General features: G+C 45.1%; 1 protein-coding gene across 1 annotated transcript; it reads left to right on the top strand.

The window, feature by feature from the left end:
• The first annotated feature begins 3,207 nt into the window (after positions 1–3,207).
• COLGALT2 (collagen beta(1-O)galactosyltransferase 2) lies at positions 3,208–61,091 on the top strand. The gene is made up of 12 exons (XM_030032674.2): positions 3,208–3,997; positions 40,784–40,894; positions 42,396–42,513; positions 43,264–43,398; positions 47,884–48,088; positions 53,043–53,162; positions 53,642–53,718; positions 55,660–55,766; positions 56,593–56,725; positions 58,058–58,185; positions 58,704–58,910; positions 59,367–61,091. Exons 1-12 carry the CDS (start codon positions 3,861–3,863, stop codon positions 59,641–59,643), a joined length of 1,755 nt encoding a protein of 584 aa, XP_029888534.1. The 5' UTR covers positions 3,208–3,860; the 3' UTR covers positions 59,644–61,091.
• The last annotated feature ends 339 nt before the right edge of the window (positions 61,092–61,430 follow it).

The following is a 61,430-nucleotide window of genomic DNA, read 5'->3' as shown; positions in this document are numbered from 1 at the left end:
GATTTCCATGTCGAGGGAAAGAGGGGAAAATAATCCTGGGGAGAGTAGACTGTAGGTGAACATAACATAAACCTAATCTGAGTGAAAGTCCCCTTGGAAAGAGAGAAATGCCTGGAGAAAAAGTATGAAGGGAGAAGAAGAAACAAAAGCAAATAATGTGCTATTAATGTATGGTGTCCAAAGATTTTATAGGCTGGTTAAGAAATTCAGGTTCAAGGTATTGTTATCAAAAGCATCTTGGACTGCTTGACTTAGAAATATCTCTGACTTGCAGCGCAATACGGTTTGCCTAATGCAAAGTGTCCCAGGTCTGGCTTACCAGCTCCATATGTCTTGGCACCTCTTTTGATAAATTTCAAACACTGGCTTAAATGAAGTCAGGCCTGTCTCTTACGGCATTTTGAATAGCTTCAAGCTGGTTTCCATGCACAAAAAAAGCTGCATGCTGTTTTTAACAGATATACAGAGCATATTGTAACATCAGATGAGAGACTGCAAAGCCCTCGCTTGTGTACTGTGCTTGTTCTTCATCAGGCTACACCAAGAAAAATCTGGCTGATGTTGGAAACTGCCAAACAGCTACACTGATTAGAGGAAATACGATGTATGATCTTGAGATGATCAGACTGATGCAGGGCCTAGTGAAAAATGAACAGTGTTGTCTTTAACCCATCTTGTTTATGGGCTTAATGATTATTATATAATAAAGCATCAATGAAAATTAATCTATATGTATTGAGTACATAAATTGGTGTGTGGTTTGTAGCCACAGGATGTCATATTGGGGCCAATCTTATTCAAGCAATTTTGAGGAGGTTGGCCTGTTTAAAAAGCATTGTTTTAGCCAGCACTTCAATTCCTTGGGCACAAAATAAATTAAAAAAAAAAAAGGAAAAAAAGAATCCAGACTCTGAGACTTTCATGGAAGAGTTGGCAACAGTGGTTCACTTGGCTGCTGGGAAAAGAATTGGATGGATTTGAGTCCTCAGAAGTGAAGAAGCAAATGAAATGAAATAGACTCGTCTATAGATTTTTGTAGGTCTGAATATATGATATGCTTTACCAGAAGGATGGACTCTCTGTTTTCTACTGTGTGGGAAATGAATCTAAATTAGAAGAAAGCTGCCTTTCAGAGAATTTGTTACCAGCCAATCCAAGGGAGTATGCCACTGCCAGAGACAGTTCTTAGAGCTGGACTGTTCTTGTTTGGTGTGGATGTTTAGAGGAGGCTGAAACAAATGTCTATATTTTATTTCTGTGGGACTTATGTCTGCAAAAAGCTGTTTCTTCCCCAAAGCTAGAATATTTACATCAGGGTGGTTAATTGTCCTGGACAGCAGGATTGGGTCTTAGCTTAAAAAAAATACAGGATATAATTTTGGCTACTAATAAAGAAGTCAAAAATGTATACAGATTTATTTGTATATGCACATAAAGATATATGCATTTATAGATGTAAGAAAGACATGAATTGTAAGGGTACCTGTTGACCTGAACTTTCCAAACTTTCACCTGTGCTGTGTGGCTGGGAGTAAGAAATGAAGCTGAGTTGACTCCTTTCTCTTACGCATGAAGAAACATCTCATCATGTTTCAGGCATCTACCCCACTCCGGGGTAAGGACAGACTTCTTCTTTTGTGTACCAACATGAGGCAGCCAGCAAAGTGAGTTGTGTGAGTGAGGGGAAAGTAATTTTGAAGAGAAAATTACTGTTTGTGGGGTGCTGCTGGAGGCAGCATCACATTTGCCCCCAGCAAATCATTACGGTTCTGATGCTGTTCACAAAACAAAAAAAAGGGAGTAATCTCAAAAGAGCTGAAGCCACTTTAGATTTCACTGAAGACACCAAGAGCTGCACGGGCTAAAAAGCACACTCAGCCTTCTGCAAACGTGCTGACTGCGGTACCGTGTAACTGGATCACACCTTTACGCTTTGCTTTGCACGTAGGACAAAGCGGTGGCTTTGCAGTCTCTGCCTCCCAGGTCTTCCTTTGTTTCTGGGGGGAAACTGTTGTTGCACCTGCACCCGCAGAGGAGGCATGGCAAAGAGGAGTTACACGAGGTGCATATTTCTCCTGAAGCTGCCACATAGCCTCCTAAAAATGGGATTGTGACCCAGCTTGAGTATCCAGTGGATGGAAAAAGCCAGCTGCCAGCCCTCCACATCAAGCATAGTTCAGTATTGTTAGTCCCCATTCTCCAAACGTGAGTGGTCCCATGGGTGACAGCGGCATTATGTGCATGTGCGTTCAGCTGGCTCCTGCAAAACCCTAATCACTTCATACAGACTACAAAGCTGCTCCTTCTATTTGGTTAATGAATCCAAGCATAAAAGCAACATGTGCCAAACTAACCATGAAGAAAAGCCTCATTAATGTATCATTCTAGAAGGACAATTATAAAGGTGTCCTGAAGGGCAAACCAGAGGAATATATTTTCATTAATTGTTCAGGAAGATGCTTACAAATTGCAGCAGGTTCTCAAATTTTAGTGCAGATGACTCGACCTCTGGAGAGTCTTTATGGAAGTTTACTGTTTTCCTAGGATGTTCCTTTTTGTGTTAGTTTTTTGGGGAGTCATCTGATCAGGAAACTGAGACAATATAATTTGGCGTGGGTGATAAATTACATTCTATAAACAAAGAACACTGCAGACATGAACTCTCTATATATGCACTACCTGGGCTGGAAACAATTTACAATGAGATTATGGATAATTAATAAACAAATGTTCGGTTGCAAAATGTTTCCTCCTATCAGAGTCTTGCAAGAGCACGGAGAACAGTGCTGCCTGCTTAAAGTGGATCCGTTCATGTTGGAGGAACTACTTACCCACAGTACAAACCAGATATGCCGTGATGGGGCCCTTAGAGTTAATTAGAGATTTCATCTTGAAAAGGGTTTAACATGCCCAAATCCTATTAACTTCTAAGAGAGCTGTGATTACTATGCCCCTTTTAAGATCACGACCCAATAATTTTAATTGCTGTAACACGTTTTATTTATTTGGTTGTTAAATTGCTGTCGGTCCATTCATGGGAACGTTTCCGTGGTGGGCGAGTCAATGAAATACAGGGTATATCTTCATCTTCCACCTGGGGCAACTACACCCTGCGCGTCCCTCCTGCAGGGCGGGGTGGGTGCTGTGTGCGAGGCTGCTTCGGACCGACATCCCGGGGATGTTTGCAAAACACTTTTTGACATACAAGCGCGAAGTAACCTTAATTCCCTAACGGGAGGGGGAAGGACGAGGGCGAGATCTTCACGTAAGCAGCAAACTAAGAGATCTCTTTGCGTTAGCACCGGCACTCGGAGGGTTCGCTGTAACGGGAACTGCCGAACGGCTCTTTCAAACCTAAAACTCGGTTGATAAATGTAGGTTCCGTAACTTTTACCGGGACCAGACTTGGGCAGGTGCCTACAGGCTGTGCTAACTGCACCGTTGCAGGGGATGAGAGGATCCCACCGGGGTCACCCCACCCAGCGCCCCGGGGGCGGCGGCGGGCAGCACTGCGGGGTCGCTGAGGGGGAGGGCCGGGCCGGGCCGTGGCGGAGGGGGGGCGGCGAGCCGTACTGCCCACAAAGGCCGGGTTTGGGGGCGCTGGGCCAGCCGGGCAGGCGGCGGCGCTGCTCCTCCTCCTCCCGCCTCCCCGCGGCGCCGGGCGCGCTGCAGCGGCCGCCCCGCACTGCCGGCGCGGCTCCCCGCGGCCGCCCCGCGCCCATCATGGCTGCGTGCGCCGGGCCCCGCGCCCCTCGTGTCCCCCCTTCCTCCTCCTCCTGCTTCTTCTTCTTTGCTTCTTCTAGGCCATCCTGCCCCGAGCCCGGTCCCGCCTCCGCACCCCCTGGCCGATCCCTATCCCCATGCCCCGCCCTAGTCCTCTGCTGCAGAAGCCCACCGTGCTCCTGGCCATCATCGCCCGCAACGCCGCGCACACGCTGCCCCACTTCCTCGGCTGCATCGAGAGGCTGCACTACCCCAAGAGCAGGATCGCCCTCTGGTAAGGGGAGGGAGGCGGGTGGGGGGGGACCCCAGCGCAGGGGCCGTGGCCTGGCCGGCGGGGTCGTGCGGCCCCTCCGCCCGCAGGGTGCGAGCAGAGCCCCGGCTGCCCCAGCTCTCGGTTTCCAGCCTGCTTGTGCCTGGCGGGGGCGGGAGGGGGGGCACTCCCGCTCCCGGCGGGGAGAGGGGGTTTTGGGGGGAGCTGACAGCGTGGCCGTGCCCGGGAAGGGGGATGTCTCCGCTCCTCCGGCCGCCCCTTCCCGCTCTCTGGCGGGAGCGGGGGGCCGCCCTGCCTCCCCGTGCAGCACAGGTAGCCGGGGCTCGGGCACCTCTGCCCGGCCGCGCCGGCGGAGAGGCGCGGAGGGAAAGCGGCTCCCACCGTTGGAGCCGAAGAGCCGGCGTTTGGTTTTGGCACGCTGGGGAAGAGCTCGCCCACCCGGCCGCGGGGCGAGGGACGCGGGGTCCCCACGACCCGCGTGTTCGGGGAACGCGGTCCCACGGTCCCCGGAGGAGCGAGAGGTCTTTGCGGTAGCGGTAGGCGGTGGGGTGGGGAGACGAGGTTTTCGAGCGAAGCTGGCCTGAAGCCTGGGCAATGTTCACCGCCTTAGCATTTGTCCAAATCCACAGACACGAAGAACTCGTGGCTCGGTATGGAGAGCCGGGGTGGGAGTCTGGTGTTTCGCTCTCTGGCTGGTAAATACCGGGCTTTGGGGAGGGGGCGGGGGGCGGGAGAGATGGTCAGGGTTTGGCAGGGCTGGAGAGCCGGCGTGCTGAGTAGGTGCCGATGGGCATTGAAAAGGAGCATTGTTGCATGGCTGTAGTCTGAAAGATGGATTCAAAGATGTATTCAGAAATCGCAGCATGGGGGCAGCTGTGGCAATCAAATGTGTGTCGGGGTGGAGGAATTAGACCAATTTGGGAACTGGTCGATTTGCCTTTATTTTAAGGGGGGAAAAAAAATATCTTTCTCTCTCAGCCTGACATAAATGTTGGGAGGAACAGGAATTGCGTGGAAGGATCCAAAAGAGATTTTAAGTGTGGTAATCGTGTAAAATAAGAAATGGTGCCATAGGGCCTGATCCAAAGTTCGTTGAAGTCAGCGGGGACACTCCTGTTGACTTAAAAGTCAATACAGTAAGGCTTTACTTTGTATAAAGGGATGTGGGGAGGACCCCTCCCCCCCGGTCACATCGCTGGCACTAAAGTGTCATTAAGCAGACAGCATTAGATGTTTCTGTGTGTGCTTCGGGAACATGGCTGTTACTTGTCTTCGAGTACTCTACAGGTCTTTGCAGAAATTCAGTGGCTAGTATAATCAGTGCATGGCTCTTTTTGGCCTTTTTTTTTTTCCCTTTTGAATTTAGGGTGCACAAAGCAGATCGTGATATCAGCCTGAATGTGGCATGCCATACAAGTGTGTCTGTGGAATTACAAGCTGGTGTATGGTAGTGGGTGAATGCTAGACTCATCTGTGTGTAGGTGCATGACTCTGCTTTCATTTGTATCAGTAGGAATTTTGCTGGTTTGGATTTCATCTTAGCAGATGTGTGTATGAGTAGATATTATCAGACCCTACATATGGACTGTGATTCAGCTAATCTTGGTGTTTAGAAAACATAGTTGTAAGTGCAGACCTGATCACCAAAGCAGGGTGGATCCTGAAATGCCTCTCGCTGTAGAAGTGTAGAGTAAGTTTGGGGTTTTTGTGAAGTCCTGCAGAGCATTCGTTGGCTTTACAACTTTTTTAGTATATTGCTTGCATTATCCTTACTTTAATTAAGGTCTCTGCAGTATCGTGTGAAAGTATTTGTGGGGATTGTTCATGAAATTAAAAGTGTAAGATAACTTTAAATATGCTAAGAATCTTGTAAGAATATCACTCCATTTTTAAGAGGGTTGTGCATAGATGCAAGGCATGGTTAAACTGGAAAATCTGCTGTTGAAAATGGCAAGCATCGTAAAATGAGAATGACTAAAATGTGGCAACTGAAAACGAAGTTCTGTAGATGCTCTGAGTTGCCACGGAGAGAGAGCAGCACCTGTAGGGTAGCAGTGATTCCTTGAAGAGGTTTAGTCCTGTTCACTTAAGCTCCCCAATAAGACGAGCTTTTTCAGAGCCAGAGATGTTCAGGACACAAAGTACACACCAAGAGGAGGCTCACAGACAGTATCTATCAAGTCTCTTGAGAACAAATGAAACAATCAATTTCTGGTAGCGCCTCACATTTCAGACTTTGTGCCTGACAGAGTCCTTTCACCAGATAGATTCCAGGATTTACCCATGTCCCTGTGCCGTTGCATTACTGGGGTAGCTTGGTGTGAAGGGCAGTGAAGTGGTGCTTGTCAAAGAGTTGCATTCCTTCATTGCCAATTATATTCTACTTCAAAATTTTCTTGAGTAAGTCAGCATTTTAAAATGCCCAAATGAAGGTCTTGAGAATGAAGATTAAAAACATAATATCATCCCTTAAACTTCCATATGCTCTCTGTATTGCTTGAGGGCTTGAATTCAACAGTGGATTCCTCAGACAGATTTCTAGGGTGGAAGTTGTATGAGCGACAGTAGAGATGGGTTAAGAGACAATAAACGAATTTGAAGCAGACACTGAATTTTCTTTCCGTAGCCTACATCAATCAATCTCAGTCCTTGTTAGCCTGATACTGAGCAAAAGATGTACACTGGACAGTCTTGTACTCCCTTCTTCCCTTTGGTCTTAATTCTGACTTCTTCAGTTGCTGTGGTTGTGAGCAATCTTGGAAGGACATGCTGGCTACTAATGACTCAAGCAGGCCATTTGGCAGGAGGCCAGCTGACACATTGTGACCCGTGTCCTTCAGTTAAACGCTTCCTTCCTTTCTTCCTTCCCCTCTCCAAGAATCAGGAAGCTGCATCCAAACTGCTTCTGGGGATGGTCCCTGGCCTGCATTAACCCCAGCTGTCCTTGTCTCAGAGGGTATCAGTGGGCACAGACCAGGTCATCCCAGGATTGTACTAATGACTTAATGGTGGGAATTTCTGTGGAACAGTGCTCAGGTCTTTGTCCTGGCCCTGCTTAGTTTGCTGCGGTAGACTTGGCCGTAGGCAGCCTGTCTGTGAGACTTTGGTGCTGGCCACCAAGGTGGGAACAGCAAAGACCCCCCACTTGAGCAGTAGAACCCAGCTGCCCTCTCTGCTCTTCAAGCTGGTGCTCGTGTAGCTGTGGAAGAGTGATGCTGGAGATGACAGTTGTCCCTTCTTGCGAAGAAGGAGGGGGTCACAGCCCTCCCCTCAGGTGCTTGTGGAAAGCCTAGGTGGCGTTCGGCTCAAAAATCCGTAACGCTGTGAGAAACGGGCTAGTGCTCAGTGACAGTAGAGAGCCTTAAGAAAACGTGGCTGTTGGACCTAAGTCAATCTATTTTTTAGCTAGGGAGTGTTAGTCTAATACGCTTCTTGTGTGGCTGCGCTTGGCGTGTTCACTGGGGTGGGCTGAGCTTTTCTCAGGGCCGTGTCAGTGACGCTATGCTGCGAACCCAGCCTAGCCGAGTTAGGAAATTTGGGCACGTTAGGAAATCTTACTGCATTGTTTGTGTTGGTGTTGGAGAACTGCAAAGGGAAGGAAAAATGTTCTTCTTTATCTTGGACAAAAATGACCCAGAAGTTACATAGTCAGCAGGCCCCAACCCTCTTTTGGGTGGTTTGGGGTTGGTGTGTTTGGGGTTTTTTTTGTTTTTGAACTTCAGCAGCACTGACTGTTTATTTGAGATCCATTCAGTTATAGGTAAGGAGTGTTTGTTTGTCAGACAGGTTCATCCTGGCTGTAGTGGGGGAAGTAAAAGTGTGTGTATTCAGCAGTTTATCACACTGGCTTACACTTCCCTTAGCCTCGGATTTAGCGATGGTATAGCAAAGAAAGTTGTCTGTAATTTCATCTTTAAATACCTGCTAGTTCATAGTTGTGGGCCATCTGCTCTCTCATCCTTTACTAACCTGGGGATTAAGTGCCTGCATAAATGAGTTGGTGCTTGGAAGCAATAATCAGGTTCTTTTGTGCTTGAAAATCTGTGCCTGCTTTGCAGATCAGAGTATGCTTATATTTCAGAAACGATAACATGAGTGATAGGTGAAATTGGTGGAAAGCTGGAATAAATACCAGACGAGAGATCAGTGGATATACTGGAACACTGGCTCCAGTGACTGAATGGTTTCAACTTAAAAGAACTAGTTGTCGCTGAAAATAGAAGCTGATGAGATCAGTGTAATAAATTAACTTTCATAATTATATATTATTAGTTTAGAACTAGCTGATGATGCTTTATCTGAGCATTTTCTTATTCTTCAACAGTTTACTTTTCAAATGCGAAAAATTCTACATGAGGACAATTTCCAGTAAGGTGCAGGGATAATTTGAAACTTTAATGGGTGTTATTACTCACTGGGAAGTGTTGGCTTTCAAATGCGCTGTTTTCTGTCCTTGTTTCCGTTTGTGCAACAAGGTCACTTTAATCTTCATGGTCAGTATTAATCACTTAGGAATGCTGAAGTTCCAGTCTGCTGTCTCTGTTGCTTCTGTCCGCGGGTGTTTTGCATCTATTTAAAATTTGCTCACCTGTGCTGTAACTTCCATGTGACAATATTAAAGCTTAGGTTTTAGAAATTAAATTGACTTTTCACTTGGCTTGTCATTTAAACTTGTAGGATTTAGTTTCCCATTCATGTTTGTAGATTTTTAAAATTTATTTATTATATAGCTTGAATAACAGAGTCATAGACCAAGTGGGGCTAAGAGCAAGATGGGTCTTACACAGCCTTGGAGTTATGATTAAGGTGATGATCCTGTTGTGCAAGATGTTGCATAGTCTTTCTTCCAGAGAACTTGTGTTTGAACTTTCATCAAAACAAAGAATGGGAGTAAAATAGGTCCATTTTCTGGCTGGGGAAATTGGGAAAGAAACATTAAGTAACCTACACAAGATTCTTAAATTTATTAAGACCAGAGATAGTATTCATAACTGACATTTCTTGATTCCTTTTTCTTACTGAGGTTGCTTTTACACTGAAGTGTGGTAAATTTACGTAAGAAATGGAAAACCAGGGAAGGCTAAAGAAATGACAGCATCCCAATATCCACAATAACTTTTTTTTTTTGTCCTTTGGGTCTGTCTCCCTCATCTAAGTCTTGGCAAACTTAGGCAAATGACATAATGAAATTGTTCAGTAGAAACATTTGAAGGGAAGCTGAAAATTACTGCTGTGCCTTGCTGAGGTCTGCATGGCAAGACTTAAACTGCTCTTCAGCTAAAAAATGCAGTTCTGCAGAGAAACATTAAGCATCAGCTGTGTGATGGCAAACACTTACTGGGTAGCAGTAGTTTCTTTATTTTTCCTACTGTGCTCACAAATTGCCAGATTCTGGTGCCTTTTTGATGTCATTAAAGAGCGTCTTGCCCCAGACTTTATATTAGGGTCTACTAGACATGAATGTGAATACTGGGATCTTTCATAAAATGAACAAAAAGCCCTCCAGAGGTGAGGGGATTATACTGTGAAAATGACATCTTGAAATGTGTAGGAATTCTGTAAGACTAGTGAACATAATGCATTGTGTGTGTTTGATTTTTTTTGGTCTGAATCCTGCATGCTATGTATCTTTGAAAATGCAGCCATTTATTTTGACTGCTCTCTTTTGGCAACCACGTTTTGAGGCAGGTCTACTCTGTTATCCATTTGTCTGTCACTTGTGTAATTGTCTACCTGGTGCCTTGTAATGTAAGTGTTGTGTTTAGAGGGTAGATGCCAATAAAATAATAAGTTGGCACAAAGAAACGGTGGGACAGAGCTCCATATCAGAGGTTTACGTTTATTATAAGCCTTTGGGTGCTTTCAAAGGTCAGGGAGAACTAGTTTTCAAGATTTTTTAATATGTACAAAGTAGGAGTGAAAAGCCCTCAAGAGGTTCATTCCTGCCCAGGGCAGGATCCCGCTTCATCCCTGACTTGTCTGTCACCCAGGGTTGGGATTCCTCATCCAGTCAAGTCTGCAGACTGTCAAGGTTGTGTATTGTCATGTCTTCTGAAGCCTGTTGAAGTGTGGGGGAAGTGGGAGACAGCTGTGGGAATGTGTCAAAGGACCAGCTGCCACCAATGTTGGCTGTAAAGTGCTGGAGTTAATTTGCCCCTTAAAGACATGGCACCTTCACTTGTACATTCCTGGCATACAAACTATTTCAGCTCCCTAACTTCTGGTGAGTCTGGAAGCAGGGATCAGTTAAGTCTGATCCAGGGGAAGCCTGCCCAATTCCTGCTGTCATCCTCTTATTACAGGGACAAAAGCCTCTTCCCTTCCGTAGTGCTTTTCCAACCGCACTGTCCCAGGACTAATGTATGGATATCCTAGAATGTTTAAGGTCGGAAGGCACCTCTGAAGATTTTTCTAGTTCCAACCCCTGCTCAAAGCAGGCTCAGGTGAAGGCTGCTCAGTACCATTTCAGTTCAAGTTTTTAATATCTCCGGGGATGGAGACTCCACAATCTCTGGGCAACCTGTTCCAGTGAGATACTCACTGGCAAGGAGTGTCTTGGAAATTCATATCAGCAGAAGGTGAGTGTAGCAGGGTGGCAGACCTTTGGGATAAAGACAAAACTTACATGAAGACTTGTTCCAATAGCTTTTTTCCTTTCTCTTTTGCATGTTCTTTCTGCTAAATTGAGCATGGTTTCTTTTCAGAAAGCTGCCTGATCACTGCTAGTCAGACTCCTGAAGAGACCCCAGGTGTCTGAGACAGCTGGAGAATGGTTGGTTCCTGGGAGGTATGGCCTGCCTTAGGAGAGGAAAACAAGGCGGTTTTGCTTAAGGGACCAGAGAGGGGATAGCAGGGGGGCTAGCCCTGTTGTCTGTCAGGATGTACGCTGAACCATAGACTGAAGGACATTTTTGATCTTTTATGTAAAGTATCACAACACCTGCAGTTATTTAGCTGAGTCCCTTGTCAGTGAAAGTCTTCACGTACTGGGTCAGGATTCTCTAAAAATAGATCCGTGATACACATGGTGTGCAGAACTTTGGGAGCTGCCCATTGCCAGCTCTTGCTGTCATTCTTTGGTCCTGGGGGACTCCCTGAAAGACCATATGAGCTGCAGGGTAGAGAGAGGACCAAGATGGTGCAGCATGCTGTCTTTCCGAACCTGGAATTTCCTTCCTGTGGGATGATGTCTCAGACTTAATATTATTTCAATATATTCATGTGCATCTCATTTCCTTTATTTTAGTGAAGCATAGTGTATGTTGATGATGCTCATCGCCAAGGGTGGATTACAGCTAAATGGGGCCCACATGCATCAAAATTTCAGGCTAAAGAAAGATAGGAATAAAAAATTTGTTAGTGTTCTCTACAAGGTGGATTTTTGGCCACCTTCTGCCAAAATGCCCGGCTCCTTCAGACAGGCATGTGGCATTGCTAATAGGCTCATCAGTAAAGAGAAAAGGACTTTTTTTTTTTTTTTAATGGAACTGCACAATTTGCTTCATTCAGTGCCTGAATCCAGTTTTTAAACATAGAAATGATTGGTTTCGGTTATGTGTGTGTGCACGCGCACATGCGTATCTGTCTGTCTGTATCTGGTGTCCCTGGACCAGAGTACATTTGTTACTGTAGAATGACTCCAGTTTTCTTCCTGAAAAGTTAACAGGGGACCTAATAAATATGTGGTGATTTTAAACTTTTGCCAGCTGACTCTGGAACAGGTATATGCTTTCAAATAGTGTTTAGTCACCCAAGTTTTTTGAGAACCGCTTTGGTTGTGTTAATGTTTTGTAATGTAACATGCTGATCCTCTTTTTTGACAGATGAGGCACTGCTAAATAAATGGCTTAATTTTGTACCACAGTGAATAAAGAGTTTCACTGCAGAAGACTGGAATTATGTTTATGCAGTATTTCTTATGTTTCTTTGGGAGAGGTGATTGCCTGTTCAAGATAGCTGTAAGACTTGTTGGGAAATAAGACCTCTTTATTCAGGAGCGAAGGCTGGTATATCTTCTGCTTTCATTCTGGGCAATTTTTACATAGTCAATATGCCTTCCCCACTTACTGAGATATAACTATACCATCAGGTAAAACAGCATGAAAGCTTATAATGTTTTGGGATGGGAATATGTTTTTGCCAAAGTCTGGCCTTGCTCCTTTGCCATGGACTCTTAAAACACTGGCACTGCTGGAAATGTCGGCTTCAGTGTTATCCCTGATGCCCATGAGGTTTGTAATACATGGAAATGAACAGGTTTCTAGCTGTTTCCCTTTTAATTCTGTCTGTATGCACTGATAGGAATAACGCATCTCTTCTAAACATAAGCAGATCTTGATCTGGACCGGTAAATGCATTAAGTTTGAGGCTGTCCCCCCTGAGCTCTGGGGCTCACGAGGATCTAAATTCATGCTGAAGGAGAAAATAGTGGGAGTCTATGTGAACTGCAGTGATGTGGTAGGCCTCATATAACCTCTTTCACATTTTGGAAGGCTTCAGCTCCAATAGGGATTGATTTTTTTTTTTTTTTAAATTATTATTATTTTTAAAATTTCTTTCCTGTAAGGAGGAAAAAATATGACTTTCATTTACACTTCCCCCTGCCCTGCTCCTGACAGGGTGCAGGCTTCCCTTGATTCTGAAAGGATTGTTTGCTTATTTTTGCTCTTTGATCCCATTGCAGAGGAAAGGTTATGCATGGCTGCAGTCTGGTTTGAATTTTGCCCAGTGGCAAAAACTAGGTTGCGTTAACTGTGAAGTGTTAGTTTATATCCTGAAGCTGATAGCAGGTGGTTATCTCTTCAGTTAGCAGCTCAGAATCTTGTTTTTGCTACTTGCTCGACAGCTGCTCTTAAAATGGATACTGCATTGTACCTTTGGGGGTAGAATAGGAATTGAAGGCTGTAGTTTATTTCCTCAGTATTTTCAGTCATTCTTGTCCTTACATGGTGCTTAGGAGAATTGGAGAAAAAGGCTGTTTTCCAGCATTCATACTTTGAACTGCTAATTGTGATGTGGAAGTTTAACATTTAACTTTGACAAATGCAAATGCTTTGATTTTTTTTCCTTTTGTTTATTGGTTTGAATCCATGAATTATTCCCCACCAGTCTTCAGCTGAGTGAACTTAAGCTAAATTCCCATAGTCGGACTACTGTGCACACTGTCATTAGATAGTCAAAAGCCACCTTGTGGCAAGTCCTAGAAAGTGGTTAAATAGGAAGCATGAGCATTAGACAACCAGGAAAAGCTATTAGAAACCTTTTCTGTTCCTATAGTTTGTGTAGGAGGCAAAGAACATGGCCTGTAAAGCTTTGCAGCAAGACTCTTCTTTCTCCTTCAATCATCAGCACTTACCAGTTTATGTGAGGATGCGAGGATGTTATGTTATCTTTGCATCAAAAAAAAAAAATCAATGTGTTTAAGTGAGATTAAAAACTCATTGGAGAGGAGCCAGTGTGGTTTAATGTTTGCTGCAGAGAGAACAGGTGCAGAGTATTGACCTTGGCTGCAGTGCCTCAGCCTGTTGCAGCTAGTTAGCCCTTTTCCCTGATGCGTGCTGGAGTGTGGTCCTTTCTGCTTCATCTTGCTGCCTGCCAGTAGGGAAGTGACTTTTTGGGGTAGTTATGTCTCCCAGCTGCAGCTCTGTGTGAGAAGATAAATAAATGCTGCAACAGTGACACAGCCTGTGGAGAGGAGTGATGGAGGGTGGGCTGGTGTACTGATCTTGTAATGTCCCAGGGTGCCTATTTTCAGTGCTGTTTTAGGTGTGAAATCCCAGGATCCTGAGATTTAGCTGCAGATTTGCTACTCAGTGGACTTTTAATGCTGGGGTGCATATTAATGCTATTAACTCCCATTGAGGTTTATTAAGGGGTGTGGTTTTGCTCTTGAAAATTCTTCTTAAATGAATAGCATCCATTCCTGTAGTCTAACCAGAATTTGTAATTGACACCATAACTCATAAAGGCAGTGACAAAAAGATTTAAAGCTAAGTGAAAAGTACAGCAGCTACATGTACAAGTTACTACCCTAGAATAGCAGGAATCCTAACAATAAAAGACATATTGACAGATGAGAAGTCATAGTGGGAACTCTATAACTAGAGCAAAGGCTTTTTAAAAATTTATTTTGGAAAGCAACGGAAGTCATGCTATTTCTCATTTCTACAAACTGAGGGGTTAAAAAGAGTTCTGGTGTCTTCACGAACTGATGGCCTGCATTTTATTTTTCCTTAATTCTTGTCTAGAACTACTGGTAAGGATTGGGAAAAGGGGGATTGAAGTGCCTGGTTTATTACTGGTTTCACCAACACTTTGTTTAGAATTGCTGTATCAATAATATAGTATTAGTTGGTGTTGGCCTTGCCAAGAGCTGTGCTCTTCTTCAGGTGCTGGGTAGCTGAGTGAAAGAGTGGTGGGAGGAGGTGAGCCAGCTGTGTGCCATTGGGGAGGATGAATGGGAGAAAAACAGGGTCTTCACAGAGACCTTCCAGAACAAAGATCCTGAATCCCATGTTACAAGGAAGAAGGAATGGCTAGAGACTCCCTCAAAGGAGTTGTGGTTGAAGACTCACAAGAAGGGAGAGGCTGGAAACATGGCACTCTGGCAGCACTACAAAGGCTCCTTGTTTGTGGTTCTGAAATTGCAGAATGGGTACAGGACTTGGAGAACTGGTGAGGAGGAAGATGTCCCATCAGAGACTGCTGAAGCTTAATCAAGTGTCTGCATGAAGTAAAAGAGGGCAATAGTTATCAGAAGCTGTCTCCTGTGGAGGATGGGGACCTATCTGCCAACCTGACTTGATGTCCTGGGATGTTGCAGGGAGATTGCTGAAGCTTGTCCAGCTTTCTGGCTATGCTGCTCATCCCTGTGGTCACCAGTTGTTGTGGTTCAAGCCCAGCTGGCAGCAAAGCACCATGTAGCTGCTCACTCATTCCCCCCTTCCCCAGTGAGACAAGGAGCAGAAAATATAAAGAAAAACTCATGGGCTTAGACAAGGACAGGGAGGGATCACTCACCAATTATGGTCATGGGCAAAAAACCAGACTCAGCTTGGGGAAAAAACCCTAAAATCAATATAATTTGCTGCCAATAAAATAAAAATGAGGATAATGAGAAATAAGTCCAAATCTTAAAACACCTTCCCCCCACCGCTCCTTTCTTCCTGGGCACAGCTTCACTCCCCATTTTCTCTACCTCCTCCCCACCAGCGGTGCAGGCGTACGGGGAATGGGGGTTGGGGTCAGTTCATCACATGTTGTCTCTACTGGTCCCTCCTCATCAGGGAGAGGACTCCTCACTTGTCCCCTGCTCCAGCGTGGGGTCCCTCCCACAGCAGACAGCCCTTCACGAACTTCTCCAACATGAGTCCTTCCCACGGGCTGCAGTCCTTCACGAACTGCTCCAGTGTGGGTCCTTTCCATGGGCCACAGTCCTTCAGGCACAGACTGCTCCAGCACGGGCTTTCCCATGGAGCCATGGCCATCTTCATGGGCATCCCCCAGCTCTGGTGTGGGCTCCTCCCCGGGCTGCAGGTGGGCATCTGCTCCCCCACTCCCCTCCATGGGCTGGGGGGGACAGCCTGCCGACTCACCACGGGCTGCAGGGGCATCAACCTCCTCTGGCGCACCTCCTCCCCCTCCTTCCTCACTGACCTTGCTGTCTGCGTAGGGGTTTCTCTCACATTCCACTTCCCAAACTCTGCTGCAGGTTCCCCTCCTTAAATCTGTTCTCCCAGAGGCACTACCACCGTTGCTGATGGGCTCAGCCTTGGCCAGAGGCGGGTCCGACTTGGAGCCGGGGAAGCTTCTAGCAGCTTCTCACAGGAGCCACCCCTGTAGCCCCCTCCCCCGCTACCAAAACCCCACGACATAAACCCAAAACACCAGTGCACTGCCAAGATGACCCTGAGTCCCCTGAGTCCTGAATATGACAGAAATACTGCAGTTGGGTGGCAAAGTGATGTTTTCCTCAGTCCTTTCTATGAGGAGAGGTGTTTATATATATATATATATATATATATATTCCCCCCTCACACACACATAACCTCGTTTCAACTTGCGTGATTCTGTGACATTGACTAGAATCAAGGTTACAGTTACTGGTAAAGGCTAAATTTTGGGGTTTTAAGTAACTCACTTGGTTTTCAGATTCTGTAGGGCCTGCAGGATTAGGAAAGTGTTGCATGTTCTGGTTTAGTGTTGCGTTTGTCCCCTTGTTAAGACTACAGTCTGGGGAAAGATGACTTGAAGGGCTATGCTTGTCACTAGTCTAGATCAACCACAGTGATCAGAAGGGATCAGGGTTGAGACTGCAGTATGTGTTTGGGAGAAGAAACTTGTGGAGGCAATTTTTGGTGGCTTCTGCATAGATGAGAGAGGCTGTTGCTCAAAACACAAGACAAATACATTGGTTTTTAATGTAGTTTTGGTTCCCTGGGCATGGTTATGGTTAGAGTTATGATCTGAGTTAGGGCCTGAGGAGAGAAAAAAAAAGTGTAAAGCGTTGGCATTATTGTTGTGTTCTGTCCTAGCTGTGAGAATTAAGAAATGCGTTGGTGTCCACTGGGGCTGGTGCCTTATCTTCAGTTTTCTGTACGGACTTATCCCCTGGCTATGACTAAGTTTAGTCCCTAAAGCTGGGGTGAGTTTAAGGCTTAGGAAAAAAGGTTTGGAAGTCTGTTTGCCTTGCTGAGGGCCTAATAGTTTAGGAATTAATCCCTGGCATCAATCATTGTAAGGTTAATGTTTGGGGAAACTGTTGCTTTGGATCAATGTATTCTGTTTGCTTTTATTGTGCAAATTCTTCCTGCAGGAGTAACTGAAATTAGGGTTGGCGATAGGATTTAGAAAAAGAAAACTTGAAAAGGCACTAAAAACAGAGGAGAAGTTCAGATTTTCTCTAGAAATCTCTGTTGACCTGGGCGGGGGAGTGAGGAGGTTGTGCGCTCTCTTACAGTGAGAGGTGCTCCTGTGGCTGGTGCTTGAGGAGGTACTAGAGTTTGGAAATCCAACACTTCACAAGCAGTGTTTATTGCTGAATTGTGCAGGGCCCACAGGTTTAGGGAGGAAGGAGGCTGTTGCCATTTGGGGACGATGCCTTATGCTGTGTTTTAGTTCAGAGGTTGCTCTGCTGTGTACAAGTAGGATTATGAGTAGGTTAGGGGATTAGAGGTATGATTGGACAATGTATAGTTTCAAGGTTGTTGAAGTCAATGAGGTCTGCAGGCTTGTAAAGGAGTCTGTGCTCAGCAGGAGGGCAACAACTTGTATTTTGCTTTATGGTACAGCTTATCCATTATTTCCAATTATGGCTAGGAAATTTAACAGTTCAGGTCACTGCTGGTTCTGCTGCTCCTGCAGAGTTAAGAGGTTTGTTGTCCAGGGGAGGCAAGGCCTTATGCACTTCTTTCACTGTTTGGAGAGGGTTTCTGTGTCTGGAATACTTTTACTATGAACTCTAAACAAATCCTAGTTTAAGAGTCCAATCTGCGTGCTGGATTCTGTGAGCAATAGCCTTTCTACTTATTTTAGTTCTGCATTTGTCAAAGCAGTGTGTTCTTTTTTGAATGGGTCTACAACTTAAAATTGAGGCTAAGCATTTGAGACAATTACGGGTGCTGCAAAAATCAGCAATAAGAGATGGGAAGAGGGTCGGTGTCAGTGGGTAGCAGTGTATTTGTTCTGATGTATACAAGGGACCTCTGTGTACCACAGCTGGAATAGCTTGGAGGTTAGCTTTCAGGTCTTGAAAGCTAAATAGTCAAGGACCTCTTTTACTGATGGGTTGTACAGGCTTAAAAAGTCAGGAGAGGGAGTAGTGTCAGTAGGAGCCAATGTCCTGATAATCTCTTTTGTTATGGAAATGATTCCTTACTAGGTGAGGGTTAGAACTGAAGTTATGTCTTGGGAGTGGAAGACATTGAGAATCCCATTACTTCTGGCCTGTGCAGATCCTGCAGATGTAGAAGAGGGTCTTATATTGGTGGAGCGTGTGTATTATGATCTTCTGTTATAGATTGATCCCCCTGGATTGAACTGGGGTTTTGGGGGGCATTGTGGTTAGGGGTAAGATTTGGAAATCTGAATTTGCTGCTGGATTCTGTGTAGCTGGCAGAGTTGGGAAGAAGGTTGGTGGTGACTTGGGTGCATTGCATTTTATTCTCTGTTAGTGTATGTATGGGGTTTCTGGTAATAATTTTACTAGAGTTAATGCCTGGAACTCTATAGCTTCTATAGTTTGGCTTGGTTCTGTCATATTCAGTGCCTTCAGATGGAGGTGGGGTGTTGGTAGAAGTGAATTCCTTCTGTTCTTTTTTGCTGTATGGAATGGCTTGTGTCAGGGTTAGGTTTTGGGAGTTTCAAGCTGCTGCAAACTGAGATACGAGCAAATTGATTGGGTCCCAGAGGTTTGGAAAGAGGCCTGTTGCTGATGGGAGCCAAGTGCTGCATGCTGTTTTGTCCTGTTGGTGCGTATGTACCCTGTTTTGTATTCAGTTTAGGGACAAGGATGGAGTGTGCAAAGGTTCCAGGCCCCAAAGTGTTCTGTAGAGCTGACAAAAATGAGGAGGAGGCCAGGGGTTGGTATGGGCTTAGGCCTGATGTTCTCGTGACAAAGTAAAAGACTTGAAATTTCCTTAGGCCTGAAATGAAACAGGCAGTCCTGGTAACTGTTGGGAAGAGGCACCAACTTAACCAGTTCTTGTAACCAAGCAAGGAACAACAGAGTAGTAGGCCAGCACTATGCTCATTTTTCCCAGTCATATGCCATTAGATTTACTTGACTCACTCACGTAAATCAGTTTCTGGATGCTGCTGGTGTTTGCTCCAAATGATACATGCTTCTTTGGTACGAAGTTCTGGTTGGAGTTTCCATTTAGCTGTCTCTGAGATGACTGGCTCTGGGGTTCTGGAGGAGCCTACCCAGACTCTTCTAAATAGGTTAGCAGAGAATAATAATTGCTTTTGGGTCTTTTGCCTCTTCAAATATTTTCTTCCTCCAGCTCTGGCTGTCAGAGACTTTGGTTACACTCATTTTTCAAACACTAATCTGAAATAAATTCAGTGTGTGTGACTGGAATATGAAAATGTCACTGCTGCTAAATACCTTCTCTTAATTTATGATATTTTTTTTTTTTACTTAAAGCGGGATTTAAATGCAAATTGTCATTGTTAAGTCATGGAGTGGGTTTGTGATACACATTTTATCACTTCTAGCACACACTCACTCCCTACCCCCCCGCTTTTATTTCTCACACAAACAAGTTAGTTGTTGCTTCCACAGAAAGTCTTGTCAATGAGTTGTTATTTCAGACTAGTGAGCTCATAGCTGTCTGCTGGCAGAGGTCTGCTCTGACTTCATACAAACTAAGGCTGGTGCCAGGATTTTTTGCCTGGTACCTGAGCCTTGGAAGGACACTCTGTTTTACAGAACAAGAATCAAACTGCTATCAGTGGTGTTTCCAGCAGCTTTGACTACAAACATCCCATCTGTCTTTTTGGACCAGCCTGCCTTTATATATGTGATGCAAATTTTGGGGGGGGGGGGGGGGGGAAGGAATACGTGTCCAGAGCTAGACCGGGGCTGAGGAGAGCAGTAATTTCTTTTCTACGCTCAACAAGTTGCAAAGCCAGTGCAATGGTGTTGGTTGATCCTACTATCTGTGTCGAACTTCAGACACCTTCAGGTTTGCTATATTTTCTGCTGCAAGCTGCATCATTTGTTGCTGCACTCCTGTTACAAACTGCATCCTTATTTGAATGCAGACTGCCCAACCACTGCAGAGCAGGTGGATCTAAATCACAAATGATAGCAAGCATAAATTCAGTGTACCACAGAGGAGACTTGCTGAGGAGAAACATGGTTCAAATCTCTCTCATTTATTTTCCCCTCTCCGATAGAGTGAGATCTCTAAGGAAAAGCAATTGCGTATTACAGCTAGTAGCAGTAATCACCAGCTCCTGTTGCTGCTGCAGGATGTGTGGCCAAGTTGGTTACTACACATACGCTTTTGGGACAGCCCACAGATAAAGAAAAACATCTGGTTATAACAGTTTGGGCACATAGCTGGACCAAAACTCCAGCCCTTTCTGCTCTGGAGGATGTATTTCTTCCAGATCTACTGAACTGACAAAGGCATATTTCTTCCAAGTCTCTTGAACCGTACAATGCAGATGGAGCTGTAAAGCTGTGCTAACTCTGGCATAGAAGTTAAGAATATACTGGGAAGAAACAAGGAGCCAAAGAAACTGAGATTTCAGCTTGTTAGATCTTGTATCGGGTTGCATAATCTGAATACATTAATGAAATACTTTAAAACAAACGTCCTACCCAACTGTTACAGCCTGTGAGGCTGGACCTGGGGAGAGATCACCAGGTCAGCAAAGGAAGCAGTCTGTTTGAAATAGTTTGTAAGGTGTCTGCTGCCTGTCCCAGGTGGTTAGGTTTGGAGCCTGAGAAACGGGCTGCTAACTGAAAACATTCTCAGCAGCCGTGCTAGCGCAGAAACCCTCTGTTATCTGCTCTGTCTGTTCTCCCAGGCAGCGACTGAGAAACTGGTAGATGTTTAAGAGAGAGCAGAGTGATTTCTCAAATGAGACAGAACTAGTCTCAGTTTTTCCGTGAGGAAATTAACTGATTGCCTTTTTTTCATTTATTTAAGAAATCCCTCTAGTGGCCAGTTACTTATATGACACATTGGCTGTTGGGTTGCAGCTGATGTTGCACATCAGTTGCTGCTGTTGTATGGATTTCAAATGAAACTCCTGATAGATTATTTGAAAGGCTTCAGAAAAAGGGCCTGAGACAGTTTCAGATGAAAGCCAGGGAAAAAAAATAAAGTTTGTTTTTTGGTGGGGTTTTTTTTTGAGTGGCAAGCAGGTGATGCTAAAATCTTTGAAATACTTATGGGGACATTAAGTGATGCTTTGTCTGTGGTATGTAGTAGGTCAGATTAAATGATCTGTTGGACTTCTAAGAAACATAATAGCTTCAGCAAATAAATTAAAATAAGCAATTAGGTTTCAGTTTGTGTCCTTATACATCACACCTCTATGTAAAACCCAAAGTCTTCAAAGACAGTCTATGTTATTTTATATGAAGTGTATACATATTTTGTAATATATAAAACAGTTGTTGCATGTTATCTACTATTCCCTGTTGTAGTACTGGGATCGTGGTTAGCATGGTGTTTGTCGCTGACAGAGGGAGAGCCTGGGATCAGTTTCCTGCATGCTCAGCTGAGGGCCTGTGCATTCATTGAAGCTGGACTGTCACTTTCTTCTCTGCTCTTTCATCCCTACCACAGCAATGCCTTGTGATGGGTTTATCAGGTTTTCCAAAAGTCCAGTTTTCCAGCCTTTGAAATTGCCTCAAAGTCCCGGGGAGCTCAAATGTCCAGGCATGGGAATGCTGCTGGACAAGTGTTGGGATGTGTACAAGGTCTGTTTGGGTCAGAGCATGTCCCTGCTGGCACAGTCAAGTCTAATGCCTGCAGGTGTGTGTGGGAGTCTCTCCACTGAGGTTAGAAAGCACTTTATCTTGTGCGCTTAATCCACTGGCAATGGATATATCTAAGCTGTGAATCTTTCCCATTGGAAATGGCATAGTTAGGAACGACGCTCTGCAAAATAAAGGCATGCATATATTTTATGTGGCTTCCAATTACCCAGTCCATTTACTAGCAAGTGCCCATTCCCTCTCTTTATTTACATCCAGGCAATGAAGGGGAAAATATTAGCTATCCTCAAACTGTGTGTTTGTGGTCAGGATTAAACCTTAAGTAGTTAAAATAAATTGTGCATTTGCATTCTTCTCCACGTGCATTTACCACACTTGCTGATGCAGCCTTCAGTGCTCGGCTCTCCCTGAAATTTGCATCTCTCCAGTGATGCTTCCTGAAACTTGCACAAAGAGGACAGACCAGCAGAAGTGAGAATTGTGATGTTGTGTACTGTAATGGAAGCAATCCCATACTCTGTTTAAATGTCACTTTGTTTCCATGATCCCTTTTCCTCAGTTGGGGATGAGAAATACATAGCATTACTTATAGAAGGCTGCAGAGCTATTGGCTTACAAGATTAGAGAAATGTTGAGAACTCACTGTTTTTGTTTTTCTTTTCTTTAGAGTTAAGTCAGCCATCAGCATAGCACCAGTTTTCCATCAGTTTGAGTCCAGAGTTGGTCTTTTCCAAGAGAAAATGTGTTCTGACTCTGGCATCCATAGTATGTCACTTGTATTCACCAAACAGTAGCCATGCATCCCACACGTGTGTGCCCATGCCTTCCTCCATAGGAGAAGCTGTATGGATTCCTGTATCTGTGAGTGAAACAAATGAAAGAGATTCAGACTCAGAAATTTTAGCTAGCCCAAAGTACTTGGAATTTAAAAGTAGAAATGCTTTGCTTGCACATAGCTCTGTTAAATGATGAGGTTGTTGATGGTGTAGTGTTAGTTCAGAGAACCATGTTATTCTGTGCTGTTGTCTATATGAGATGACAGAAAAACAGGTTTTTTTGCCACCTATGTGCTGAGTTAGACAGGAAAAACAGAGGTTTAGCTGCCTGGTTTGACAGCTTGCTTAGAAGCACGCCCTTCAAAGTACAAAAAGATGAAAGGCAATTAATAAACCAACTCAGAATCACAGCTCTCTGTTATCTGCACCCCCTTCTGCCTGTGAGGCTGGACCTGGGGAGAGATCACCAGGTCAGCAAAGGAAGCAGTCTGTTGAGCAAGGAACTCAACAGATTTGGGCCTAATTTTCAGACACCACAACAGTATAAAGTCATGTTTACCACTGTGCAGGCTGGAGTCGCCCAGACTCAGCTCCTGAGTAGAATTCATCCACTTGTTTCTTACAAGTGAGTGCAAAGTATTTCTAATCCTGGAGATGTTTTGGATTTGGGGGTTGGTTTGTTTGTTTTCCCTGAGTGCTTCACTGATTTAAAAAATAAATCTAGAACCCCATCTCCAAACACTCAGGGCTTTTTTTCAGTGATGAAGGCAAAATACCTGCATAGGAAGAGAGACTTTGCCTTAGAGCTTGTGAGAGTTTCTTAAAAGCAACACAGAGGAAAAGTTGTTCTTGAGATTGCTACGGCCAGAAATTTACCACTCGTCTGACAAATACTCTGTGAAGGTGTTAAGTAAACTGCTCTACAAAAGCTGAATATCTGTAGTTTATTTCAGTGTATATTTTGGAAGGCTTGTAGGCTTGCTTTATCATTCCCAGCCCTGACACCCACTCCTTTTTTGTGGCTTGTGAAAATCCATTAATCTCTTTGCTTTTGTTTCCCTCTCTGTAAAATGAAGCTATAATGCTGCCTCAGTGCAGTGCTCAGGGAGGTTGAGACCTTTGCCGTGGATTTCAGGGGCCTCTGGGCATGCCCTCTAACCTGTCTGATTCGTATTGCCTAATTCCCAGAGGTATGTTGAAGATCAGTACACTTAGCCATTCAAAGCAGGAATGCTGTAAAATCTGTCTCTGGTAGAAATTCAGAAAATTTTAATTGATAAGTTGACTATTTCATGCTAGCAAAGTGTTGTTTGTTGTTTGGGTTTTTTTCCCCCATATTCAGAACCCTCTCAGCATATGAGGTGTTGTCATCTTTTCAGCTGTTTCTTCATCTGAAATACGATGGACAAAATTACAGCTGACATCTAGGAAAACTCTCTACTTCATATGTTAAGGTTGAATGTTTTTTTTCCTGCTTGGCTGCAGTGGTTGTTTTTCTAATCTCTTAATTATGTATAAAACATTTTCAGCCATTTGCCAGCAAATATGACATAATCCATTTATTTTGAAGCACCGTACCATTCCATGCAATTCAGAGAACCTCCATTTTCCAGTGTGACTGGCTACTTGAGAAAGGCTGGGCCAAAATTATGAAGTCTCAAGTTCCATGCTGGCTTCAGCAAAGTCTAACTCTAAAATAACTTCCTGATGACTGTAAGCTTTAGCGTAATGTTGGTGAAAGCAGAATTTGGCATAAACTCCTTTATGCCAAGTGAAAACTGTGGCAGTGAGAGGATAATGAAACCCACTATGTTTGTTTGCTGTGAATTTGCAGTAGATCAAGAGAAATGTACAGTCTGATGTTATTAGATGCTGTGCATGATTAACTTCAACTTGTAGGTTCACAGGGGTTATGCATTAGTTGGGCTAGTAAACTGTTTGGGGAGGTTGCTTATTCTGGGTGGGAAAGGCTGGCTGTATCTCCAGCATTAACACTTTGGTTTTGCTTTTTTATTGCTCATTCCTGATCCCAGAATACAGGAATTTAAATGACTTGGATGTTTCTGGCCATGTTCCTTTTCAAGGGCACTCTGTGAAGCTCTGATAATCCCTGAAAAGGCAAAAATCTTTTATTCCTGACATTGTGACTAACTAGGGTGCTTTAGCCTTTGGCTATGCCACGTCGTGGAGTGTCAGTGGAAGAAACCGCATCCCGGTCATAGCCCTGGCTGGCCCCTGGTATAACTTATGCATGGTTGGGTGCTGGTGGAAACTGAATAGTGAGTACAATATAATGTACGACGTAGGCTTATCCACATGTGGGTACTGAACAATAGCTAAAGAGACAACCTGACTCCCAAACATTCCCTTCCTGTGGTCACTCTGCTGATTGGGAAAACCTCTTCTCTGCTGCAGAGATGAAAGCTCTGTAGCCATTTGCCATTTTATCATTTGGAGACAGTAGCTAACCAGTTAGAGCCATGCTGAATGTTTGATTTATTTACTTCTAATTTTCCTGCACTACCTTTTCTGTATGGTTCTTTATAATGTTAATGCAAACTGTAAAGCTAGTGCACGTGCCATACCTTGAAGACAGATTGTCCTGGCCTGCACCTATCAGGTCCTTTCATTTCCTTACTGTATGGCAAGCAGCAACATCTTGGGATATACGTTTTGTGATCATTTTTTAGCTGTGTGTTCAGCTTCCTTCATGTGGCTCCCATCAGCAGCAGCTGTTGTAAACACCTTGGATATCTTTGGAAGAACCTGGAGGTAGTGCTGGGTGGATTTCATGCCTCAGTCTTTCCAGGAGTATCTGGTACACAGCTTATTTTTGCTATTGTGTTTTGAAGTTTCTTTGCTTCTTTTTGAAACTGTGGGTCAGATTCAGAAGTGTTTTAAAAAGCAGAAACTCTTTTGCTTTGGTGGAGAGAGGTGTTAGCTCTGTGACTTCTTGGAGGGCTGTGACATTTCCCACCAGCCACGCACCTGAGTGGCTAAGAACGCGCCTCAGCACATGGCAGTGTTGGGATAAATAATGCAAATCCTGTATCAGCTGCGATGCGGCTTGCCTGTAAGATGGCATCCGAAGCTCCTGTCCTAGTTGCGGAGCTGTGCTGTCTCCAGTATTCATCTGGAGCTATGAGCTCTTAGGCCAGATTTTCTCCTGGTTTCTACCAGTGTCTTCTTGTTTGTGCTCTTGGTGTACAGGCTGCCCTGGGGGTGCCCAGCAGTGCTGGGATGTGTTGTGAGGAGGCAGGCTGGCCATCTCCTAGGCACAGCCTGATGATGAAGAGATCAGTCCTTTTGCTTGCCTCACCTCATGCTGTGCTCTAGACAAAGCCTTTAACTGACATGTCTCTGGCTGTAGAAGTGAGGATAACATTTCCCTGGCCTGCAGACTTGAGACTGATCCTTTTTAAAGGTTGTGCTTCCAGAAACATTGGAGTTGGTTGCCCCCTAGGACAGCTCTAAGGCTTGGTGCTTTGTGATCTGTGGAAGAAGAGGTGCTTTGGCAGCAGGAGGAAGGCCAGTTTGCCTTCAGATTTGCTTGTGATCTAGGTCAGTGCCTGGATCCCTTGTGAAGTACAAGACAAAAAACATGGCAACTCTTCTCCTTGTGAGAAATTTATTACAGCTCCCTGGTTGACTTTTACTTGCTGTACTTCCTGGCGTATTTTAAAAGCAGATTCTGTGTTAACACTTTCCATCCCAAAGGATGCTGACTTGCTAGTACAGAGGCTGTAGAAGAAGCAGCCAAGAAATTTACTTGTGTTTCTACTCCTTTGTGTCTGTACTAAATGTTATAAGCACCTGGGGTTTTATCATCCTTACACTTGCCCAGTTTTCTTGTAGGCACCCAGTAATTCACAGCCCTCCCAGGAAAGCAGGAGTGTTTATGTGCCTATGCCAGCCTTGATCCTGTTATCTTGCACTGTAAGAATAAACTCAAGTTACTGTTAGTGTCAGAAGTTATATGAGTTTCTAGGTGCACAGATGGCTTATTGTGCTGCCTGCTGAGATTGTGCTGGGGATCACACAGTAAAGTTTTAGATGGGGGCATTGTTTCTGATGAGGGCATTGGTACTGATCCTTCTAGCACAAGTGAAAGGGGAATGGTATTCTGTCGGCTGATCATAAACCCAACACGTTTTTCCTGTGGGAATGCAGATGCCTGCATAGCAAACTTTGGCTTATGTATGATAGGGGTTTTTTAAAGTTACCTTTCACAAACAAACTGGAAATAATCCACAGATGTCTGCTGATCACAGTTTGAAAACAGCTGTTCTTGAGCTGTTCTGAAATTGAATTCCTTTGAAAAAGTCTTGCTAACTTTGTCTGCTTCTGTAAGTCTGATACCTGGTACAACACACTCACGTACCTGAGATTGATATGCTCTAGGAGTAGGGAAGGAATTACCCTTCCTGACTGGGTTTAGATTTGTCTTCGTATTCTGTATCATCCACTCCTGGTGGTTGTATTGCAGATCGTCAGGGTGGAAAGAGATTCACATGCATAAGCAATGAGGAAAAACTTAATTAAATTGTTGTAACTGCTTTTGCCTGTGCAAGGCAAGCCTGGAGCTCTGTCTTGGGGTCTAAACCTTTAAACTTGGCAAAACTCTCTGTGCAAGAGCATGGCAAAGAGAGAGTTGTGCGTTTGACAACAATACTTTGCACTTTGACAGCAGTGCTGGGATTTCTCCATGCGTCTCTAATGATCTATTCATATGGTACATGCTCCTACCACAGCCCTCTCTGTGCCCAGACAGTGAGTCCTTTCATGAAGGCAAAGTGCAGAGTCATATTTCTGAGTGCAAATTGGCCAGGAGACTTATTTGTAGTGTAGGCTTGGCCAAGCTCATTTCTCTCAACAGCTACACTGCGAGTAAGCCACACAGAGCTGGAACAGGGAAGGTGAAAGTGAATACCAGTGTGTACATTGCCAGCAGACAGAGGAGCTGAGGGCTGGCCCTCTTCTGTTGGAGGACATGTTATGCAGAGGGCCAAGAGTACTTCAGCCAAATGCTGAGTGTCCTCCACTCTGTGTCTGTGTCTTTCATGATTAGATACTTCCATAGGATGGTGCAACAGAAATATAATACTTTGCACCAGGCCAGCATACTCCAGGAGTGCTAAGAAAAAAAATCCCAGCTCTCTGGAAGTTGACGGGTTATTTCTCATAGTTGCTGCTATTGCCACTGGGATACTCTTTGGTGAGGCTGCTGCACTTGGGCAGTCCTGAACTTGGGATGGTGGCTGAGTCCAGACTTTTTTCCTGCCTGTAACTCCCCTTTTCTAAGCCTTTGTGGGCAAAGACAGATTGTTGCTTATGGTGGAATGGAGGTGTACCCATGGGGCACACATATGACTCAGGTTTTTCTAACTCTCTGCAGGTGTTGATTGAGGGAGCCTTCTTAGGAGGTGGGCATTAGGATTGCAGAAAAGCACAAGGTTCTCCAGTAAGCTGTGCAGGTTTAGTACAGAGCACTGTAATACAACCACTGTCCAAAAGCCTACAGAGGTGGAATTTTGCAAGCTGTTGCTCAGCGAGTGTGTACCTAAATCCTCAAAGTCTTCCAGACCTGCTGAACTGGAAGACACGTCCTAGCATTTGTGCCACATTTTTTCAGAAATTGCTGCACATACATGAAATATTTTACTGTTGAGGTTTTCTTTGTGATGCCTCTGTGCACCTGAGTATGTAGGCAGGTAGCAACTTGTCGGAGCCTAGGTCTAAAAGGCTTGGTGCTGTTGTCCTGTTGACAGTCCTGTTCAGCCTGCAGCAACAGCAAAGGAATTCCTGGTCCACTGGAGAGGTGCAGGGTCTGGATGGAAATCAGCCAGCCGTGAATGCAGAGTTGACTTCAAATAGATACATTGGGGCAGCAGTCCTATTGCCTGGTCTGCACAGGGGTTTTGTTGACAGACTGCTAACAAAAGGTAGTGACTTTGCTGTAGAGCAGTCCTGGTTTGTTTAAACCAGGCTAGAGGGTGACCAAGTGATGGGAGGTATGTCCTTGTAGTTCAGGGGCATCGGGGACTCTCATCATCATGTTTGCCTGATGGCTCTTTCATTCATTCTTGCTGGGGTATGTTCCTTGCCCCCTAGCTGATTATCAGTTCAAAGCCTGTATGTCACTCGCAGAAAGTCTGCAGGATGCTGAGAGCACTTAGCACAGCACAGCTTGTCTTTGTCCAGTCTGACAGTCCTGTTTCATGTGCTAGTGGGAGTCCCAGCGGTTTGGTTACATTGAGTTTATACCTGTGCTTTCAATAGGAGAAAGTCTGATTTGAAAATGAATGCAGCCTAGGGACTTACTGATATGTGACAGTGACGTGTCTTTATTACTTATGCTCCACATTCATAGCTGCTTGAAGGGAAAGCTTACACTTTTGGAAAGATAAATGAAAATTGTAAACTACTGATTAGAGTGAATGGCTTTCCTCAAACATGAGAAGGCCGGTGAGCTGTAATCTGAAGGTCATTGCAGGTGAAAGAAATCGCTGTATTTCAGTGACATTTGCATCAGGCTGGAAGGTCCAGGGAGTCTGATGTGAAAATATGAAATACTGTTGATTTTCAGTGACTACTTAACTTTGAGCATCTCCTGCCCTTCTAAACATATCTATTTTTCTCTTTCCAGAGGCAAAAGCTTTCTGGATAGCCAAGCATCCTTTGCCACTTTGCTTGTAGGAAGAACAGTTTATGGCCTGTTCTTGTATTTCTCTTGTGGTTCTTCCCTACTTTGAGGCAGACCTCTTCTCCAAATGCTAAATTTGGGTTTCATCTCAGAGAGCACTATTACTAGCACTCATTGAGTTCTTCCTCTGTCTTGTTCTGGTTTGAGATGCAAATCATTGTGTTCCTATTTTATATTTCCTATGGCCTCAGAGAAAAGCTGGCTGAAAACCTTTGGGAAGAATGTCTTTATTCTTGCAAATCAGCAAAGTTTTCACATGGAAGGGTCAGTTATTGTGTAAAACTCACTCTAGTGTCACACAAAACATCCTGCTGGTTTCCAGATCACAGAGCAGATTCGCCACTGGTAAAAACCTGAATTTTCCTTTGCTCCAGAATTAGCTTGGTGTGTTTCTTATTGCTGCTTGAACTCCTCCTAATTAACAACATGATTTAAAATATTCTATTTCCATTTCCTATTTTCTTACATTGTTTCTGTCAGCCTGCACCGGGCAAGTGATGAAAACTCACTTTTATTTGTAGCCATTTAATTGTACAGTATTTGGATTACAATAAAAAGTGTTTCTATGTGTGCTAAAATGACTTTGATTAAGTCTTGTAGGACATGATTAAAATGAAAATCCATTCATAATGGAAAGGAAGTCATATTTCGTATTTTAGGTCAAGAGTACCTAAAAATGTCTTGTCTGGAAAGGTACATTCTTAAACACTTTGGAAGAATGGAGTGTACCTGTCTCAACCACATAACTTGGTTATGTTCAGCTAATCCTGTTCTCTCCAGGTTGGTGTAATCCTGAAATAAGTATTCCATTATTCTTTGCCTGTTTCAAAGGAAAAGAAGTCTGTCGATCCATACCAGTACTACAGTATGTCAGCAAAAGGGAGATCTTGGTTTGCAGTAATAATGGCAAGCTTATGACCTTTGATGTAAGCTTGGAAAGGAGGTGAGGTTCAGGGAAAGGTAAAGGAAGATGTAGAGAGGTATTAGCTTTTCTCTCCTGGCATGTCACAAAACCTTCTTTTACATTCTGAAAATCTCAATATTATATATGTAGAGCTGTAAATAGTGTGAGATATACCTCCGGGTGAAAGCTCTCATTGGGTGCCATGGGGGCTGGGGGCCAGACACTGTGTGCTTACTGATACTTGTAGGGCATGGTTATAACTTTTGGGGAAAAGAAAAGAAAAAAAACCCACCAAACCAGACCTAAAGTAAAAAAGTAAGCCACTGAGTGGAATGACTTGGGTCTGCCTTTCTCTCCAATACTGGGCGTCTAGTGGTCCCTGATCCGAGTCTTCTTAATGGAGGCAAGGCAGACTGTGGGAGCCTTGCACTCATTCTTCTGCAGGCTTGGTACAGAGACTGAGAGCTTTTCAGATGTTTCTAATTTGGGGGACCCTTGGTAATGTGGTATGGGCCCATATTCAGTTTGCCCATTGAAAAATCAGTGGTACTGAGCACCTAAACGTGAGCAGGTTCTGCCCTTTAAAACCTATCCATTTTTTGTTACCAGAGCCAAGAATATTTCTAAATACCAGTGTTCCTTCCCAGTGGCTTACACACTTTCATTAATCTTGAACAGCTGCATTAGCTGGTGTCTCAATTAGTATTTGTGGGAACAAGCTATCCCTTCAGAAATTACAGAACTGTTGCAATTAATTCCTCATTTGAGCAAACTGATTTCAGAGGCTAGTCACAGCCCTGATCCTGTGCGTGTGATATTTCCTGGGCTTTCCTTAGGGGAGTTGTTCCCTAGAAGCCAAGTCTGCTTGGAAATATTCACAAGGCCAGATGCAGATGGTTTTTTGTTTCTTTTAAGGCTTTGTCTGCAGTGGGGCGACCACGGGGAGAACTAAAGCAAGACGAAGACAGGACTTGGGATTGAAATGGGAGGAACCTCCTTTGCGCTGCAAGAGAATTCCCTTTGCACAGATGCCAGAGAAGCTGTTAAACATGGATTTTTGACTATTGGCATGAGGCAGCCATAAGAAGCCCTAGCCTGATGGCTTTTCTGGGGAGATGTTGATTTCCCCATTGTGTCTGTGCCCACTGGGCTTAAGCACATACCTGTCATGGCACTGTACTATCAGAGACAACCTGAGGATCTTGGGGAGTGCGAGACAAGAAAGTGAGAGATTTTTTGACGTGGTGTGAAACGAGTGAAGATCCTGGTGCATATGAATGTATGTACACACTTACATACATCTGTGAATCATTCCCTCACTTGGGCTTGGAAGATCATTGAAGGTTTTAAAATCACTGCTGCTGCCAGCAATATACGTTATCCACAAGCTGCTGAAGGGCACCGGGAAAGAGTTAGCGAAGAGACACATTTGTTGCATTCTTGTACTGTGAGGTCCTGTTCTTGTACAGCTGCCCAGCCTGGAGAGTGTCACTGCTCTTGTTACTGGCTCCACGCTCCCACACAACTCCTTGCCACCGATCTGGGCTCAGACTGCCTCTCTGCTGGGAGCTGACATCTTGAAGACCAAGTTAAAATAATTAAAAAAAAACAAAAGAAGGTACTTCCAAAAGTCTGTCCTTAATTAAGGAAAACCCTACAACAAATGCCAAGCCCCTATGAAGCCAAAAAGTCTTACGCATACATTAAGATTTTAGCAACTTGTTTAAATGCTTGAACAGTTCTTTGAACTTGGGCCTGAATGTTCAGGCCTTATTAATGAAGTGTGTGAGCATAATTGTGCTAAAATAAGTGGTGGCAAGGAAGGTTTAAATCTGTTCACAGCCTCTGAACTGCGTTGTTGTGAGCTAGCTTGGTGGTGTCTCATGATGTGTTATCCTCTGATCCCATTGATTTCTGTGAGATTTGAGGTGTCAAATCTCACATTAATAGATGCAAGGTAGGGCTGGCAGTCCAGGGAGCAGCACAAATATCTACAATGCAACAGAGTGTTTCTAATTAAAAGAAAATTGTTTATTAAATGAGTCTCCTCAGTGCTGGGTGAGCAAGAGCCATACCTGCCTGTTGGTGGTGGAGTGCTTGAAAAGATATAGTGAGCCCTGCTTGGTTTGCTGCATTTTTGGGAAGATCCTGAGCAGGACAACATAAAAGTCATCAATAGTAACAACTCCACTTGCTCCTCTGTGGTAAAGAAGGACATTTTCGCAGCTGAAATAAAACACTAGAGTTTGGGAAGTCGGGGTATACTGTCCAACTGTGTGCTGAACAGCTCTTTACTTGTGCATCAAGCCATGCTAGAGGAAGTAAAAGCCAGCTGCTTTGGGGTGGGTAGTGTGCTGTGGTCCTCAGGGGGAAGGGGATAGAACCATAGCTACAAAGCATTGTCTCAGGCCATTGTAATGGTGCAGCTGCTTTCTGGTAGTTCTTCACTGCCTTGGCAGACTCCCTCTCACTGGGTTTCAGAAGTGTTTTGCATCCGTCTTGTTTTGAATTTTTTTTCCTCCCCTTAAGGATCCATACCTTCTCTTCCAGTCTCTCCCAGCTGCACTTTTTCCTAGTCAAGGTAATTCACCACTGGTTCACAGTGGAAACTGCCAGTTTGTTGGTGTTTATGTTTTGAATTGGTTTTCTAAGTCTGGCAGCATTCAAACAAAAAGACAGGGAGAAATGACTCGTCTGTTACTTTATTTACCACTTGTTTTGGGAAATCTAAATCCAAATTTGTATTTGACTCATATTAGGACTCCATTGCTGGATTTTATTTTTTGTTACTTTTGGCAGGGCTGAATTCACACCCAGAATAAGCACAGTCATCAGTCAGGATAGCCTGTGTGACACTGAGCTCAGTTCTCCACTCAGATCAGGGAGTTCTTTGAGCTGCCCAAAGTGACTGAAAGCTGAAGCTTTTTGCTGCAGGATCCAAACAATTTGGAGGCCTGCAGTGAGCCTTACAAAGCTAGAAGAACCTTGCTGCCTTCCCTAGTTTGCTTTCTCTTTAGTTCAACTTAAGCTGTTAAAATTCACGTACTGTGCTCCGTTCATCACATGTCATTAGTGCTGTGGTAAAAAACGTTGGACTGTTGTAGCAACTTGTTAGTAATGGCTAGCACTGGATGAAGTAGCATGGCTTTTCTAATGCTCTAGGGTTTGAAATCCCTGTTGTTTCCCCAGAGCATCGGAGGAACTCCCTGTGTGGTGCCCTGTTGCTGCTAGCTTGGGGCAGAAGGTTGTTACGAGCATGCCGAGTCCTGCTTTGAGGGCTGAGCTTTTCCCTCTCAAAGCATCTGGTGGGGCCAGCTTTGGCTGTAACCCTCATAGCAAGAGTGGGGGACACAGCTCTGGTGACTCAAAGACCGAGTCATTTGGTGACAGCACTTTTCTGTCTCCAAGGCTTCTCCAGAGAGCCGAGACTAGCCAGATTCCTGATGAGGGTTTATGCTTGTGGGAGGTAACTTTCTTAGGAGTAACTGTAAGCATTTCTTGATAAGCTGGAAGGTGGCAGGTTAAGTAGCCTTGCCAAACTTTTAATAAACAGGAAGAGCTGGACCTGAACTGCTGTATTCCCCATGAGTCTGTGTTATCGCTAATAAAACAGGAAAGATAGGGCTCCGCGGTTGAACTCCTCCCCGTTCTGTCTCACTACCTCAAATGTGTGAGGGCATGGAGGGGTTCAGGGTCCAACATGAGTATTTGGGCACCTCTGTTAGTGCAGTTATGGAACACAGCATACAGAAATATGCTTCCTCCATCACTGTTTTGAGATGTAACCTCTCTCTGAACGCTTTATTGCTGCTTTGTTCTGTGGAAGATGGCCAAGGTGAGCTACTGGTGCTTTTGTCACCAGTTTGTATGCTACAGTTGTTAGGAGTGATCTACTAACAGGCTTTCCATTGACTTTGGGCTTCACTTTGGATGAGACCCTGTGGGTTTAGGGCATGTGGCCAACCTATGGCTCTTGTTTCAGTGGAACTCAGTATTGGACTACATCCCGTAGAAAGCCTCGTGGGTAAATTGAACCCCTGGCTGCAGGCAGAGAGGAACCAAGGGAGACAGCTAACATGGATATCTCTGGGATTTCCTGGGACTTGGTTACACACCCAACAGAGTCCTGCAGCGTACAGAAGCAGCAGAAGCCCTGGAAAGCCATGGACGTCCTCTTCGTGTGAGCCATTCTCAATGCAACCCCAACCATCAGCGGCATCCTGACCATTGTCATCCATGGTAGGCGCTTGGCAAAGCGATGAGAAGGGCCTACTTGAGCCTGGGTGTCTGAGTTTGACTCTCATAGCAGTAAAGGGAGAACCCAACACCCTCCTCAACCCCTACAGTGTTTAAAACACTGACAGAAAGGGAAAGGATCCTCCTTATAGCTTTTGTTTTTGAAATCTAGCTGCCTCCAGTTCTGACTCTGCTTTGCAGTATACGCTTCTTGAATGTGAAGTACTCACCCCTGTTTGAAGCCCTCCCTCCCTACCTGTTTGCCAAAGGGAAGATTTGGTAAATGTTAAATTCAGTAGGAAAATTACTGCAGGGCCCTGGCTATAGAGTTTCCCACAACTTCTGTTACAATGTGACCCATATTCTGGCAAGCCAGAGGCACACAGTGTTGGTTTTGTCCTGTAGTACTTTTCCTATACAGATGGTGAAGGGGAAAATTTTCTAATTTTCTCCTCTGACCCAGTGCCTGAGGTAAATAAACTGTAAATAGCTTGGGAGAGCAGACTGGGATGTGAAGAAGTAAAAAAGGGTGATTTTTTTTTTTTTTCCTTTTTTGGGGAGAAAAAGAGGAGGATAACCATTACAGCCTAAATTAACTCCCTCTTGCAAACATAGTTTGAGGAGACATTATCAGGCTAAAAATACGAGCAGTTTGTGAAAGGAGCAGTTTTCCTTGTATGCTGCTACCACATGTTACTTAATTAAAACAGTAGGCTCTTAATGTTGCGCTTACTTTTTCAGTATTCATGGTACTTGAGGTTTTTTGGGAAGGGGGTACTTTGCTGAGGATGGACAATGAGGGCTTGTGTCCATGGTAAGACTACTGGTTAAAGCCAAAGTAAATATTGAAGTTGTTATAGTTATGCCGGCATAAGCCCCTATATGAACGTTCTCACTCAAACTTTTCTAAAATTTACCTTCTATTTATTGGACATGGGTTTAAATCTGAGTGGAAAAAGCTGCCATGTTACTGGAATAGGAGTGTCCATCTGGAGGTCTGTTCCAGTTTAATTTATTAAACTTTCTTTTCTGAAAAGAGTGGTAGGAATTTAATTTTTTTTCCTTGTCACTTGTCAGTCTTTCCTGATTGTGTTGCACAGGCTTTAGGTTGTAAATCTTGCAGAAGACCTTTTTTCTGTAATTAAATTCTAGACATTGTTAGTCAGCTCTTGAACCTGAAGTTGCCTCCTTTTTAGTGCAAATGTCATTGTTGTAACCTGTCTCTTTTGAGAGGAACCCACTGTTTAAGTCTTCTCCCCCAATTACTAGTTGCAGGCAGAGTGTGTTGGCTTTGAGCTCAGAGTTGCCTGCAGGGAATCACTTGAACTTCATCAGGTCCTGCACCTGGGAAGGAAGAACCCTTTGCAGTGATGCAGGCTGGGGAGCAGCTCTCCTGAAAAGGCCTCAGGGGACCTATGGGCCCATGGTGGACAGCAACCTGAATGTGAGGCAGTGGTGTGCCCTGGTAGCAAAGGTCAGCTGCGTCCTGGGTAGCATGAACAGAAGTAAGCCAGGACATCAAGGGGAGGGCTTATTCCCCTTTTGCTAGGCACTTGTTTGATCACATCTGCAATACTGCCTGTGGTTTTGAGCGCCCTTGGTGAAGAAAGATGTTAACAAGCGTGAGTAAGTCCAGCAGAGAGCCATGAAGATGATGAGACCATGAGGGTGATGAGATGTTGGAGAACGACACATAAGAATTGTACTCCTTGGCAGCCAGCTCACCTCTCCTCTTCCTGTGGCCTTGCACTTGGCACATCTTCTTGTAGCTTCTGCCTGGTCTTGATGGCACAAATGTTTCAAACTAATCCACTCAAAAAATGTGATTTAAACCTGATGCCAGGCCAAGAATAATGCTGATAGACTCAAACTCAAATAATAGTACTGTGCTCACTGACCTGCCTTCAAAAAATACACAAAAAAAATCTAGGCACTGCCTTAGTCTAAGGGCCTCATGGACTGCTAAGCTGTGTTCTTGTGAGCTAAGTGGAGCTGGGTTAAGGTGATCCAGTCTCCTTACCCTATCAAGCGCATGACGTGGACCAGTAAGGATCAGAGGATGTAGTAAAAACACTTTTCCAGGACAGGAAAGTTGAGGAGAGGTGATAACACCTCTTCTGTGGTGGGCCCTCACCATCAAACTTACTTGCGCGACATGCAGAGAAGATGTGTTCACCTGTGCTGCCCCTCTTCACTAGCACTATTGTTGGAGTTTGGGCAGACTGAAATTGGTTTTCTGCAGGTATTGGAGGTACTGCTTTACCTCACCTACTGTAGGTCTTTTCCAAGAGGAGCCAGCACAGGATGCTGCCAGCAAAGTGTCCTCCTTGTGATGCCACCTTACCCTCAGTTTATCACATGAACAGTCTATTTCCATGGCCTTCTCTCACTGTACCAGACATGGCACAAATGTTGGCTGCTCTGTCTGTGTGTCTCATCGTTTCCTGACTGTCATCACCCAGGGAAAGGACAGTCAGTTTTCCAGAACTGGGGAGATGTGCACCATGGGCAAGCAGACTACCGGTGGTGGTGGTGAGATCTGCAGCAGAGATGGCCTTAGCATCTTGAAAAAGGAGCAAGAATGAACAGAGTCCAACTGGTCCATCCATCTGAGTTAGAGCACTGAAATTTTAACTGTGTGCTCAGCTTCTTGAAGTCCTACAAACTGTGTATTAAAGAAGAAGTGCTTATAATGGGGAATATCCTCTTGTCCCTTTTATGGTTTGAGGAGCTTTTGCTGCCAGTGGGAAGTCCTGCTCACATTTTTATTTCCTGTTTTTCTTGTGCAGCGGTTGTCATTTAAAAAAAAAGGGGGGGGGGGGGGGGTATGTGCCTGTTTTTCCATACAGTGGTATTGCAAACACCATAGCTGCTATTTTTGGGGGGAGGATAGGTGGACTGGTTCAGATATTACAGTAGGAGTAAGTGCTGATTTTGTTTGATCTTAAATGTGAATTGTTCTGAAACTAATAGTGATAATTGCTTTTGGGAATGGCTTGGGTTGTTTGGGGTTTTTTTTTGGTTGGGTTTTTTTTTTTTGAGGCTCAAAGCTGGAAAAACAAAGGTTTGCCAAATTGCTAGTCATAGGGCATGTTTCATCCAGGGCGTGACAAACTTTATTGCCTTTGAGAACTTCTGGGCTTAGAAATGCTGCTGGGTGGGTAGTCCTGTAGACAGCAGTCCTTTCTTTGTGCCAGAGCTTTGTCTCATCAATGTCTTTGTAAAGGTCTACTGGGATGTGAATTTACCTTCTACGTAACGCCATTACAGCCTGAGCAGTAAAATACCATCTTTCTTCTAGAAGTTTCCTTGTGGGTAGATGTAGAGATTCCTCTAGGCTCCCATTCCTGTGTCTCACTTCTGTCTGGAGGATGTTAGCTGTTGGGGTCTTCCAGGGTGGATTTTGTTGAGGGCATACTGCCCTACCAGGAGGAGGATGGAGAAACCCAGGCACGGATGGTCTGATTGACTCTTGGGAAACTCCTTCCCTAGGCAGCCCTTTGCGGAGGGCAAGATCAGGTAGTAGTAGTCTTTGGTGTGCCATGCCCTTCTCTCAGGGTGGTGGTGTGTCCATGCAGTAAAACTTGTGTGGTCTGACCTTACAGGAACTGGAGACAAAGACATGGCAGGAGGAGCATCCTTCGGCCCCTTTGGCTTGCCTGGGGAAGCAAAGAAGGGCTAGCTATTGAAGGCAGCTAGCTTTTGAGGGCAGAGCTGCAGTAACTCTGTCAACCACTGTCTTTCTCAACTTTAAGGTTTCTTCTGCTAGTCAAAGTTTTGGGCTTAATGAAGCAACTCTGAGCAATTGAGGAAACAGCCATCTGTCATGTTAATAATTTTCTCTGAGGTTGAATGACTCTACATTTTAACTTCTTTTTTGTCAAGGAAATTGTGTTTCATTTGTGAACTTTGGGTTTCCATTGCACATCCCTGCAAACAGCTCCCTCACTAATACATTTTGGGTTTGCGTGTGCGCAGACCCGAATGGAGAAAAATCTCCCGGCTGAGACAAGGGATCAGCCAGCATAACACTGAGACTAATTTGACATGTACAGAGCTGAAGCTTCCCCTTTCCCTCTCCAGACCGTAGCAAACCCCTCCACACGTCCCCATTGATTTATGTGAGGTTAGAAGGACTGCAGTGAGGCTTGCTGAGGGAAACGGGCACATGGAACCGACCCTGTGGGTGTTATGTGCTTATTTTAAGGGTTTGCAGGATCCTTAAGACTAGCCTGGACCTGGCAAAGAGTATGGTGTAATATGGACTCTGACGTTCTTCAGCATGGCCACCATCATCTTTGCTTGTTTTGTGTGATGCTTAACTGCAGTGTGGTCCCACTGTATAGCAGGACCACTGCAACTCCAGTGATGACCATGAACATAAAGCCATTTTCACAGTTCTCTGGTATTTTAGGAATTTTGGAGCTGTTGTTCACTGTCTGTGCAGCTGGAGTGTGGGAGGAAAGCAGAACAAGGCTAGCGAATTGTGCCGTGGCTGTGGAGGCCCAAGCATGTGTGCTGAAATAGGGGCTCGAGTGGATGAGCTGCAGTCCATAAAATACATGGAGCAAGTTTGACTTAGTCTGTTCTACCAAGTCAGCACTATGACTGTTTTAGTCCAGTTAAACATTTTTGCAAACTAGATCTACAGTGCAGTTTGACCCTGGGTCTTGGTCTGAAGCAAACCCTGAAGTTATGACTAAACCCAGCCTTGTGCTGTGATAGGAGAGCAGTTAATAGCAAAGAAACCAGCCTCTATTCACTTGCTGAACTTTTATTATTTATTGTTTTAATAGACAGGAATAAATATTCAACAAATAAGCTTCCTGTCCTTAAATGATTGTGTTCTTCTGATTATAAATAAACTTAAAACCTGAATTCTTGATTTTTTTTTTAATTTAAAGCAGGCTAATCCCCATGAGAATGAAATCTTCCGGTTGCATGAACTAGAAAGGGTTCATACCCTGATTCTCATCTGGAGGATCATATGATGACTTGGGGCGGAGGTATTTTCCTGAAATAGCTTGAAGTGGCTCTAGGGTTTGGGACGTGCCCCCTTTCTCTGTTCTGTGTGCTCTCCCCTAACTAGAGTTATCTCTGGCTTTAACTAGGGTGGAGGATGCTGTGGGAAGTGCCTTTGGGTCTCTGGAGCTGGAGGACAAAATAGGCAATTTATAGCAGTTGATGGGGGCTTAGCATGGCCTTCCAGTGCCCTGCCCTTAGGGATGTGTTTCACGCTGTCGTTGCTTATCTCTCCATGGGACCTTTTGGGAGTATTTATACTCCCAGAAGAATGTAAAGGGATTGTAAATTCTCAGTGGAGCTTGCTAAGCTGTGGCTGCACAAGCTGTGCCCTACCATGGGGCTGTGCTTTCCTGCCTTCTGGCCAGGAAAAATGAGCAGCCCTTTCACTTAAGGGAATTTGCTGTGGGATCTGCCGTGACCATGTGAGTGACCAGGTGTTGGATGTGCAAAGTCCTGGTCCCAGGGAAATGTGTGCTGGAAAGGAGCAGCTGGGATGCAACTTGGCTTGCTTGCCCTGTAACCCGAAGGCTTGAGGATCCCAGGAGGAGACAGGCTTGTGGCTCCTTTGGGAGCCTTTCCACATGATTACCGTCAGAGACATGGATTTGTGCTTCCTGTTCCACTTTGTGCAGCTATACTACTCAGCCCTGAGGCAAAAACATTCTTCAGATGCTGCTTTCAAGGAGGATGGCAGAGGCCATAGGGGAAGCAGACAGGTTTCTCCCACTCCATTGTTTGGGACTGAGTGCTACTGCAGTGCTTTAAGAAAACATAGCATCTGCACAAAGCTCCTCTGTGTGTTTTCACAAACTTGTAACCTCTGTGTCAAGAAACAGTAAGAAAGCAAGCTGCCTCTCTCAGAGCCTCAGCCTTGCTGCTTGCTGGCTATAGCAGGGTGGGGGGAAGGAGGTCTGATGCTGGTCCTGGTGTATGTCGAGCATCCCTGCCTTCCCCTGCCACCTCCATGCTCAGCTTGGCCATGCACAGGGAAGTTGTGATGGGCTGTGCTAATTGCAGGTTGCAAATCGGAGGCAAGTGGCTTTCTAGGCCTTGGTTATCGTTATCCATGTTGTAGAGCAGCGAGTGACGTGTTCCTTTGCTCTGCTAGCGGTGTGTTAGCAGGGGCTCCTCTCAGTGTCTTAGCAGAGCCCCCGATCCTGGCACAAGTGATTCCTGGGCCATAGGGTGAGGCAGCGGTGTTTGCGTGCCTGCAGCAGGGCTGTGCATCTTAAAAGGTGGGCTTGCAGGGTGATAAAGCAAGCAGAGCAAAAAATCCTGGTACTTCTAGAGAGACAGGACCTTTGCGGTTCCTTACATTGGGCCATTCATCTTGAGATGGCCTACCTTGTCTTTGCCAGTGGATGAACTGAACAGAGAGTTCAGTCCTGTATCCACTTGATGATAAAGCTGCTGTAATTCCTGTGAGGCAGGAGGAGATCAGTGAGAGGGGAGGGGTGTGCAAGCATGCCTGCAGTAAGGGGGTGTTCTGCCTTTGTGGGGAAGTGGGGCTCTGCTGTGTGCCTTAGCAAGGGCTTGCACATCTGTGGAGCTGTGCTGAGTTCTGCCAGGAGCTGGATGTGCCAGTAAGAAATAGTTCTGCCTCTGTTTGACTCATTTACTAGCTGGGAAAAGGCAAAGGACCTAAATCTTGTGTTAACAGGCTTCCTTTGTGCTCTCATTTTCCCAGGGTGGCCACTGACCACAATGTTGATAACACCACAGCAATCCTTAGGGAGTGGCTGAAGAATGTGCAGAACCTCTACCATGACGTGGAGTGGAGGCCGATGGAAGACCCCCAGTGAGTACTGCAGTGAGGGGCTGACTGAAGCTGTTTGGTGTATATGTCAAATTTCCTAGATTTTCTGTTTTCAAATCAGGAGATGTACTAAATGTACAAGCATTAAAATGTAGGGGGGGGTGGTGGTGGTGGTGGGTTTTGGGGTCTGTCCCATTAAAATTGTGTTCTTATGGAGCCCATAAAAAGGTCTCTGACTTCAGTGAAGCAACTCATGCAGAACTTCAGAGAATTTTCCATTTAGTTATTTAGCATCTACAGCTGCTCTCTTTGCATGGTAAACAAATCACATCAAAAGCTACAGGGAATAAAAACTGTCATTCTTTATTTGCAAGGAAGCAGAGAAACCATAACCCATTCCCATAGTGTCTATGAAAGTTCTGTCCAAGACATCAAATATTCAGTAAGTTCTGAGCCAGAGAGCTAGATTTAATTCAGTATATTATGCCTTTGCATGACTTGTAGGATCATTGCTTTGAAATATTATGTTAGGTGTGTTGGGTTTTTATTGCTTTATTCTATTTATTTATTTATTTTAAGATCAGCTGTTTTGTTCTGTTTTCTATTTCTTCCATCAGGGAAAAGTGTATCTGTTTCCCCTTTCTTTAGGCTTGCTTTTATTTTCAAGGTCCTCAGTGCAGTGGTGGGGCATTTGTGGTACAAACCCACAGGGAATGCTTGTTTTATTGACTTTTCTAATCCTTAATTGGAATTGAGTTTTCTTAATCCTGTCAAACGTGGCTTTAAATTCTGTAAAAAGTTTTTGAAGTTCTTAACTCCTTCACTGGCTTATGCTGGCACTGTTTCAAAGTCCTGAATTTTTATTCCACACAGGGGTCTGTCCCTAAGTTTCCTCCCATCTTTGTTATAAAGCATTTGCTTTTGGACCTGATCCTGAAAACAGAGACGTGCACCTAACTTTGCTCGTGTGATTGGGCTCATGGGGTTGGGTGTTGGGTGTTTGTAGATTAAAGAGCTGTTATCGGGATGTGTTAACAGTTACTAATAATGCCCAGACCCCAAGGGAACCCAAATTGCCTTCATCTTCACATCCTCAGCTTTGTTGATTCTACTGGGTTTAAGGAAGCTGCATTTACAGTCTTAAACTTAAAGCCTAGCAGAGGACAGATGAATTTCTACCAGAGGGTCAGATGAGGTAAATCAGCTTTAGTTCATTTTGATGGGGTAACCTCTGCTTACGTCAGGTGAGAGCCTGCTGCTGTGGAAGAAACTCCTGGTTTTTTGATAGTGCTGTTTTGCTTGTGGCCGCTTGGTCGGCAGGAAATGGTGCAGCGCTGCTTGTTCTCCAGTGCCCTGTGTACACATGCCAGCACGAAACTTGGAATCGTTCTCCCTCAAAACCTCTCCTGGGTTGCCTGAGGTGACTCTTAACACTGTTTTTCTTTTGGAAAGAAGGCAGCAAGGGAACTTTTTTTTTTTTTTTTTATTGACTAGTGTAATAGGGCCCAGACGTGGGTTGTAGTCACTTTTTTTTCTTTGCTAGGTCTTACCCAGAAGAAATTGGGCCAAAACATTGGCCAAGCTCCCGATTCACTCATGTGATGAAACTCCGACAGGCTGCCCTGCGCGCTGCACGAGAGAAGTGGTCAGACTACATCCTGGTAAATGCAAGGTTTGATTTATTAACTGTCCTCAGGCAAAAGCTTTTCAGGTAGTCACTCTGATACTTGGGGCTGCCAGAAAGTTTCTTCTCCATCTAAAGACAAAGCTCTTTGCGGTGAGATGCTGTGTGTTGTTTCTTGGTCTGATAAGCAAGAGACTTTGCAGCTAGAAAGATAAGGCCCTGGGTAAACCCAAGGCTTTCTCCACAGGGGTCGGGATTGAATATAGTCCTGGTGGTGGGTAGGTACCTGCGAGGGTCCCCGAGATTGAAACCCCACTTGTTATTGATGAAATGCAAGGGAAATAGTTTTGCACAACAGTTGTGGAAAGATGTGTGCCTTTGGTGACTACAGCAGCAGTTAATGACGGTGTTCCCAGCCTCTGAACAAGGCAAGGGTGTGAGGCCAGTTTTTAAGAGTCTTCTTGATCCTTTTCAAAAAATAAACCTGCCCTGAATTTTCAGCAGTGTTATTTCCCTCGCGGCTCCCTTGCCCCTGTGCTGGAGTAACGTTCTGTGGAGTCAGAGGAAGCTCCACATCTTTTCCCATCCCTCAGCTGTGGTGCAGGGGCAACCCCCATGGGGTTCACCCATAACAGCCACATGTCCTGTGGTATTAAAACCACCAGCTCTGTGGTTTTTGCCAATACCTCGTGCCTCTGGCTGCCTTGTTCCCAAGAAAGTGTCAGGGGAAGCATATCATTTTATCTAGTAACAAATTTCTTTTTCTCTTCCCCTCTTCCTTCTCTAGTTTATTGATGCAGATAATTTACTGACCAACCCACAAACCCTGAACCTGATGATAGCAGAAAACAAGACATTGGTGGCACCAATGCTTGAGTCTCGCTCTCTCTACTCTAACTTCTGGTGTGGCATCACCCCCCAGGCAAGTGACCACGTGAATGGTGCTGGGTGACTGTGCAAGCTATGTTTTCAAAGGCCTCCTGCCTTGTGTCAGTGAAGCAGTGGGCATTGTTTCTGTTCCATGGGCTTTCCCACCTGCTTCTGTAGTGTCCTCCTTCTGAAAAGAAGCTGCTGTAGCTGAGGCATGCAGAGGTGGTGTTAGCATGTAATGAGGATAGTGGTGTCATGCGGTCATCTCAGCTTGCGCCTCTCTCAGTGACAGCATCCAAAATCTTGGGTGGGTATCTTTGGGAAAGGTTCATATGTTTATAGGGAATCTGGGAATAAGGGTAGAGAGGACATTGCAGTCTATAAATGTTTTTCAGGCTTTGTTTTCTAACCGAGCTGTAGGCATGAGCAAAGCAATACATGTTCTGCATTGGGTGTGCAGGCACATAGCTGAAACTTGCTTCCTTATCTGAGATTCCTCGCTTAAAAAAAAGCTGAATCTGGAGGAAGCTGAGCTTGCTTAGCCAAAAGTCCTGGGAAGTGATACAATCCCACTAACAACATAAAAAATACTGATATGCACACCAAAATTTATTTGAGGTTGTTCCATATGTTTGTGTAATGGCCTTAAAACTCTTGGTACATAATTTTAGACTAGCTTTCCTGTATAGTGACGCTAATCTGAGAGGAATTTGCTTTTCTTTCTACAGCTCTCCATTGTGTATAGGTTATTTTTCTCACATATGAACAAATTTATGTAGTCGGACAACACCCTTTGCCTTGTAGGGAGTGTGTGTGCTGAAGTGTGTACGTAAAGGGTACTGGTGTAAAGGACAGAAGCGCTGAGCCTGGAAATTAGTTTCCTGTTACTTTCTCAAATCAGGTATACTGCAGAAAGTATCAGATACAAAGATGCTGTCTAGTAGAAGCAGTATTATTATTTTGGCAGTAGAGCCAGAACGAGGTGGAGCTGTCACTTTACAAGTTGGCCCACATCACTGTGGCGTGTTGACCCTGGCTGGTAGGTAAGACCCCACCCGGTAGCTTTCTAGCTTCCGCCCAGCGGGATGGGGGAGCAAATTGGAATGGCAAAAGCAGGGGAAAAAAAAAACAACAAATCAACCCCAACCAAACCCAAAAGCAACCCTCATGGGTTGAGATAAAGACAGTTTAATAAGTGAAGGGCGGGGGGGGAAACCCCAAACAAACAAGTGATGCAAAATCAGTCGCTCATCACCAGGAGACCGTTGCCCAACCATTCCCTGAGCACTGGCTGCTTTGGAAAAGCTCCCCCAGGAGCGTTATTGCTGAACATGATGTTACAGGGTATGGAAAATCACTTTGGTCAGTTTGGGTCAGCTGTCCCAGCTGTGTCCCTTCCCAGCCTCTTGCCCACACCCAGCATACTTGCTGTGGGGGGGCAGAGTGAGAAACAGAGAAGGCGTTGATGCTGTGCAAGCACTGTTCAGCAGCAGCTAAAACATCTGTGTGTTATCAACACTGTTTTGGTCACCTGTCTAAACCACAGCACCATATGGGCTGCTATGAAGAAAATTAACTGCATCCCAGCCAAACCAAGTACAAGCACCTTGTCCATAAAAGGATTTTAGTAAGAGAACTGAATATATAGAAGGACAGATATATTGTCACAGTAATTTTTTGCCTTTTTTTCACTCTTTTCCTTTGAAGTGTTCTTGACTAAGCTCTAAATGGGCTTTCTAAGACATTCAGGCTGAAATGGGGACTGTAGTTAATGCTTTTTTCTCCCAGGTAAGCCTCAATAATGAGATCAGGTTTTTGACCTGTTCTCCGGTCTGCTGCTGGCATGTGTTTTGTCCTACTTTGAGGAGGCAGGATACCAAGCTGCATGTCTCCTAGAATAGGAAGAGGTTTTTTGTTCTCTTGAGAAGTTTCCCTTTTTGCCCACGTTGGCCCTGGAAAGCTTCGGGATTTCCTTTTTACTTTGATGCCTGAGTCTTTTGTTTCCTTCTTCATAAAGACAAGCTTGCCTTACTGCACAGACAACTGTGTTTAAGCTTGAGCTGCGCGTACATCTTTGAGCTTCCCCAGGGCATGTGAATAGGAGTACTTTAGAGACACTCTATGGTCCTGCCCTTCCCTGCCATCTTGATTTATTCTGTAGAGCTAACCAGATACTAACTGTTGTCATTATTGCTGGAGTGAAATGAAGAGCAAACTCCATTCCCCCTTTCTTCTATTTACCTGGTGTAAAAAATCATTCTTCCTTCCCAGTGTTATCAAGGACACAAGGGTAGGGACCCCAGGCAGGATGAAAACATAACAACTGTACTGGGTCGAACCAAAGGTTCATCTGGTAGCATCAGTTACTAGCAGATGCCTAGGCAATAGTATAAGAACATGGCACACAAGTAAGTGAATGATACCTCCCCAAAATATTTTTTATCCTCTGTCAATCTCCTTCTTCTTTGATTTCTTGAGGAAGGTCTTTGTCTTTAAAGCTCTCAGTGATTTTTTTGTTTGGTTGGTTTTTTGGTTTTCTTTACAGAAATCACTGTCTGAATCTTTTTTTTTTTTTTTTTTAATTATTTTTTGGGGCATCCATGCCATCTTATGGCAAGGAGTTCCACAGTTCAGACTAACTAATTGAGTAAAAATAGCAGGAAAAGGTCTTGAACTTCCCAAATTCTTGGGAAGCAAATATATAGATAAGGAAAGGCGGGGGGAGTGGTGTTTACATGTTTCAGGTTTTGTTTTAAAATGGAGATATAAATGGCATAGCGAAGGCATTGTCCTTTAAGTTTTTAAGGTTAAGTCCTGAGACAGCCAGGTTTTCCACTGGTATAAATCAGCATTGCTCCACAGGCTGAAGTGGATCTCTGCCTGTGTGCACCAGCCTCAGCCCTGGCCCTAGTGTTACCTCTCCAGTAGTAAATTTCCATCATTACCAGTGTTAGCTGAGAAAAGGAGAGGGGAAAAAACTAGCAGCAAATGCATCTTGCAGAATTTGGTGAAAAAAACTGGTCAAATGAAAAGGAAAGTTCCCACTTTTTTTTTTTTTCTTCTTTTCTCTTAGTTACTGCTTCTTGTTTCTGTGCTCACAGTCCCACAGCTTCATGCTCTCAGCCTTGCTCTCCCTGAGGACTTGGGGATGGAGTAACAGCTGGAGCACATCCTGAAACACTCAGCACTGAGCAACAGCAAGCCAAACCCAGCTCCAGACAGCTTAACATTTAGTTGTCATGAAGCTAACCTTCACAGGACAGCACAGCAATAGTGCTGACAAGTTGGAGTCTTTCTTGACTACACATGGTTTATGAGCAGTGAAAAGCCCCAAAACCCCATAGTGAGTGACTGGAGGAGGAAAGATTAGTTTCCAGCATCTTTCACCTGTGGGCATTCTCGGATGTCTGTTAAAGGCTGAATATCTTAACCCTTACTTCGGTGGGAATGCTGGTAAGGTCTCTACCCACTTGCTCCTTTTCATGAAAATCAGACTGCCTCTGTCCTTCAGATACCTAGTCCTCACAGTATGGTCAGAAGGTATCTGAAGGACAGAGGGGATGTTCGACAGATACACAAATAGACAAATGCACCACGCCATGCTTCTACACAAAACCAGGGTAAAGCGGTTCTGCAGTGATTTGCTCGGCTGTTGCTAGGATGCTATGGAAAATATAACGCAAAAGTAACTTATGTATTTTAGTGACTCATCATTTCTGTAAAGACTAGAATCTGCTCTGGATTCAACCATCAGCTGTGTCCAGGTGTCTAACTGCTGTGTTAGGATCTTCTTTCTGGAGGAATTCAGTGTATTTATTTCCAAATCTGATAGCTTTAGACATATTGCACCTGCAAAACCAGTTGTGAGCTGTACAACACGGGTGTTGCACCCACAGTGCTGGAAGGCTAGCAAAGCTTGTGGTTACAGAGAAATGAGCTGACTGAAGTGCCTCCCCCAGACAGACTCTGTGGGGAGAGCTCAGGAGTGAGTATGAAACCTGCTTGACCTGGGATGGAGGAAGCAGGGATTCTTACACAGCTGAAGGAGACTGAGATGTTGCCTTTGCTGCAGTGAAGCAAATGACTTTTTTTTAAAGTTATGGTCAGAAATAATTTGCAGGTCCTATTCTATGAGACACTGAATGTCCTTTGTGCCTGTTGAACATGGAGGATGTAATGGATGCTCAGCAGCTTCCAGGATCAGACCTGAGAGTCTATGTGCAAAAATGGTTTTCAAAGAGCCGGGAGAAAGCAGTCCGAGGTTTGAAGCTCTATTGCAAGGGAATTTTGCAATGCAAAGGCTTGGGTTTCCAATAGCTGCTAAAAAGGAGAGGGAAGGTCAAGCTTTAACTTTTGTGATGGAGATTGTTTCTAAATACTCGACTGAGCCCTTTCCAAATGGGAGACACTTAAAAAATCTGAGAATTGAGCACTGATCCATCTCTGCTAGGGAGGGCTAAGGGTGACAGCTTTTGCTAAGGAGCATCTATGAAACAGAAATCTCTTGTAACCAGCAGCCCCCTTGTTGTGATTGCAGGGCTATTACAAAAGGACCTTGGATTATCCCCTGATTCGGGAATGGAAGAGGACAGGCTGTTTTGCTGTCCCGATGATTCATTCCACGTTCCTCATTGACTTGAGGAAAGAGGCCTCCACCAAGCTGATGTTCTACCCCCCACATCAGGACTACACCTGGAGCTTTGATGATATCATGGTCTTTGCCTTCTCCAGTCGCCAAGCAGGTATGTCTGGAGCCTTTGCTGGGGAGAATTCACTAGTAGAGACATGCAGACCTCTACTTTGAGTTCACAGGCCCAAAAGTCCTATGTTGACTTCAGTGGTGAGTTTAAGACCCTGTTCCTTTTCTCATTTGGATCTGATCAGGGATAACAAGCAGCAAGTGACTGGCAATGCAGTTTTGAATCACAGCTAGCTTCAAAGGACACGGGAGCCGTTCTTGGGATGGGTACAGTGTTTCAGAGACAAAATGTGTGCCATCCACCCTTGATTTGTGTCACAGCAAGACAGTAGTGAACACAGGTGAATGCTGTGAGAGGGGAAGGTATTCTGAAGTCTGTAGGTAAGGTATCTGAAGTCACCACTTCTAGGAGATCCATGAGGAACGGGGTGAGGGCAAGAGACTCTTTCTTAAATGTAGCAGCCCTTGTGGAAAACAAAAACCAAGTTGCTTACCCACAGTGCTGATGAGGCTTCACTTCATGGCAGCTCAGCAGGAATTGTCTGAGAGGTAGGGGGGGTTTGTCTTGTCTTTTTTTTTTTTTTTTTTTTTGGAAAGCAAAATCAGTGCAACTTTCAGGGGAATGATGTGAGTCTGTGGGCTGTGCTCAGAGGAAATCTCTTGCAGGCAAGAGGAGGTTAGAGCTGGTGTGTGAGCAGTAAAATCTGTGTATACTTGACATTGTATCATTGGTGCTTTGGGAGAACCAGTCAAGCACTGAGCTGCCTTGAGATCCTTGGGGCACAGCAGAGAGAAAATGTGTACCACTCCAGCTGATACTGGGATCAGTTTCTACCAGTCAGTGGGAGGATTTCAGTTAAACCTGGAATACAGGGGTCCTTTCAGGCCAAATCACAACCTCAGTGTCCTCTTCCTTTGTCTGGAATGGCTGTTGATGTTTGCAGAGAGCTCCCGGTGTCTCAGAGAAATCACTGTCTCTTAAAGGCATGATACTGCTGCTACTGCTGCTTGTACTCGAGGTGAGGATGTTTAGTCCCATTTATTTTTGGAGAGTGGATCTGGTGGGTATTCTGTCTCCACCCAAGTCCTGGGTGGCAGACCTGTATGTAGGAGTGTCAGAGCTGAAAGGGGCTCCTGGGAAGAATATGGTTGTAATGGCCATCTATATTGTCCTTTGCCCTGCTGTATTGAATAGGGGAAAGTTTGGGGCCTTATAAGGAAAAAAGAGACTGATGAAACCTCAGCAGCACCAATGAAGTGCACTTCTGTTCAGAACTTCATGACTGGTTTGCTGGCTTACTGAGGTGAATTAGGGAAAAGTTGTTTGTGGGTTCTCTGAGTGATGTGCAATTGGTGTTGCCTGTCTTCTGTTTGTAAAAGAGGCAAAGTTAGGGTGAGAAGGAAGGGCTGTTCTTGGGGGACAGACAAGCAGAGAGAAAGTGAAGTGTTGTTGTTGGCAGTTGTTTCTGCAGAAGAGACAGGCTGAGAAGACTGCCTTTCCCACCATTTCCAGACCAGCATAGCAGCCACCAGCTGTTTGTAGGTTTCCTTTTAGTGATGTTTCTGGTTTGAAGTTCTTGACAGCATTAAAAAAGATGGCATTGTCTTGGCAGACTAAGTAGGGCTTTTTAAAACTCAGCTAAGAGAGGATGAGGGGCATCAAATGCGACAGATGAATGGTAGAGGAGAGGCAGCGAGAGCTGAAATTAGAGCCCTTGGAAGGCAGAAGCAAGATGTGAACTTGCAGGACACCTTTGGGGCCCTGACTTGCTGAGTCAGGACGTCAGTATATTGGCTCCAGAGAATTGAGGTTTAAGTCTGGATAGCAAAGCAGACTCCTTCAAATCTACCTGCCCAGCTTGTTGCCTCTGACAGCTCTCCCAGAAATGCAGCATCCAATGAGTGTGGTAACTGCATTGCAGTAGCTCCAGCTGCTTGAGAGATATTTGAGGGATTCAAACCCATCATTTTTTCCTTCCATCCTAGAATACTTTAGCTTTTTCCAGGACTGACCCATGATCATGAAAGGCTTTGCTTCAGCAGTCTGGCCCATTGATCTGCTCAGATTGTTGGCTTGTGTCCTGGCTGAGTTTTGTCACCCAGGATAAAAGGATGATATCCAGGTTCAGAAATGTGAAAAATGTATGGACTTTGAGGTAAACTTCTCTTCAGAGTAATTTCACTTACTTCCCTGAAGTCATAAATGATGTTGGCTTTTGTCCAGGTCATGTACTGTACTTAATGCCTCAGATCAAACCATCAATTTTCAACAGTGAATCTACTGCTTGAAGCAACTGTTTTGTCATGCTCCAAAAAGACTGTCCCACTTCTGCTGAGAGAATATGGCGTGTGATGGGAGTACTGACTTGGAACAAAACTCGGTGTGGATGTTTTATTGACAAAGGTGGACTCTGTAGAGCCCCTTGCGCTCACAAGATAGCGTTTAGCCAGCCAGATCTCCTGAGCTTCCTTTCAGCCTGAGGCTCTGAGGACCTAGAGTCAGCCAGCAGGCAAGTCTGGTCACAGGGATGTGGGGGAAATTTAGGTTGCCTAAATACGGCTGTGAGTTTAGGGCATGGCTGTGAATCCTGGTCACTGCCTTACAAAGGCTAATAATAATACAAGTATCTATGGCTTTTCTGTCCCTTGTAGCAATTGTTTATTTTATTATAAAAACAGAGCTGGAGAGTGAGTCCCCCTCACCATTTCAAGGTAGATTTATCATTTTAAAGTAGCTTTTATCCCAGAAGGAACAAAAATACTGGCGTGAATGTATGCAGATTAACTGTGTTTAAGCCAGCGGAAGATAAGAACGGAGATTAGTGAGCCGGATAAGATTAGTTGATTAGATCAGTGCCAAATCCATTAATGTCAGCAGGTAGTATTTTTTATTCTGCCATTTAGCTAAATTGCAGCTGACAGCTGAATGTGTTTTGGCAAGTAGGGTAGCCAGCAATTTACTTGCAAAACTTAAAATGGTAGAAACACTGGGGTCATTAATGCAGTCAATTCTGCTTTGCTAAAAATACCAGGGATTAGGAGGACTAATACATGAAAGCATCAACACACCAGGTAGTGTCTGCTTCTCGTTTATTTCCTAGAGGGAATGGGGTGGTTGTGCTTGTTTCATTTAAAAAAAAAGGTGGGATGGGGAGGAGAGCTTGTAGGTTTGCATTTTTCTTTAAATCTGCTTTGTATGGGTTCTAGCAGCTTTCAGATTGTGGTTAGTTAATAAAGGACCTTAGCTGAGCTCAGTGAAAAACAGTGGAGGTACTTTCCCTTGGCTCCTCTGGATGTGGCTTTTGAGTGTGGTGCCTGATGTCACATCAGGTCGAGTGCTGCTGCAGTTACAGCGGATAGTGAGCAAACCCTTCGTCAGTCCAGAGGGAACAGTGTTTTGCTGATCGCACGTTGCTGGGACATTCCCAGTGAACAAGCTCAGCAGTGGGTGGGTCTCTTCTCTTGCAAAGGCTCCAAGGAGAGGCTTTGCATCTTCTCTTTGTTTCACACGATCAGATTCAGCTCCTTGAACAAGCAGTTGCAAAAGCTTTTGAGTAGAAGGATGTTACATTACCACTTCTGTTTGAAAACATCTTTTCTCCTTGCTGGTGTCTCTCTCTAGGATTTTCCTCTAATCTTCAGACCACTGTAAAAACTAGTCCTGGAGAGGAAAGGACCATGTTTGGTGGTAGACTAGGCACTTCTGAGATGATTATCCTGTATATTCCTCAAAGTCCTTTGCCAACACAGGTGAAAATGTCTTTGTTTTCTGGCCAAAGCAAACAGAAGCAGGAAGATGCTTGACTGCAAAACCCAGAGTGAATCCCTTGCTAGGCTAGTAACAGACCCTGCAGCTATACTGATGCCTTGGGCCTTGCAACTTCATCCCGTGTGATCCCAGGGGAGTGGAACTGCCTGGGCCCACATTTGGCCAACTGTGTGCTGTTGAAGCTGGGGATCAGATTGGCTCCTCCACCCTGGAAGAGTCACTCCATAGTTATTGCGGTCTGACAGAGAAGCCTTGCAAAGCTCAGACAAAAGCTTCCATCGCCCCTAGCCACACTGGGTTTGTTTGAATTTTTCCTTCTTTAAGGCTGCCTGCTCTGATAGACCTGCACCCTTCTTTGCCCAGCGTGCAGGACAGGGCATCCTCTGCCCACAGAGAAGGGGGGTATCCGGTAGGACTGCTTCCCTTGCGCCTGAACCGCTTCACCCCTCACAGGTTTGTGACAAGCACAGCCTTCCTGTGTTGCCCTGAGCTTTGAAACCTGTGTGTTTTCCCCCACCTTTGAGCCCCATTTCCCCCCCCCCCCCCCCCCCCCCCCGGTTTGGAGGCAGTTGCTGAGCCCTGGGTGTGTGCAGGGAGAGAGGCTCCATGTCCCAGGATTGCTGCTGCTTCTCCTTCAGCACAGCTGCAGGTGGAAGCCCATTTGGCTCCTTTGTCAGCCATTGCATCGCTTGAGGGTGGCTTACTCGGAGGGTGAAAACCTGTTCCTGCTTTTGGCTCTGGGTCTGTAAAGGGATTTTCAGGTGAGGTGCCAGGTCTGAGCAGTGCAGGTGGGGTTTTGGGGCTGGGGGTTTCTGCGGTACTCCCTAGTTATCGGCAGTAGTCCTGCTCTGTGTATCAGACACTGCTTTTGCTAAAGGCCAGTTCTGCCCTCTGCTGTAGGTTTGTTTTCATAGCGTGAAGGCAAAGGCCAGGTCTTTCTCTGGTCTAAGAGGGGTGTTCCATCTCTCCTAGGAGAAAACTGATTGCAGTTAGAAACACCTTTGGTTAGGGAGCAAATAGAAATTGGTTTCATAGGACAGGACACTTTGCTGCCAGCTAAATAAAACAGAAAATGGCACGGTAATGTTTTTGAATTGTTTGCTTATGAAGCAGAACTTCTTGGGACTGAGGTCCTGTATTAAGTTTGATTGTGGCTATGTAGCAACAGAGCAGCAAAATCCACTCGTAAAAGACCCGACTCTAATTTCTGTTTTTCTGTAATCCCCAGGGATACAGATGTTCATCTGCAACCATGAACACTATGGTTTCCTTCCCATGCCCCTGAAATCGCACCAGGCGCTGCAAGAAGAAACCGAGAACTTTGTGCACACACTAATCGAGGCTATGAGTAAGTTGCTGTGCCCTGCCATGATGGAGCCCCATAAGTTAATGTTTGTAGAGATCTCCTGCCAGCAGCCCAACTCTCTTCCCCTTGGGAGTCTGCATCCTGATCTGACTGCTCTGATACTGTTTTGTTATGCAGTTTTTCATTTCCACCGTTTTTCTTTCTAGGGATGTAATCATTTCATGGTCAGGTCAACCCCCTTCACAAAACCCTTTAACTTCCCCATTTTAATATGCAAAAATGCATCTTCAATGTGGAAAGGATGCTGCAGAACCTCGTTTTTGTCATGAGGTCTAACTGGCACATGGCTGCTGGCTTCTGCTTTGCAACATGGATGCTTTCTGCTACACCCACTCCTGCACTGATTTCATGTCCCAGCTCGCTGGGGCTTTTTAGGCCCAGTGATGAAAACACATGCAGATATGTTATATCAATGCAGCTTGTACATGAGGGTGATGCTTGGGATCTCTCCTCTCTTTCAGTTGATCGACCTCCCATTGAACCCTCTCAATATGTCTCTGTTCCTCTGAAGAACCCTGACAAGATGGGATTTGATGAAGTAAGGAAGCTATTCTGCTGCCATTGTCTTGTCTTGCCTTGCTATTTATCACTTAGAGGACCTGGTTCTCCCTGTAGCTTAGCTTCCAGCCGTTTCCCTTGGAAAATACTATCTTTTCACCTAGTCAGCTCTTTCCCAATCACTCATCTTTTGGACTTAAACTTTTGGCAAGGAGAAAATAGCCATCCTTATTTGGGGAGAACTTCTGCCAAGCTCAGGGAAGCAGAAAGGAACGTGCTCAAGGGAGCGTTCTTTCCCTCTGGCACTTGCTGTGGAGAAACGAGGCCAGTCAGGTCTGTGGGCACTTAGTACCTGCTGCAAGACCACTGATTAGAAGTGCAGGTTTGTGTGCAAGGGCAGTGCCCAGCAAATCTTTGGGCTTCCTGTCTTGATAGTATGGATGTTTTAATCCAGCCAGGAGGAGATAGCAGAAGTGAGGCTGAAAAACACGTTATTTAACTCCGCAGTTCTTGTGCTGTTTCCTCTACATCTGACTCTGCAGAGCAGCTTGGCAGTCCTTCCATTCTGTGACAAAAACTGGTCTTTTGGGAAACCTCTTCTGCTTTCCAGTGACAGAAGGGAACAATTTCTGTCACCTGAGAGACACTGGAGAGCCTGGAGCAGCTGGGGGAGCCAGGCTCACAGCTGGGTTCTAGCCCAAGCTGGGTACGTCCAGGAGTGATGAAAATCACGCATGCTGTCTCCTTACTGTGGTGGCTCTCCCTCTGCCCTGCTTGGTCACCACATTTTTCTGCTATGGCTTTAAGTTAAAGTGAACTACAAAGATGGTTGCTGACACTGGTAGTGCCCCAAGACCCTGCAGAAGTTCCTTTCCCAACTCTGTCGCACGTTGTGGAGAGAGCAGGCATTGAGGGGAGAAGGCTGGAGAGGGACCTGCTGTGCTTTAATTAACCAGTGTCCATGTTATTCACAGAGCCAGCAACCCCGGGTATGCAGCTGCCAGGGTGACAGTGGCACCGTGACTGAGGGAGTTGTGGTGATGAGGGGAGCCTTTGTTTTCTTGGTGTATTCTGCTACATCTGTTTATATGACTCATGAAGTCTGAACCTGATTTGGTTATGTGTGTTGGAGTATCTGTGTTTAGGACATAGCTGGTGTAGGTTTTTTCCATGTTGTCCTTTGTGGCTGCGCTATATTTATCCAATTTATTATTTTTGCATTTGTACTGAGCTGGAATTTGATCCGCTTCTTACTGGGGTGAGGTTTTGCTCTACAGGCTACAAGGCTGCACTTGTACTTGTCTGCCTGGCACTGAAAAATATCCCTGACCCTCTGCAGTTTACCTGCATATGAGGTCTTCACTCCTCTGCTCCCTACCAGAGAGTCTGCCTCCTCAAGGCTTGGACAGAGCTCTGCCCAGACATCTTTGTTCCCAGTCTTGGCTCTCTGCCAGGCTTTCTGCTCTGGCAGGGGTAGCACTGGATTTTCAGTGCCTGGAGTAATTACAAAAATCCTCTCTTTGCTGTGTCCTTGTACTTGGATGGTGGCCCCACTGATAATCCTAAATACAGGCAGCGGCAGTATTGTGGGGAAGCATGTGGGTCAATGTTCCTCTGGGATTGGAGCTGGAGATAGCCATTTTACTCTGCTTTTAATATAAATCAAAACATTCTATACCTTTGAAAATTAGAGACTCGGCTGTAACTGGTCTCCTCTCACCTTATTCATCTTCAAAGAGCAACTTTCCCTGTGACATAAAATACCCATAAAAAGTAGTTGTTAGACAAAGAATAACCCTCTCATCTTTCAACTCAAAACCAACCCCAATTTTTTGACAAATTCTAAGCAACCCGGAATAAAACCACACCTGGTATTTTAATAAGATCTGCTTTTCCAGTGGGGCTGCTGGAGAAGAGTGGATCAGGTTCTTTTCTTCCTCACTCCCAAGCCAGGAGGCTGATGTCTTTCTCTTCTGCTCAGATTTTCATGATCAATCTGAAGCGTCGGAAAGACAGGCGCGATCGGATGCTGCGGACTCTCTATGAGCAAGAGATTGCAGTCAAGATAGTGGAGGCTGTGGATGGAAAGTGAGTTTCAGCTGGGGTTGCTGATGTTTGGAAAGAGTGGGTTGTGCATAACTGCTTAACACTATCTCGCTGGATGCTCTGACCTCCCTTCTGGTGGGGAATGGTGGGCTGAGGGGAGAGGTGAATACCACTTTTATTTACCTAACAGTCTGTTTGGGGGGAATTTTGCTCTGTTTCTTCCTTCTTTTCCAATTAGTCAGTCTCCATGAGAGAGCCAGTGCAGTGTGGTTCGGACTAAGATGAAAATCAGGTTAAAATCATACTGATTTCTGTGAACTGTAACACTTGCACACAGTTAAAAGGAGTCAGCAGTGAAAGTGTTTGAGAGCAATTATCTCCTGGGAAGATAGTCCATCCTAGTGCTACAAAGCTGTTGTGCTACACTGTTAACCCTGACACAGCCCTTTCCAAGCTTACTCTAAGGTGTGTCAAGACCTTTCTATAATGAGAAATCAAGGCAGAAATTTTTGGTCTGGGAGTTGCAAAAAGGCCTCAGGGAGATAGGAATCCACATGCCATCTAGTGGTCTTTGAGGCTTGGGTACCCATCAAGAGCTCTTAGAAAAATAAATCTAAACCAAGCACTTGACAAATTGATGGTCCCACAAGAAGTCGTTGGCAGAGTTAAGGATATGATTTGTCAGCTTGATTTAGAAATGTAAATCAAGAAATTAATTTTTCTCTGGGTTTTTGAGCAAAACAAGTGCAGGAATTTCTCAAGACACAGCTTTTCTCTGAACATCAGTAGCATTTCCCGTGTTGCATCTGTGTCTGACTCGAATTTACTTTTTTTGAAAACGGTGATAGATATTCTGTCTTTTTCTCAGAGCACTGAACACGAGTCAGCTCAAAGCTCTCAGCATCGATATGCTCCCAGGTTACCAGGACCCATATTCGTCCAGGCCACTAACCAGGGGTGAGATCGGCTGCTTCCTTAGTCACTATTACATCTGGAAGGAGGTAAGGAGTTTGTGGGTGCCTCAGAGTTCCTGCAGGAAGGTGCTGTGGGCAGGCACCGTAGGAGGGTGCAGAACCAGTCGTAGGGCAGAGCATTAAATACAATGCAGGTTTCTGGAAAGCGTAGGATGGAACTGTTTTCCTTGGTTTGTAGGGGATTGCGGACAGGGTTTTTCTTGAACGCAGCGTTCAGCTTTCTCATCTCCGCTTTCCATTTGCCAACAGCTCTGAGTGATTTTTATCAGAATATTTTCATGACTCTTTCTGCAAAGCATCCAATAGCTTGCTTGGAGCAAGCTTGCTTAGGAGAAAGGCAAGAAGGTTTTGAAGAACAAATGGTGTTAAAAAAACTTCTGTTTTTTTCCCCTGGTTCTGCATCTGTGCTGAAGCAAGTTCAAGTGACTCTGCTGATTGGCTTTTTTCAGTTGGCATATCATAAATATTCTTAACAGTAGGGACCTCTGTTACCTGAGCTAAGAGATCTTGTTTGGGTGGTAAAAGCTGTAGCTTCCATCTGTCCCTGGTCACCTGGGGAGTGACACTTGAGAAGATCTGGGCTGTGCTGGTCACAGATGCTGGAGTTACACAGCCCGACATCAACAGGAGGGATTGTTTCAAGTGAGGTGAGATGTGGAGTCAAGGAGAAAGACGGTGCTAGAAGAAGGCTGGGCAACGGCAGCGGTTGCCCAAATATAACAGTGAGGGTTGTACCTCCTGTTGCAGGGACCTGTACAGACGTATAAGGAGACAGCCCTCTGCCCTCAGAGGTGTTAGTTGCAGCACCTCTCAGCAGGGCAGGGCACTGATCCAAACAGCCTAGAGCCAGCAGCAGTGACTTCAGTACTGAGAAGGAAGGCTGTGCTTTTGGGCTTGAGGCTTCTAAATCACCAACAGTCAGATAACACGGGAACTTACATGCAGGATGCCTTTAAATGTGTGTTCTCTAAGTTATCAGGGCCAGGCTTTGGATATGCTAGATTGTCCTCCTTCCCAGACTCCAGGAACACTTTCTTCCAACAAAGAGGTTTTTCTGAACAACGGCTTTGGCATCAAAAGCTGCTGCACATTCCTCTGAGGAGGTGGTTGCTGTGGTCATGCTAGATGGTAGCTCATGGGTGCTAGGTGGGGCAACATCAGATGAAGGGTTTTTCTAGGTTGCAGGTGCTCAGCCACAGGGTAATTTCAGGGCTTTTGCAGTCTCTCCCAGATGAGCTGTGAATCTGGGAGTGGTTCTCCTGCCTCCCTACCTAAAGGGTCTACAGGGCAGTGCCAGGTCAGGATGGTCCCCAGCAATTTCAGGGCCGCTGTGATCAATTCTGAACCCTCTTGTTTCAGGTGGTGAACAGAGAACTGGAGAAGACACTTGTTATTGAGGACGATGTGCGCTTTGAACACCAGTTTAAGAGGAAGCTCATGAAGCTGATGGATGACATTGAACAAGCCCAGCTAGACTGGGAGCTTATGTAAGTAACTGGCCCTCAGCCATCTGGGAACTCCTGGGCACGCTGGGGAGGTCAGCAGCACCTGCTGTGTCATGTCGGAGATGCGGGTTAATGCTGGAGTGCAGGGGAAGGTGGCAGAGACTTCTCGGTGGCTCTTCCCGTGAGGACAGATCTGCCTCCTGGGGCAGGCTGATGCTGGAATGCCCACTGGGTGCCATTACTGCCCTTTGTGGGCAGTGTTGGTTGGTCTCAACAGTGTCTGGAGATGCTGCTGTGATAGAGGAACTGACACAGCTCAGTCCTGAGGCTTGGATCATGACATCTTAGCTCCCTTAATGAAGTCTTTCACAGCTGTACCACCCACTGGGTGAAGACATGGATGTCGGGGAGTGGTGCAGGATAGAAATCTGTGAGCCTGCACAGGGATTACTCCTTGGATTGACCCTTTGCCCTTCCCTGGTTGACCTGAACAGTCGTGTGGCCCTAATTGCTGCAGATTCACTTTGGTTCCAATTTCCTTGGTCTTTTCACCCTTTAAGCTACATCGGCCGGAAAAGGATGCAGGTGCAGGAGCCTGAGAAAGCAGTTCCAAATGTCATGAACCTGGTGGAAGCTGATTACTCATACTGGACCCTGGGGTACGCAATCTCTTTCCAAGGGGCTCAGAAACTCATCGGAGCTGAGCCTTTCAGCAAGATGCTGCCTGTAGATGAATTTCTACCAGTCATGTACAACAAGCACCCTGTGTAAGTAGGATGCCTTCGTTGCTCGGGTTGACATGAGCTGGGTCTTGTGAATGACCTTAAACCAGATCATGTTGGTGTGTCTCACTTCTGTAGCCTGCCTGGTAGGGGACAGGGCTACTCCTCGTGCTTTTTCGTTGTCTGCAGCAGAGCTCCTGACACAGGTCAAAGGAGGTGACAGACCTGCAGCAGAGGGGTTATTGTCCCTACCTGATGCAGGGCTTGTGGGCTGGTTCTGAGACACTTGGCTATCTCTGGTAATGGAGGCTTTGGTTGTATAGGTTGTGTGTGATTGTGAGGCACCTGGTTCTGGCTGTATAGTCAGATTCCACCCCAGCAACTACCTCCACTCCCTGGGACCTGCTTGCTCAGTGGATTGTCTTGTATCTTACAGTTACAAGCAGTGGCACTGATGAACGTTCACTCTGTTACTGATGCTTATTTTTCTCTCCTCTTTAGAGCGAAGTACATGGAGTACTATGAGTCCAGAGACTTGAAAGCCTTTTCAGCAGAACCCCTGCTTGTTTACCCCACCCACTACACAGGGCAGCCAGGCTACCTCAGCGACACAGAGACCTCTACAATCTGGGACAACGAGACCGTGTCAACGGACTGGGACAGAACACACTCCTGGAAATCGCGGCAGCAGGGCAAGATCCATAATGATGCCCAGAACAAGGATGCCCTGCCTTCCCAGTCATCTCTCAATGTGCCGTCCTCCAGGGATGAGCTATGACTGCCCGCTTCCCCTGGGACTGTGTTGACAGCTGAACCTGCCTCACACTTCAGCTTTTCACCCTTGAAAGTTGTAGAGCAGCTCTTCATGTGGTCTCCTTCCCACTGCTTCGAATGGCAAAGCACAGTGGTTGGACCTGACAACTAACCAAGGCACTTAGGACTGGGTGGGAGATGAAGGAGGAAAAAGAACAAGTGTTCCAGACTGGCAGAAAAAGGCAGAGATCTGAACAAAAGCCCTCGCAAGCTTTTCTAAAAAAACAACCTTGAATGACGTCTTTCTACAGTTTCTCCTGTAGAATACTGTATTTATAAAGATTAATATATAGAGGTGTACAAGTGTTAATACCTTTCTGGATAGCTGTAACTGGGCTGCTGTGTAACTTACTCCTTGTAGGTTTGTAGGCTTTTATAACCCTGTTCACTGAGAGAAACTGCAGGCAAGCGTTTGGGTTATTTGGTTTTGTTTTTCAAAGGGATCCCTGTCAGAATCAAGATGGTTTCCAAAAATGTTCAGTGCACTGGAGCAGCGCTCCTCTGTAGTGTCTTCTCCCTCATCACACTTCTATAGAAAACTATTGCTGGCTTCCCCTCTGCAAATTTCAAAACTTGCTAGATCCCATCTAAACAGGCCTCCCAATCCAGAACTGATGATGTCTTGGCATGTCTAAAATCTTGGAAGCTAGCAGAGAAAGTGGAGGTTGCTGGTTTTATTTGTCTCTGCACTGCCTGAAGGGAACACAGGCGGAGTTAGTCCTTGCAATGTCCTGCTTCAACCCTTGCCTCAATTTATTCCTTCAGGAAAACAAAGCCTGACAACCTATTTGCAGGCCTGTTTAATTAGGCCATAAAACCAAGTGTAGGACTTCTAGGAACTTTAAATTTTAAAAGTTTGGTTATGAACTGCTTGACACTATCTTTATAAAAAGAAAACAATCTACAGAAATGTTAGTTTTGTCAAATGTACTATTCTCAACAGCCTTGATAGAACTGTGTGTTACAGGACGATGGCAAGGCAACTTGTCTTGATATTTTTTCATGTGAAGAGCAAACTTGTCTCTTTGTTTTTTTGGTTTATTTTTGGATGACTTCTGATGTACTTGCTGTTGGCTAACATGTCAGCAGAGTATGGTGGGGGTTTTTTTGTTTGTGGTTTTGTTTTTTTTTTTTAATGTTTCTCAGAGGCCAGGTGATCATGGACCACACCTCTTAGGTTATCTGGCACAGACCTCAAGCTACAGGCTGTTGTTGCAGTGGGAGGATGCCCTCCTGTACTTGCAATCTAGAGACTCACCTGCTGGCTGATCTGTACAGTTGAGTATGTGTGGCTGGTTCTTTAATTTTTATTTGTTTTTAATAATAACTGATCAGTGTTGTGCTTTCTGCTAAAGAAGACATGTTATTACCTGTCAGCCGGTCTGATAATACATAGAACCTGGTGCAAGATGAGCAGCTGTGTGTATTCTTCATTGGGTGGGAGTAGCCCTGGCCAGGGAAGGCCAGCTCAAGAGTTTTTCAGCAGTGTCACTCTATGATGGAGTCACTGGCTGTATAAATGTGCCTGTTCTGCAACTACTGCCTGGAAGCTGTGTTCCTTCTGCTCTCCAGGCTGGAGCAGGTGCCTGTGCAATATGGTGAGTATGGAGAGCAGGTCTGCTGCGGGCCACCACACACACCCTGGGTCATTCCTCTCTGACAAGCCCTCTCGCTTCCTCCTTAGGTCTTGCTTTACGAGTCTGACCTGTTTGAAGCATGATGACAATCCCAGAGATGTTGGTAAGCAGCTTG

This window comes from Aquila chrysaetos, chromosome 12 (assembly GCF_900496995.4).
Source record: "Aquila chrysaetos chrysaetos chromosome 12, bAquChr1.4, whole genome shotgun sequence".
NCBI lineage: Eukaryota > Metazoa > Chordata > Aves > Accipitriformes > Accipitridae > Aquila > Aquila chrysaetos.
Note: the sequence above shows the minus strand (reverse complement) of the source record. Positions and strands in the feature narration are given on the sequence as shown.

Bases quoted from the DNA above. Each gene is read 5' to 3' on its own strand.
- COLGALT2 (XM_030032674.2), top strand. From the start codon at position 3,861: ATGCCCCGCCCTAGTCCTCTGCTGCAGAAGCCCACCGTGCTCCTGGCC. The intron at 48,089-53,042 runs GTATGTCTGGAG...TGTAATCCCCAG, and splicing joins CTTCTCCAGTCGCCAAGCAG to GGATACAGATGTTCATCTGC. The intron at 55,767-56,592 runs GTGAGTTTCAGC...TCTTTTTCTCAG, and splicing joins GTGGAGGCTGTGGATGGAAA to AGCACTGAACACGAGTCAGC.